Genomic DNA, 61567 nt, shown 5'->3' on the forward strand with positions numbered 1-61567 from the left:
GACAATATGTCTAGCCCCATGTCAGATTTCAAAATTGAATATAAAAAAATCTGTTTGCATTTTTGAGAAATGGATTTCAGTGCTGAATTCTGCTGGAGCAGCACTATTAACTGATTAATTTTGAAAAAAAAATTTTTCCCCATGACAGTATCCCTTTAATAGCAAACGATTGGTCAACTTCCCCCAAACTGAGGTTCTTTAGAACTAATTGTGGGCTCCAGGCTTCCCGTTGAAGTGACGCAGCTCAGAGCAGCCAGTGGTACCTTAGTCCTAATGACACAGCACCCCCTGGAGGCCAAAAGTGGTGAAATACTGACTTGGCTTCTCACCAATTCATTGTGCAGCAAACACTGCAGAACTGGATCTTATTACTGAGAAGGGAAAGTCCCTATAACTCTATATGGAGGGGTTTCAGCCCAATTCAGAGAAGGAAATCACAGAAGAGTGTCAGCCCTCAGGCACAGACTGTATTCTCTCTCTCTCACTGCATTTCTTCTCTAGTTGAAGCAATAACCGTCACTAGGCCGGAGATACAACTGAGAAACAGCTCAATTGTGTAACTCTATGGCCAAGAGACAGTCTGAGCATCCAACAGCGAGACCGCTCCTCACCAGCTTCTTCTGCGTGGAGATCCCCTGGGGTCATAACTAATACAGTCAGATAATACAGTTACTAATCATACAGTCACCCTGATAGAATTGCCCTTGATAAAGGCTTTTCCCGAAACGTCGGGGTGATTCTCATTTCTGGCAAGAGTGTCTGCTCACTTGTTTGACTTGGTGAACGTGTTACAAATTGGTGGTATGTAAATGCTCAAAACATGTCTTTTTCTCCAATATGTAAATATTCTTGATTCAAATTAATTGTATGAAGTAATTTTGTGGATGCATTTATATTACATAAAGAAAGCGCTTTAAGAATATCACTGTGTGAATATGGTAATGATTGCTCTTTGAGTGAGCACGTCTTATAGATCTACAATAGCCTATCTGTGGTTACTTTTCTAGGGCACAAATAATCACTCACCCCAAATCTCCCCCTAACTGACCTTCAGACTGGGCCCCCTTAGCTCATAACAAGGTTACAGATATATAGAAACATTGGGGTGTCACCCTGCTATAGTTCCAGGGGTACAAATAAGCACTCACCCCAAATCTCCCCCTAACTGACCTTCAGACTGGGCCCCCTTAGCTCATAACAAGGTTACAGATATATAGAAACATTGGGGTGTCACCCTGCTATAGTTCCAGGGGTACCCAGGGTACAAATAAACACTCACCCCAAATCTCCCCCTAACTGACCTTCAGACTGGGCCCCCTTAGCTCATAACAAGGTTACAGATATATAGAAACATTGGGGTGTCACCCTGCTATAGTTCCAGGGGTACCCAGGGTATAAATAAACACTCACCCCAAATCTCCCCCTAACTGACCTTCAGACTGGGCCCCCTTAGCTCATAACATGGTTACAGATATATAGAAACACTGGGGTGTCACCCTGCTATAGTTCCAGGGGTACCCAGGGTACAAATAAGCACTCACCCCAAATCTCCCCCTAACTGACCTTCAGACTGGGCCCCCTTAGCTCATAACAAGGTTACAGATATATAGAAACATTGGGGTGTCACCCTGCTATAGTTCCAGGGGTACCCAGGGTACAAATAAACACTCACCCCAAATCTCCCCCTAACTGACCTTCAGACTGGGCCCCCTTAGCTCATAACAAGGTTACAGATATATAGAAACATTGGGGTGTCACCCTGCTATAGTTCCAGGGGTACCCAGGGTACAAATAAACACTCACCCCAAATCTCCCCCTAACTGACCTTCAGACTGGGCCCCCTTAGCTCATTACAAGGTTACAGATATATAGAAACATTGGGGTGTCACCCTGCTATAGTTCCAGGGGTACCCAGGGTACAAATAAACACTCACCCCAAATCTCCCCCTAACTGACCTTCAGACTGGGCCCCTTAGCTCATAACAAGGTTACAGATATATAGAAATATTGGGGTAACAGTCACCCTGCTATAGTTCCAGGGGTACCCAGGGTACAAATAAGCACTCACCCCAAATCTCCCCCTAACTGACCTTCAGACTGGGCCCCCTTAGCTCATAACGAGGTTACAGATATATAGAAACATTGGGGTGTCACCCTGCTATAGTTCCAGGGGTACAAATAAGTGTATAAGAAGGTTACAGACATAAGAAGAGTACAGATATAATTAGGAGTGTGGGTGCAGGTGAGATGACAGGTCGGGGTGTTGCTGTATGAAGATTACTAACACTCTATAGTATTGTGGATAGGATTAGAAAGCTCACACTGATTTAATGTCACTGAGTCGAGTGAATGGGGGTTTATATTCCTCTCATCCTCGTCACACAATTGTAAGAGATTGGGCCCTGGGCTGAGGCCTGTCAATAACACAGAGTTAAGGTTTAGTTGGATCCCTCCATTTAAAGGGATTGTTCACCTTCAAACACTTTTTTCAGTTCAGTTGGTTTCAGACAGATCAGCAGAAATAAAAGAATTTTCCCTGTTCAAAATGATACATTTAGTTGATCCATTTCTTATCTTTGTCCCTGCTGAGCAGAATCCCTGGGTTACATTACAGGCAACTGTCAGACTTGATACAATAGTTACTGATATTCTACAGATATTGCTGAGAAATGTAAATTATACCAACTCAATACATCAACTAAACGTTTCAACCAAATGTCTTGATTAAATGTATCAACAAAATGTATCAAACGTATCAACTCAACGTACCAGTTAAATTTATCGATTAAACATATCAACTAGTGATGTGCGGGCCGACCCGATACCTGCAGGACCCGCGGGTCGGGCGTGTTCGGGTCCAACTTGCAGTGCTCCCCGTAAGTGGTGGGCGGGTTGAGCTCTTCTCCTGCTCTCCCTGCCGCCACCTTCAAACACCGGCATCCAACTTCCTGTTTTATACTTTTGCGTCTGCTTGCCACGCCCCTTTTATGATGTCATAGGCGGGGCAGCGTGGGTCTATAAAAGGACCCCCGGAAGCGGGTGTGGCCAGGCGCGGGCTAGGGTCAGGGAAACCCTGACCCGCACATCACTAATATCAACTAAACATATCAACCAAATGCATCGATTAACCGTATCAACAAAATGTATCAACTAAACAAATCAGTTAAACGTATCAACTAAATGGATCAGTTAAACGGATGAACTAAACTCATCAACAAAAAGAATCAACTAAATGTAGGAAATTGTAACAGACGGATCACGGAGCTGCCAGACAAACACTACAGAGAGGGACATTAAACTTTAATTATGGGGAACAATTTGAAAACAACAAACCGGAAAAAAGTGTTTGGAAGGTGAACATCCCCTTTAAGGGTAAGGTCACACAGGGAGATTCGGGGAGATTTAGTCGAGATTTTACCCGACGACTAATTGCCTCTTCTTCTGGGCTAAAATCTCCCCAAACTGCTTCCCTTGCCTTCCCGTCGGCTATAATGAAAAATCGCGGCGCTTCGTTTTCCGAAGTCGCCTGAAATTTCCTCTCCAAATCTCCCCGTGTGACCTTACACCAACTATACCTACCGTAGAAATAAAACAAACATCTAATTGTACAGTTGTATAGAGATGCAGCAGGGTGTAGTACAGGGAGGGAGAGCTACAGTGCGCCATCTAGTGGTTCACTATATAATTCTTGATTCTCGGGTCAGTTGCCCTTTATATCTATAGCAGCAGATACAATGGGTATAAAGAAGAAGGTCGCTTGAGCACTTATTGGTTCCCATTGATCTGTAGAGCACACATTATAGAGTTATCATTAGCCATTGTTTTTCCTTGTCCTTTAAAAATATATATATATATATATATATATATATATATATATATATATATATATATATATATATATATATTATAATATATAGTTTGGGATTGTTGCATTTCGTGGGGCTTTTATCCTGCAACAGTGCTCCACGTGTCCCGTGTTTACCTTACAGCAACCCTTCCTATGATGATTTCTCATGTTGTAATCCAATCGTTTGTCCCTAGAACATTCAGATTAATGCGATATCCGGTGAACATATCGGAAAAAGTTCTGCTCGTTTGGCGACCTCATGTATGGCCAACTTTAAAGGAGGGGCACAGCTTAATTACCTATGCAAGAGGCATGGGGCTGGATTTTACTGGAACTATACTTACCCTTTAAATTAGATATACAGTATATACTAAATAAATAAAAAAAACGACACAGGCATGAAGTTTTTTTTTTTTCTACAAAAGAAACCACATTTTATTTGACATATCCAGGCGGATAAAATCCAAGAGTTCCTGAACAATTTATCTGGAGCGGAGAGACGTGTAACAGGTTAACATATAAACAAAACTGGCCAGGATTTGGTTAACCAGCAGAACCCCAAGTTATAAAAGGCAATTTAGGGGGAGCCAGACCGAGAGCACAATGCATTATGGGCAGGAGATGATCAATACAGTAATTGCCCATCTGAAAGCTAAAGAGAGAGATGGAGGCTACGGGGGGTGCTCCCCACAGTACAATGGTTCCGAAGGGAAATCAGAGAGAAGAAAGATTTTTCCGTTGCATCTGCATCATCTGATTTCATTTTTAAAGGCCGAATCTGCCAACAGTGTAAGAATGATTTCAAAAACAAAATGCAGATTCCTTAAGTGAAACCGCGTTGCAGAGGTTACAGCTTCCTGCAAAGTCTCTGTTCTCAAAAGAGAAAATAATTCACCCTCACCCCTGAAAGCCACAGAGAAAGGAAAAGGTTGAAGCTTCCACAGCCAGTGAAGAGGTAGATTTCAGACTAACAGACACATCCCACACTGGACAAACAGCGACTGCCTCTAAACAAAACGTCTTCAGTAGTCTTACGAGTAGAAACTGGATCCTAGAATTCAACTCAAGCCTGGGCAAGCGGGAGAGTCCTTTATCCAGAGCAGTACAGATACAAGAGCATCACAAGCTTTAGTGATAAAGGATGCTGGGAGTTGTAGTACAGAACAGAGTCCGTACCATAGATCAGAGTCAGGTAAAGAGAAAGCCCGGCCAGTGAAGGGACCGTTACATCAGAGCAAGCTCAGCCCCCACTTGACATCACAAAAAAAAAAAAATCAAAGAAAGAAGAAAATGAATCTTAATGCAGAACATAGAGAAATCAGTAGGGACCTGGAATGTTCACACGCGGCTATAAAAACCATCCAACAAAGAAAGGGTTAATGGTTCATTTAAAGGAGATCTATCGCGAAAATGAACATTTAATATAAGCTTCAACATAATGAAATAAACTTCAATACAAAATTCTACATTATTTACGAAATAATTAAATTTAAACTTAATATTCCTCTTTTATAACATGTTTCTCTTCATTCTGTCTTCATTCAGCAGTTGGGCGTCAGATATTCACTGACAGTTAGATCCAATATATCTTATAGGGGGCTCCTTTCCTAGTAGATGTATTAGAGCTCACTCTATTAAACTCACCAGACAATCATGTCTCTCTACATGCAGGATTTGTGCAAAAGGCAATTATTTTGTTTGTACTGGAATCCGTTATTTGAGTGAGCTCTAATATATCTGCTAGGAAAGGAGCCCCCCTATAAGATATATTGGATCTAACTGTCAGTGAATATCTGACACCCAACTGCTGCATGAAGAGAGAATGAAGAGAAACAGATGCTGAGAGAGGAATAGTGAAGAAAAACGTGATAATTGCAGAAACAATGCAGCATTTTTAATTGATTGTATTTAAAAAGTTTCTTATTTCAGTATGATGAAGCTTGTATTAAATTTTTATTTTCATGATAGTTCCCCTTTAATCATAAAAGGGGAATCCCAATCAAGAAAAAATAAACAAGTCCAGACCCCAAAAAATAAGAATGGACACGAGCTCTGCCCGCTCCTTTAAATAGTTAAAGAATAGAATAAAAAGAATATATTTGTGGATGAAGAAGTTGCGCATTTCATTGGGGCAAATATTGAGATTAAACAGAGGGAGACGGTATAAAAACACATCACTCGAATACAAAAACCAGTCAGTCGGGGACAATGTTCTTCGCAGGGTTAAAAGTACTTGGACGAGTGGTTAATCTATGGTGCAGTGGGAGGAGGAGTCTGGCCGTCCGTAGGGGGAGGCGGCTGCTGCGGTGGTGGTGGGGGGCCGGGATCTGAAAGATAATAACAAGCTGTTTAACATTCAGCAAATAAATTACATTATAATCAGGCCTCCTGGGAGAAGAGCGATGCTCGATCCAGACGGATTCAGGGGAGGATCACACCCCACACTTATTGTGCCAGCAGCAGACCAATAACACACATCAACATTTCAGGGGGACAAACCTTCCCTTCATCAGGTTTACTCCCCCCATAAAGTCGATTGATTGGTTCCATCCTGGCATAATAAATGAGGCAAGCTCCTCCCCTGGCTAATTGCAAGTGTTGCCTCTTTAGAATAACGTCGGTATTCTCAATGACAACGATGCACAGGATTAACTGCAAATAAATTAACAAAATAAAATGGCTGTTGATCAAGGTGTTGCAATTCAAAATAGTATCCGTCTCTTTCTGAACTGCTGCTTCTGACTCTTGAAACAATGTACCAGAGAACCACGTCTTCTCCATGCAAGGCTCTATTTCCTACAGTACCATACAAGCTTCATCCCTGGTTCCAAAGACATTTAATCATAACTTTAAAACCAGTGAGAATAAAGAACGATTGCATATTGGAAAGTTGCGTGCAAGGATATTTCCTTTTATTATTTTGGGTTGACATCCCCTGTAAAAATAATGTGCTTAAAGGATAAGTAAACCTTTAAAATAAGTGAATGTAAAATTGATGAGGGGGCTATTCTAAGCACTTTTGCAATGTACATTCATTATTTATTTTCGTTTTATTCCAAGATATTAAGGGATACATGTACTGTTAATATGAATGAATTGTGTTACAACAGCGCCACCTGCTGGTCAGTTTCCCACCAGTCTGACCAGCAAGTAGTCAAGGAAGTTGTCAGGAGAAAGAAAGAGGCTGTTCTGTTGTGATGTGATGTACGGGATTTCCCCAACCCGCATCCGTCTTCCGCTTTTATAGACCCGCGCATGACAAATCCGGGAGTCGGAAGCCGGAATTTGACAGTGGCGGCCGGGGAGAGCAGGAGAAGAGCTCAACCCGCGCCCCCGAGGAAGAGTGAGAGGTCGGCCCGAACCCGCCTGACCCGCTGGTATTGGGTAGGCCCGCACATCACTGAGAAATCAGAGCAGCCTCTTTCTTTCTCCTGACAACTTCCTTGACTACTTGCTGGTCAGACTGGTGGGAAACTGACCAGCAGGTGGCGCTGTTGTAACAAAATTCATTCATAATAACAGTACATGTATCCCTTAATATCTTGGAATTAAAATAAATAATGAATGTAAATTACAAAAGTGCTTAGAATAGCCCCCTCTTCAGTTTTACATTCACTCATTTTAAAAGGTAAGTGTGGGCCAGGCTAATGAAGCTGCTTCTAGGCCCTTGAAAGATATTGTCCGTTCCAGGTGGGACGTTTGACCCTCATGGCCATTATGTCTCTTCATACAATGTGAGTAATGGAACCAGTTGCTCGAATATAAAGGTGTTTGTATTATTAATGGTTTATTAACTCCACAGATAGAGAGAATGATGAATTGTGGTTCTACACTACACAATGAATGATATTTAGGGTTATGAAAGGTTAATAAAAATGGAAGCAGTTCAGGTAAGCAGCTAAGAAGCATAAGCAGCGAGGGAATAGAAGCAGAAGCTGTGGGTGTTACACTGCCAGAGAGAGTTAGAGAAATGAAGCTTACACATGCCGTTAGGTGCCATGGGGGGGCGTGATCCCATCATAGTGCCAGGCATAGCGGGCATACCAGAAGGAGGTGGATGTATGTTAGGCATCATGCGGCCTGGCATGGGAGGTCCAGTCATCATGGAACCCGGCATCTGACCTGTAAAAGTTACAGCTGTTATTTTACTTTACGCTTGGGTAGTCATAGCTCACAGTGCAGCACAACACAAAAAGCAAAGCAGAGAGCCCAGGTATATGGAAAAAGATAAATACGTGATGCTCAATTTTTAATTTTAATTTTTAGTTCAAACCACCCGTGACGGGAACCTTATCTGCTGCTGGCTGATATGAATGCTGATGGCCACATATTGGCAGCAACAGGAGAGAGATACAAGATTTACACCCCTCCGGGTTTCATTTCAGGACTCAAGCAGGACCCGCGCAGTGCAATGCAGCCAGCATGCATCATTTTACATTTCCACCCAGGAAGCAGCAAGGCCGACGCCGCAGTAAAAATGTCAAATACTCTGCTGCGAGGAATCAAGCGCCTGTCATGCCGAGTTCTCCTCACTGAGAGGACAGGAGAGCTGGAGCGTTACAGCCGCCGGCACAGAGGAGCGGGGCAAGCAGCCAGCACAGAAGCATTGCCTGTGGCAAGCAGCCATCAGACACGGGCCAGTGAGCTCATTAGGTACTTGAGGAGGCAAAGCAAGACAAACAGACGCAGCAGAGGCAAATCTAAAGGAATTATGACTTGCACTAAAGACGACCCCCATTTATCAGAAATGTCTCATACGTCTTGATAATTTGCATTAGCATTTTAAAGGACATCTCTCTTCAGCAGGACCGCAATGAAAATAACAGTCCAGTCTGCCAGCGAACAATGAAGGCACAAGGCAAGGCTGAAGCTACAGTTGGGCTCCATGACACATTCAAGGAAGTTCTTGGAGTTATTCCAGGCTATAAAGAAAAGCTCAGCTCAGGCATGAATGAAACTTGACCACATTGTGGGTATAATACAAAAGAACCATGAATAACCTGTAACAAGGATTAGTTCCAGGACCTATAGAAAAGCCTTAATATGTTCATGGCAACTTCTAATATCCTTAAAGGGGAACTCCGACTTCCAAACCGAAATTTGATAAAGAGGCCAACATAACACAGAAACTGTGATATACCAATCACAGTTACCAGTTTCTTCAAAAAGTATAAATAAATGGCATTTTCTATGCTGAAATCCAGCTAACAGTTCTTCTCTTTCTGCATCATTTGAAATCCTGGCAGGGAAGGAGGGACTAAACACTGATGTTACAGCTCAGCAAAGTAGTCGGACAGATCAGCAGGGGGTTAGGCTTAGGGAACTGTCCGAAAAATCACAAAAGTCTGCATATTTTTTAACTGATCTATATTGCAAAGTTGCTTGAAATTCGGTTTACTTTTCAAAAAGCTTAAAGGGATACTGTCATGGGAAAAAACATTTTTTTCAAAATGAATAAGTTAATAGTGCTGCTCCAGCAGAATTCTGCACTGAAATCCATTTCTCAAAAGAACAAACAGATTTTTTTATATTCAATTTTGAAATCTGACATGGGGCTAGACATATTGTCAATTTCCCAGCTGCCCCTGGTCATGTGACTTGTGCCTGCACTTTAGGAGAGAAATGCTTTCTGGCAGGCTGCTGTTTTTCCTTCTCAATGTAACTGAATGTGTCTCAGTGGGACATGGGTTTTCACTATTGAGTACTGTTCTTAGATCTACCTGGCAGCTGTTATCTTGTGTTAGGGAGCTGCTATCTGGTTACCTTCCCATTGTTCTGTTGTTTGGCTGATGGGGGGGGGGGGGGGGGAGGGGGTGATATCACTCCAACTTGCAGTACAGCAGTAAAGAGTGATTGAAGTTTATCAGAGCACAAGTCACATGACTTGGGGCAGCTGGGAAATTGACAATATGTCTAGCCCCATGTCAGATTTCAAAATTGAATATAAAAAAATCTGTTTGCTCTTTTGAGAAATGGATTTCAGTGCAGAATTCTGCTGGAGCAGCACTATTAACTGATGCATTTTGAAAAAAAATATTTTTACCAGGACAGTATCCCTTTAAGTTATGTTTTTGTGGAGTTCCCCTTTAAAGGGATTGTGTAAGGATTTTAATGGGGAGGGGAGTGATGTCACTCCAACTTGCAGTGCAGCAGTAAAGAGTGACTGAAGTTTATCAGAGGACAAGAGACATGACTGGGGCACCTGGGAAACTGATGTCTAGCCCAGGGGTCCCCAACCTTTTTCAACCATGAGCAACATTTAGATGTAAAAAGAGTTGGGTTGAAACACAAGCATGAAAAAAGGTGGTGCCAAATAAGGCCTGTGATTGGTTATTGGTAGCCCCTATGTGGACTGGCAGCCTACAGGAGACTGGCAGTACACCTGGTTTTTATGACCCTAAAAACTTGCCTCCAAGCCAGGAATTCAAAAGTAATCACCAGCTTTGAGGTCACTGGGAGCAACATCCAAGGGGTTGGGGAGCAACATGTTATTCACAAGCTACTGGTTGGGGATCACTGGACTAGCCCCATGTCAGATTTCAAAATTAAATTAAAAAACGGTTTGTTCTTTTGACAAACAGATTTCAGTGCAGAAGTCTGCTGGATCAGCACGATTAACGGATGTGTTTTGGAAAAAAATGGTTTCCCATGAGAGTATCCCTTTATTCTCTGCACCCATATTGTATTATTTATACTGTTCTGGGCATTATAACCATAGCCAGGTGTGATTTTTAAAACAAAGTTATTTGCCCAGTAAGGACCCAGAATTCACAATTAAAAAAAAAAAAACAGAGAGCCTGCTGGCTGCTCAGAATTTAGGGATTAACTGAAAGGCCTCACATCAGATCCCCTGTGAATATCTGGGGAGTAACCTATGTCAGATGCAAGGCCTCCTCAGTTCTACAAAAGAAATAGCCTTGCCTGGCTGTGCTGGGTGTGGAGGAGGCATCTGATGGTGAACCCCATATGGAGGAGGCTGCTGTTGTGGTTGGTGGCCCATCATTCCAGGAAGGTTAGGGGCTCCTACATGACCCATGTTGGGCCCCGCAGGTCCCCCTTGGGGCTGAGTGTTCTGGCTGTGTTGCTGCTGCTGCTGCTGCTGTTCGAGTTGTTGTCTGGCTCTCATCTCAGCATATTTCAGCTGTTCCATGTGGAAGTTCTGACGCTCATTGAGAAGCTGTTGCCTTTGTTGTTCCAGCTGCAACAAAGAAGGTAATTGGTTAAGCAGGGACATAGGGGGAAGAGGGGCGTGTGATTAAGATCTTGATTATGTCCTCCATACAAGGACCAATAATTTGTGCAATCAAACAAAGGCGTCAGTCAATACTACCCCGTGTGCAGAAACTTAAAGGACATGTAAACCACCTCCACATAAATCTAATCAGTGAACAGCCTCTTTGAAATCTTTAGAAACCTGCCACTATGGTTATTAAAAGGTTAACAGTAAGGCTGCAGCATCCCCTTAAACACTTATAAATCCTTCTCCTCCTCCAACCCACTCTGCCCCTCCCTCAGGAATTTGCTTTGGCTGTTGATTTATGAGCATGCTCAGTTCTTCTCAGACTACTAATCACACCCTCCAGTCTAACAGCCAATGAAGAGATACTTTACTTGTTCACATGGAAACTCTGCTCTAGCTGTCTGATCCTATTTTTTTCTCCTAACCACCTCTCCTGAGCTCAGCTTAACCATTACAGTGCTCAATCCCAGCAGAACTTTTTATTAAAGTATGTTGTGTCTGTGTAACCCTGCAATCTGCATTGCATGAACTTTACAGCTTACATGTCAATGTTACGGATGATGTGTCAAGAGAGAAAATGGTGAAAAGCTGGTGCGGATGAAGGGGGTATAGGCAGTACAAATAATGTGGCTTGGGTGGAGAAGATATGACCAACTTATATACATGGTAGAAAATGTAGGCTTTACATGTCCTTTAAAGGATAAGTAAATCTTTAAAATAAGTGAATGTAAAATTGATGAGGGGGCTATTCTAAGCACTTTTGTAATTTACATTCATTATTGATACATTTTTCCCCAAGATATTAAGGGATACATGTGCTGTTAAAGGGGTTGTTCACCTTTGAGGTAACTTTTAGTAGGATGTAGAGAGGGATATTCGGAGACAATTCGCAATTGGTTTTCATTTTTTAGAATTTGTGTTTTTTGAGTTATTTAGCTTTTTATTCAGCAACTCTCCAGTTTGCATTTTAATTTGGTTGCTAGGATCCAAATTAACCTAGCAACCATGCACTGATTTGAATAAGAGACTGGAATATGAATAGGAGAGGCCTGAATAGAAAGAGGAGTAATAAAACGTAACAATAACAATAAATGTGTAGCCTTACAGATCATTTTTTTAGATGGGGTCAGTGACCCCCTTTGAAAGCTGGAAAGAGTCAGAAGAAAAGGCAAATAATTCAAAAATTATACAAAATAAATAATGAAGACGAAATGAAAAGCTGCTTAGAATTATCCATTCTAGAACATACTAAAAGTTAGTTTGATCCCTTTAATATGAATGAATTTTGTTACAACAGCGCCACCTGCTGGTCAGTTTCCGACCAGTCTGACCAGCAAGTAGTCAAGGAAGTTGTCAGGAGAAAGAAAGAGGCTGATGTTCTTCTGCTTAGGAAAACAATTAGAAACCTTTCTCACATCTTTCCTAAGCAGAAGAACATCAGCCTCTTTCTTTCTCCTGACAACTTCCTTGACTACTTGCTGGTCAGACTGGTGGGAAACTGACCAGCAGGTGGCGCTGTTGTAACAATTCATTCATATTAACAGTACACGTATCCCTTGTAGAGCGGCAGGAAACATGTCAAATTGTGTTAAAGTCTGACCAAACCAGAGATATTCTCAGCTCATGCTAAAGATATGGTACATGAACACTGACAATGGGAAACTGGGAATCTGCGACCGATACTTACAGCTTCCTTTTCTCTGTCCATGATGGTCTCAAGTTCTTCAAAATGCCTCAGCTTGATCTCTAGTTTCTTCATCTGCGTTTCTACTAACAAAGCCACCAGAGACTTGATTTTACGTTCTTCCACTGCTGCCAGATGCTGTGGGAAAGCCAGAAAGACTCCACTTAAGTCGTATTCTAGTCAAACATTATTAATCAAGACATATTGTGCATTTAATGTTAAAGGATAAGTAAACCTTAAAAGTGAATGTAAAATTGAGGAGGGGGCTATTCTAAGCACTTTTGTAATGTACATTATGTCTTTTTTTTATTTAAATTCCAAAATATTAAGGGAAATATGTACTAATGGATTTTGATACAACAGCTCCACCTGCTGGTCATTTTGGGACCTGTGACCATCAAGTAGTCAAGGAAGTTGTCAGGAGAAAGAAAGAGGCTGATGTTCTTCTGCTTAGAAAGAGGCTGATGTTCTTCTGCTTAGGAAAACAATTAGAAACCTTTCTCACATCTTTCCTAAGCAGAAGAACATCAGCCTCTTTCTTTCTCCTGACAACTTCCTTGACTACTTGCTGGTCAGACTGGTGGGAAACTGACCAGCAGGTGGCGCTGTTGTAACAATTCATTCATATTAACAGTACATGTATCCCTTAATATCTTGGAATTAAAAATAAATAAATCATGAAAATACTTTACAAACATGCTTAGAATAGCAGCCCCATCAATTTTACATTCACTTATTTTAAATGTTTACTTATCCTTTAAAGGGATACAGTTTAACCAGGTTAAAATAGCGCACTGGTAATGTACACGGGGAAAACCAACCTTTGCCTTTGTGGCTGCAGAAGCCAAAGCAGCGGCCGCGGCCATTGCCACATTAGCCTCACAGAGATCATTCTCTGCTTTCTTCTTTGCGGGGTCGGCTTCCTTTGTGGATTCATTCTCTTTGTCTTCAGCGTCATCCTCTGCGATAAAGCAACATCAGGAACAGTTACTGGGTGAAATCGGCTTAACATTTGCCAGGACTCTAGGGAAGAGTCCTGCAGTCTAAAACCTATGATGTATGTTTTTTTTTCCTGAAAAACCTCAGGCTTTCATGGACTCTCTGCTACTGTTACTTTCTAATCAATGCCAAACATGCAGCTGCCATGAAAGAAACAAGGTGATGGAAGAGTGTTGAATGAAACCTAGCAAATTGCCCATGGATTTGTTTTGCTTTTAAACTTAGGACACACAATTCTATTGGCTTTGGCATAAGACAGGGCTGTGAGTTAAACTGAATAAATACAAGTCTGTTCTCTTCCCCATTGACCCTGACCAACCTCGACCTTTGCCAGCCGAGACCCCCCTAGAGTGGGCCACTCAGTTCAAATACCTTGGCGTGACAATCCAGGCAGATGTTTCCAAGTATGTCTCCCTCAACTTGGACCCCCTTCTCACCAATCTGACCACCACATTAGCCCGTTGGACGAAGTTACCTTTATCTCTATGGGGCCGAGTCAATCTTATTAAAATGATCTATCTTCCCAAAATCCTTTACTTGCTCCATAACGCACCCATATACCTCCCTAAACACTACTTTAAGCGTCTAAATCGGATCATGATCCCCTTTCTTTGGAATAATAAAACACCCAGAATTGCTTGGACCCGGTTATGTGCCCCGTGTGAGGAGGGGGGCCTGGCTCTCCCCAATTTCTATCTATATTATCTAGCCTCACAGCTTTACTACCTGCATTGGTGCTTTCATCCGGACCCGTACAACCCAAACTCGCAGCTTCAGGCTCTCCTGGTAGCCTCCTGGGAAGGGTCTCCGACATTTTCCATACCGCTCCCTTAGGGATTACAGTCCCCTGCCAACTACTCTGACCACCCCTCACAAATCTTGGCAGGTAGCCCTTAAAATTTGGGCCATGCTCCCCCGTTACTGTCCCCAAACCTACCTTTGTGGGGTAACTCATACCTACCCTCACTTCAGATATCTCCCGGATTTCATATTTTGGCCTAACAGAGGCATTAAATGCTTACAAGACCTTCTTGATCCCCAGGTGTTTCCCACATATTGTGCTCTTCAGCGTAAGACCCACCCGACGCCTCTTTTGTTATTTCAATACCTTCAGCTTAGGCATGCTTTTTACTCCCAATTTGGTACCCTTGCCCCCAACAGTCTTCTCTGGCCATAGAGGAAACCCTCCGTGACCCTAGCCCTTCCAAATTGGTGTCCCGGCTATACCACCGACTTCTACTCTCTGGCCCTAAACCCTTTCTGGACTACTCAAGCGTGGTGGACTGATAAAATTACGGGTCTTTCACAGGAGGACTGGGAGGAGACGATAGATAATGTGTACACCGGCCTTATCTCTCTCAAGGATAAGTTGGTCCAATATAAAATTTTACATCATGTGTATATAACCCCGGTACGTCTCAAGCAAATGGGCCGAATCCCCCTTGACATTTGTCCGAGGTGTCAGCAACCAGGCGCAGACTTCTTTCACCTACTATGGGAATGTCGACTGATTTTACACTTCTGGACGCGAGTGGTTAACTTTCTAGCTGATAACCTTGACTTCCCGAGGGTTATCACCCCCTCCGTTTGTCTGTTGGGGGTCTTAGAAGACCTGGTCCCGGCCAAATACCCCAGAATTGCCTTTCGTATTCTCCTTTTCTATGCAAAGAAAACTGTTGCAATGCACTGGATGGGTAACCTACCCCCTTCTCTTAGAGCGTGGGTGCGGCTGGTTAATAATGCCCTACCCCTTTACAAACTTACCTATGAATCCAGGGGCTCGCCTACGAAATTCGACAGAATATGGGGCTCATGGGCTGATATAGATCCGAACCTCCCTGACTGAACGGTGGTTGTGCAGACCGTCTGGGTCATACTAGAGGTGGTTCCACTCATCCTATATTCTTGATGAGGTCCCTTGGGTGTTCGATTATCCCAGAAGTCCATTATTGTCTCATAGCAATGTTTCTTTTATGGTGCTTGTAGTTGACTTGTACGTTCAGCCGATTTTATGTACCTATGTATAATCTATATGAACCGGTCTGCTTGACTGTCTGTTATGTGTGTATGTTTAAAACGAAATAAAACTTACCTTTTAAAAAAAAAACTGAATAAATAGATATTAACAGGAACAAACCTTCAGGTCTTTAGTACTTATGAGACAGGACAACTTGGGCCCACAATAATTACTAGTGCCTGGCCTAGCAAAGTATTAAGAGTGTTTGGGTTCATTTATTCAGAGGGAGGTACCTAATTGGGTTTTAAAGGAATTGTTCCAAGTAAAAATAAAAACTGGGTGAATAGAAAGGCTGTGCAAATTAAAACCATTTCTAATATAGTTAATTAGGGGCAAAAATGTAATGTATAAAGGCTGGAGTGAGTGGATGTGTAACATAATAGCCAGAACACTACTTCCTGCTTTTCAGCTCTCTTGCTTTCCACTGATTGGTTACCAGGCAGTAACCAGAGACTTAAGGGGGGGGGGGGAGAGACATAACTTTTGCTTTTGAATCTTCGAGCTGAATGCTGAGGATCAATTACAAACTCACTGAACAGTGATGTCCCATGTGGCTCCCCTTATAGTCACTGACTAACTCAGAGTTAGAGAGCTGAAAAGCAGGAAGTAGTGTTCTGGCTATTATGTTACACATCCACTCACTCCAGCCTTTATACATTACATTTTTGCCCCTAACTAACTATATTAGATACATTTTTTATTTTGCACAGCGTATTTACCCAGTTTATATTTTTACACTGAACTGTTCCTTTAACTCAGGCAGACTTCACCATTAACAGATAAGTTTAATGCTACAAGGGCAATTTTCATGCACAGAGAACCCCTAAAAGCTCAGTTTGCAAGCAGAAGTCTCCAATTACCTGGTGCTTTCTGTTTATCTGCAGACTCTGCATCTTCTTCCACAGGCTTCTTCTCTGCTTCTGGTTTCTCACAACTCTCTGCTTCACTTTCCTTTTCAGTTTTAACCTCATTCTGTCAACACACGGGAAAAATGATATGTTTGTTCTAAACCCAATCAAAGGCAGAAGCCTACAATACAGAGATGTAAGGTGATATGGGCTCTGACAAACACAACCAGCGCTAGATAACTACTGAAGTGTTTTATTTTTTCCTATTAGAAGATGGTTCTTAACTCTATAAAAGCAGTAGGAAACCTACAAGGAACAGCAATAGAAGAACAAACACATCCAGGTTTTAAGTTAGACTAGGATTAAAGAATGGATGGGCTTTTGTGTAGTATAACATGCTATGGTCAGAAAGCAGCAGGTTGAAGGCACAAGTTTATTGAATTTAACAGCCATCCCTTCATACTAGGGATGCACCAAATCCACTTTTTGAAATCCCCAAATCCTTTATAAAAAATTCGGCTGAATACCGTACTGAATCCTAATTTGCATACGCAAATTATGGTCCAGATGTGGGGAAAAAATGTTTTACTTTCTTATTTTGTGACAAAAAGGCACACGATTTCCCTCCCCACCCCTAATTTAGATATGCAAATTAGTATTTGGTTCGGCCAGACACAAGAATTCGGCCGAATATGAATCCGGCCAAATCCCCAACAGAATCCTGGATTTGGTGAATCTCTACTTCATACTCATTTTAGTAGGAAACTAGAGGGGGAGAGAATAGAATCACAATGACATTGGCTTCCAAGTTTGTTGCCCCTTGCAGCAATGACAAAAATGTTTTGCACCAACATCATAATAATGGGAAATTTTAAAAAGAGGGAAACCAAACCTCGCCCAAACTAGATTTCCCAACCTGTAGATCACACGTCACTTACATTTACTTTCTCCTGCTGAGCAGGTTCAGCCGCTTCAGTCTCCATCTTCTCCTCTTCAGGAGCATCAGCTGCAAATAACAAACAGTTTAGTGTTACCCCAGTTTGGCACCAGCACATGCCTGAATCCCATTGCTATTTTGTGATGGGAGAAACCAAGGCTGTGCTACTTGAATCCCAGAGAAAGGTGGCACTTAAGAGCAAGTGTGGGTCTATTACAATAACAGAAAAATAATTTCACAGCATAAAGAAACTAGGAAGAAGTAAACGGTTTTTAAGAGCCAAATATCAGTTTGATCTACATTAGATTGGATGCCTATGTGAAGGGGCCACTGGGACAGAATGTTCTGTTATACAGATAGCTAGAATCTCAGCTGCCATAAAGCAGGACAGGACTGCTGCTTACAATGGGGATCAGATAGGATCTGTGCAGCCACTGGGACAGAATGTTCTGTTATACAGATAGCTAGAATCTCAGCTGCCATAAAGCAGGACAGGACTGCTGCTTACAATGGGGATCAGATAGGATCTGTGCAGCCACTGGGACAGAATGTTCTGTTATACAGATAGCTAGAATCTCAGCTGCCATAAAGCAGGACAGGACTGCTGCTTACAATGGGGATCAGATAGGATCTGTGCAGCCACTGGGACAGAATGTTCTGTTATACAGATAGCTAGAATCTCAGCTGCCATAAAGCAGGACAGGACTGCTGCTTACAATGGGGATCAGATAGGATCTGTGCAGCCACTGGGACAGAATGCTATAAAGTCTAAACCATAGAGAAAAAGACGACCACAAAATTATACCAGTATGCAAGCACAACAGTGAATATAACTTTTCAAATAAATGTAAACCAAGTCTTATGCCTACGTTAGTCTAACCCTACAAAGCTTACAGACGGTTAGGCAAAAAAAAAAAGATGACTCATAAGCCCTACGCAATAACAAATTTGTAAAAAGTGGATGAATCAATTATCACAAATGCGTCAATCCTTTATAGGTGGATGTACCGACCATCCAAAATATCAGCATTTAGATGAGAAAAGGAGAGCACTCTACTGCAGATTAACTGCTTGTGATTTTCATTTATTGACTGTCAAACACGACATGTTTTGGGCCTTTAATGCCCTCCCTCTTGAGAAAGGGCATTGAAGGCCCGAAACATGTCCTGTTTGAAGGCTCGAAACATGTCCTGTTTGAAGGCCCGAAACGTTCTTTTCTCATCTAAATGCTAACAAATTTGTAAGTAAGGTGTTTAAAATCAGAGAAGGAACACAAACACCAATATTAACCAATGTCTGGAAGGTATTGAAGGTGTAAAAGTGCATAAGGCTCGGTTTATTCATGAAAAGCCAATTACACAGGTACAAACGTCCTTTATTTATTGTGCCGTGGAACATGCAATATGCAGAATACTCCCGAGGAAGGTATAGTGCAGTCAGCTAACTACAGAAATTCTCTGCACTTGCATCTCCAATGCCCGATGTTACTAAGCAAACCAAACAAATAGGTAATCAATGGGCTATTCCCTGCCAAAGGGCTGTCCAGCTCCCTATTTGGGGAAGGGTGTATAAGGCAAAGTGCAATGTATCTCTGTATGAAAATGTATAAATTGCTTTAATGGCGCCTGTACTTTGTTTTACTAAAATGCCTCTGGATAAATATTCTATCAAGTTGTACTATTAGAATATCAGAAATAACAATACAGTAATAAACACTGTGATTTTCATTACTGCAACAGTACGGGGTCAAGAGATGTTTCCACAAGACAATTGTGTGTACCCACTTACCAGGCCTCTCTGGCTTCTCTGGCTTCTCCGGCTCCTCGGGTGCAGTGCCTGCTATACAGCTGCTTTCCAGACCAAAGTTTGGATCCACTTTCCCAAGAGCTCTGGCTGCTTCTTGCACTTTTTTAATGTGAGCCTCCACCAGCTCCAGTGGCACCTCCTCCCGTACTCGTGAAAACTCCTCTGATACCAGGGAATTAATAAGAAGATGGAAAAAACAGAAGATAAAATGCCTGTTACCCTATAGCATTGCAGGTTTCATTTTCCTGTCATATACCCAGAAAATCAAATGGGTCACACACACGCACACGTGTGTCAAGGACATTGATTATTAAGAGACAGTAGGCACCAGATTCCTGGCAGGTAAGAAGGGTTAAATAAAAGGTCGTTAATGGCTATATAGCTGCTGCACACGGAGACTTTTAAAGAGACGGCATATTGCATGGTACAAATATTTCTTCCACCCAACTTTAAAGGATAAGTAAAGCTTTAAAATAAGTCAATGTAAAATTGATGAGGGTGCTTTTGTAAGAACTTGTTCAATTTACATTCAATATTTATTTATTTTTAATTGTTATCAGGAGAAAGAAAGAGGCTGCTCTGATGTTCTGCTTAGGAAAGATGTGAGAAAGGTTTCTAATTTTATCCCTAAGCAGAAGAACATCAGTCTCTTTCTTTCTCCTGACAACTTCCTTGACTACTTGTTGGTCAGACTGGTGGGAAACTGACCAGCAGGCGGCGCTGTTGTAACAAAATTCATTCATATTAACAGTACATGTATCCTTTAATATCTTGGAATTAAAAATAAATAAATAATGAATGTCAATTGCAAAAGTGCTTAGAATAGCCCCCTCATCAATTTTATTTTCACTTATTTTAAAGGTTTACTTATCCTTTAAGCACAAGACTGATCTTGCTGTACTGTGATTAATCCAAGCACTCAGCATATATGTAATAAGCATAATGTACCTAAAGCAGCTTTGGCAGCAGCTGCCGCAACCCTTGGATCGACAACGGACGCAAGAAAGGCCACAGTACTCATAACAGGATTGCCTGACTGGCTGAATGGAACAGGCTGGAAGGCGAGGGGTCCCAGAGAGGAATTTGAATTCTCCAGGTAGGGATCTTCAATAGGGAGCCTGAGGAAGTGAAGGATGCATTCATCCTGAGTCCGACTTCCAACGTGCTCAGACACTTTATTCCAATCATCTTTGTACATTTCGAGGGCCTGCAATGAGAGTATTGTTAGACATAGAGGAAGGTGGGAGATTAATTCCTTATGTCCCAGTAACTTCTAATACTATTAACATGTACTTTTAAAGCGCCAACATAGTTTACAGCGCTATTTTACAATATGTGGGAACAATATTCCATTAACTAGAATCAAGCTACATTTTAGTTTGGAATAATTTATAAATAAACAACTATATATACAGTACATGTGTATCTATATACACACACACTTTATTAAATATAGGTACTCAACTCCAATTTGGAATAATTTATAAATAAACACACATGCCACATTAAAGGGGAACTATTGTGAAAATTAAATTTTATTATCAGCTTCAGCATACTGAAGAAACTTTCTAAATACAATCAATTAAACATTCTGTATAGTATCTTTATCTTCACTATTCCTCTCTCAGCAGCAGTTGGGTGTCAGATATTCACTGACAGTTAGATCCAATATATCTTATAGGGGGGCTCCTTTCCTAGCAGATGAATTAGAGCTCACAAACCACAAACAAAATGTAACAAAATAACTGCCTTTTGCACAAATCCTGCATGTAGCGAGACATGATGTCTGGTGAGTTTATTAGAATGAGCTCTAATACATCTTCTAGGCAAAAGGAGCCCCCTATAAGATATATTGGATCTAACTGTCAGTGAATATCTGACACCCAACTGCTGCATGAAGACAGAATGAAGAGAAACAGATGCCGATAGAGGAATAGTGAAGATAAACTTGATTATTTCAGAAACAGTACAGAATTTTTAATTGAGTGTATTTAGCAAGTTTCTTATTTCAGTAGGCTGATCTTAAATTTAAATTTTTGCGATAGTTCCCCTTTAAATATAGGTACAGTGCTCCACTTCAGTTTGGACAGATGCCATTTTTATTATATCTAGAGATAGATGAAAAACTAAATCACTGTGTATTGATCCTGATCCCATCTGCCTTAGTCCCAGTACAAGAAACTTTCAACTTTAAACCATTGCATTGATTTTGCAGGGAAAGGTATAGCAAGTGTAATAGACATACTCTGTGTAGATTTCCCCTCCGCTTTTAAAACATAATACAAATTGCAGACCCCTTAACTGGCTACAGATTGTGGCACTAAGAAAGTTTATGTTGGCACATGAGTGATTAAGAAAGAATACTGACCCAATGCAGCCGTGGGATAGAGAGCTACTAGGATGCACCTCATACATGCAACAAGACCTGGGACTCCATCATTATCATTGGTTAATTGGTAGGGGTCTCTAAGGGTCAGGGCACACGCTCAGATTTGAGGAGATTAGTCGCCCGGCAACAAATGTGGGGCGGGGCGTGATGTCAAAGGGGGCGGGGCCGTGTCACAGAAACCAAACGAACCACAAAGAAAAGGTAAGTTCAAGGGGATTGGGGGCAGGCTGAGGGCTCTTTTTAATTGTATTACAAATTTACTGGCAGCTACATTGCCGGTAAATTTGTAATACCGGCCCCGGCAGGTATTTTACCGGCTAGGCCGGTAAAATAACGGCCAGGTGGTAACCCTAATCACCGGCGGGATGGCACTTGGAGGGCTTCGTTTTCCGAAGTCGCCCAAGTTTTCTCGTGAGGCAACTTCAGAAAACGAAGCACTCCAAGTGTCATCCCGCCAGCGATTTACATTCTAGTCGGGGGGAGGCAGTTCGGGAAGATTAGTCGCCCTGAAGAAGAGGAGATTTGTCGCCGGGCAACTCACCCCCCGAATCCGAGTGTGCCCTGGCCCTAAAAGGAATCAGTTAATAGTGCTGCTCCAGCAGAATTCTGCACTGAAATCCATTTCTCAAAAGAGCAAACAGATTTTTTTTATATTCAATTTTGAAATCTGACATGGGGCTAGACATTTTATCAATTTCCCAGCTGCCCCTGGTCATGTGACTTGTGCCTGCACTTTAGGAGAGAAATGCTTTCTGGCAGGCTGCTGTTTTTCCTTCTCAATGTAACTGAATGTGTCTCAGTGGGACCTGGATTTTACCATTGAGTGTTGTTCTTAGATCTACCAGGCAGCTGTTATCTTGAGTTAAGGAGCTGCTATCTGGTTACCTTCCCATTGTTCTGTTTGGCTGCTGGGGGAAAAAGAGAGGGGGTGATATCACTCCAACTCGCAGTACAGCAGTAAAGAGTGATTGAAGTTTATCAGAGCACAGGTCACATGACCAGGGGCAGCTGGGAAATTGACAATATGTCTAGCCCCATGACAGATTTCAAAATTGAATATAAAAAAATCTGTTCTCTTTTGAGAAATGGATCTCAGTGCAGAATTCTGCTGGAGCAGCACAATTAACTCATTCATTTTGAAAAAAATGTTTTTTCCCCATGACAGTTTCCCTTTAAACTGCTGTATTAATCTGCCCTCTCCTCCTAAACCAGACAAAGCAGCTGTAACTGTTGTGTGTTTTTGAGTTTTGCCGTCAAGACAGTTCAATAGCCTTACGGTTATAATTGGACTGCACTGTCACTTTAAGGACTATATATGCAAATCTCTGCTTTGATGTAGCCTAATGATTTGCGGTCATTGTGTACATGACTAATGCATTTATTATTGTCAGGGCCTCAGTGACAGGGTCATTAGCTGATGAAGAGTTTGTGCTTTTGCACAAGTTACTATGCAGATTGCAGGCCTTTGCTCGGGGGTGGTATCTATTATAAACACAATAACGGGCCAGTCAGATGGGAAGTAATGGCATTGTTGGAAGGTCTCCCAGACTTGTCACGGACATTGTGTAATTATCATTGCCCTAAAATGCAGGGGCACGGATTCAATGGAACCCTTCTAACAAAGTGAAATTGAAAGGGGAATCTGGTGGAATGCAGCAGCTCCTCATAAACCAAGGACAGACAGTTGGTCTAATAAAGGCCAACAGATATTTCTATACCGGCCATTGTTAGCAGCATTCTGGATAAGTCACATGGCAGTTAAAGATTTACGGATTTCGGCCCTCATCTGTTACTCCTCAGATATAATGAGTTAGGCCCCATTCCCAAAAAGTGCTGCTTAAAGGTATACTGTCATTATACGGTAATACTATTTTTTTAAATTAATCAGATAATAGTGTTGCTCCAGCCGACTTCTGTACTGAAATAGTTTTTTTCAAAAAAAAGCACACTTTTTTTTATTGAAATCTACATGGGATCAGACATATTGACAGTTTCCCAGGTGCCCCCAGTCATGTGACCTGTGCTCTGATACATTTCAGTCACTCTTTACTGCTGCACTTCAAGTTGGAGTGATATTACACTACTCCCTTCCCCCAAGAAACCCATCAACAGAACAATAGGAAGGTAACCAAATAAAAGCTCCCTGGTAGATACAAGAACAGCACTTAAAGGAACAATAACATCAAAAAATAAAATAGTTTTAAAGTAATAAAAATATAATGTAGTGTTGCCCTGCACTAGTAAAACTGTTGTTTGCTTCAGAAACGCTGCTATTGTTTATATAAATAAGCTGCTGCGCAGCTATTCAAAGGTGAAAAGGCTCAAGTTACACAGCAGATAGAAGAAACTCTGTAGAACATAATGGTGTTATCCATTATTTATCCTGTGCCATATAGCCTTTTTTCAATTTCTGCCACTTCTACTCAGCAACTTGTTTATATGAACTTTAGTAGTGTTTCTGCAGCAAACAGATCAGTTTTACAAGTGCAGGGCAACACTATATTATATTTTCATTACTTTAAAAGACTAATTTTTTGGTGTTACTGTTCCTTTAATAGTAAAATCCAGGTCCCACTGAGACACAGTGTAGGAGAAACAACAGTGTGCCAGAAAGCAGTTCCATCCTAAAGTGCTGGCTCTTTCTGAAAGCACATGACCAGGCAAAATGACCCGAGATGCACCTACACACCAATATTACAACTAAATACACTTGTTGTGTTAGGAATTAAATTTTACATCGTACAGTAAATTATTCGCAGTGTCATTTGGGAATAAAAACTACACCATAAAAATCATGACAGAATCCCTTTAAGTAATGATATGGGAGCCCAATGCACAGAGTCTGCGGCAGAAACCCCCCCAGATTTTTCGAAGTATTTATAAAAGTGGCTATATACGCCATATACACCCATCAAGTACACAGATTGCTTATAACTACTGACTGAAATGGTGGTAGTTTCAATATTTCATGCTAATGTCTGGCCCAGGCTGCAAACGTGCATGATCAGGCAGGACCGGATTTGAGGAAAGGCAACAAGGTCTGGGCCTATGGCGGCAAGATTTTATTGGGCAGCATGCTGCCCAACCACACCCACATTGCTTCTGAAACACTAGGGATGAGCAGGAGATAAAATAGTTCTTTTAAATTTCCAGTGCGCCAATCCCCATTGCTCTGGTCCAAATTAAAATTTGCACAAATAAAAGGGAGGCGATGAACATCAGCGGGCCTATGGGTTCCCGCTAAGTAAATCCGGACCTGTGACCAGGACTATTTCACCAACGATTCAAGAGTTCTTTAAAGCTTTCCAATGTCTACTGTTACTAAGGCAATTATCAAACTCACCTCTAGGAGCAGCAGAGTTTCCTGTTCTGTCCACTCTCTCCCAGCACTGGCAGATTTACTCTAAGTGCAAAACAAAAAATATGTACAGGAATTAGAAATTATCTTCTGTAAAATCGAGAGATATCCATACAAACATCAAGACCTGCAAAGACCCTACAGACTACTAAACTCTCCCACTTCAGTTCTAACTAGAGATGCACCGAATCCAGAATACGGTTCGGGATTCAGCCTTTTTCAGCAGGTTTCGGTCAAATCCTCCTGCCAGGACGAATTGAATCTTAGTTTGCATATGCAAATTAGGGGCAGGGAGGGAAATGGCGTGACTTTGTCACATAACAAGGAAGTAAAAAATGTTTTCCCCTTCCCACCCTAATTTGCATATGCAAATTAGGATTTGGTATTCAGCCGAATCTTTCTCAAAGGATTCGGCCGAATCCAAAATAGTGAATTCAGTGCATCCCTAGTTCTAAACAGCATGAAATAGGCGGATGATGCTTCATACCTTGGCTAAAGTCTTCTTTGAATAGATTTCTGTCCGTAAGCCAAAGTTTTGGAGGTCGGTTGGCTTCTCTTTCATTTTTTCTGGGAAATTAAGCATCTGCTGGGCAGGAGGTATCTGTGTTGGCAAAGGAAATAGAGATGAGCTGTGCTAGACAAAGTACACTAGCATGAGCAGCAATGTGGGCAGGTTAGATTGGTCATGATAAAAAGCCTACCTGTGGAGTCCTCATATGTACAGGTACCAGGCCAGAGGGAGTATCAGCAAGCACGTTAAAGTGAGGAGTTGGGGGTGGGCCCATAGCCATAGGCCGTGAATCTGCATCCACCTGGTAATTCACCAGACCCCACTGCTCTAGAAAAGCATGAGCCCTAAAACAGAGCACAATGCACATCAAGCACTGCCACGCAACTCTCCCACTGTGAAAAACACATGTGTGTTTTAACTTACCTCATTACAGCACAGACATCTCCACTAAGGTTCCTCCGGCAAGCTGTGCTCGTCAGATATTCTTGTGGGTTCAGCCGGTATGTGTCTATTATAAAGTTGCGGTAGGCCAGGTATCTGGAAGAGCCATTGGCGCAACATGTTACATGCAGACAGAACAGAAATAGAATATATGTAAATTTTACACTTCAAGCAGGGTTACCCCTTGGTGCCCAACCAAGTCAAACAGGGGTGAGTACAAAGCAGCAGCAGTGTACTGAGCTCCAAACAATATCCTTTATTTGGGTTCATGATTGAAATAAAAGTAATGTACTCACATCTCTGGCGTCTTTGATTTATTCTTTCCATTGAAGAATTCTGGAAGGGCTCGGCGCTCAATCACGTGAATGCTGGAAAACAAGCAGACCATGTTTTTACTCGACTGCATTCAGGTGATTCTATGTACTACAATTTCCATGTCATTACTACATAAAGGGATCCCAATTTACATTCAAACTATAGCTCTGTAACCATTCTTTGTTAAGTTATTGTAAGACTATAATTAATGTAAAGGGATGAGTAACGTGCTGGCACTATATAAATAAAGGATAATTAAATGAGAGAGTCTGACAACCACTGATCTTTACTGGCCAGAACAATTTATATAAAACTAGAGTAAGAGCTCCCTCTAGTGGCAACAGCATCAACCTCAACAAATTAAAAACACAATTGTAGTTGATAACACATTATTTTACCCAAAGTTACAAAAAACAAAACATACATCATTAAATGTATAGGAAGGGTCTGTGGGACCCAAAGAAGCAGAAAACAGGGCTGCCTTTTTTGAGCCAAAAAAAATTCAAAAAATAAATAAAAAATAAAAAAGTGGGCCTAGTGCTGTACCTGTTATAGTCAAACCATGCTGCATAACTGGGAATGATGATGTGGTTTGTCTGCTCAGTCACATTATCTTCACCATTGTCCATCATTCTGCTCTGATCTCCCCTGCTGGGGTCTTCATCTTCCTATAAATGTAGGATTAATGGACAGTCAAAGACAACAACCATATACTAAATGTGCTTTATATAAACTACAGAAGTATATGCAAGTTATTTATGTAACACACACATTAGAGCCTCACATAACAGGCATTTACATAATTGCTCGCCAGCTCTTTAATTCCAGTCTACTTTGCTATCTCTTAGTATGAAGATACAATTTAATATTTTATTATGTTACATAAGTGTATATTGTATTACCTTTCCACTAGCAGCAACGGTCTCTTCCTCTTGTTCATCTGTAATTGGAATAAAAAGGTTTCATTGTGCCGCAAGTCAAGTAATTGTGCCCACGCTACAATGAGAGGGTCATATTCTGAGACAATTTGCAATTTTGTGGTTTTTGAACTATTTATTCAGCAGCTCTCCCGCTTGCAATTTCAGCAATCTGGTTACTAGGGTTCATATTACCCTAGTGACCGTGATTTGATTAAGAGACGTGAACATGAATAAGAGAGGGTCTCTGTATAGAAAGTTGAGTAATAAAAAGTAGCAATAAATATGTAGCCTTAGAGAGCACTTGCTTTTTTAGATGGGGTTTGAAAGCTGAAAAGAGAAGAGGCCTAGTATTGCTTAGTTTATAGAGGAGTAGGGCTTGGTTTATGAAGGATTTCCAAAGGGGCCGCTTGGGTAGATTTGGGTCTTTCAACTTAGTGGTAACACATTTCTTAGGCTAGTAGTATGAAAAGTTAAATTTTACACAAGAAATCAACAGAATGTTATGAAGGCTGGAATTATAGTATTGCTCTGGTAACTAGAGCTAGGCCTGGCAGGAGTCCAGCAGATGATTCAGCAATGGATCTTATACTGTCATGTACCCCAAAGTACTTCTACAGCAGGGGTCCCCAACCTCTTTCACCCGTAAGCAACATTCAGATGTAAAAAGAGTCGGGGAGCAACACAAGCATGAAAAGTGTTCCTGGGTGGTGCCAAATAAGGGTTGTGATTGGCTATTGGTAGGACAGCCTACAGGCTGAGGCTCGGTTTGACAGTACACCTGGTTTTTATGCAACCAAAACTTGCCTACAAGCCAGGAATTCAAAAATAAGCACCTGCTTTGGGAGCAACATCCAAGGGGTTGGGGAGTAACATGTTGCTCACGAGCTACTGGTTGGGGTCACTGTTCTACAGCCATTTTAAATGTATGCTCTATGTTGCCAAAGGCACACACAATCATCAAATAGCTCAAGGTTTGTTTTTTTTAAGAGTTTTTTTTTTTACACAACTGTTTACTTGACTAAATGAGCTTGAGTAAAATTAGCACTACCAGTAAGAATGAAGAAAATGCTTACCAAGGTCTGCAACCACTCCTCCCTTTACAGGTGTGTGTTCACTGTCCTTCTTAGGGTTTACTAAAAAGACAACGTAAGAGCTAAATTAAAGAATATAGATTTCAGACTCATTTATGAAAGTAAATAAACCTTGCCCCGCACCACAGCAAATCAATCGTATTTAGAGCACAGGCAGAATGTAGCAACATGTAGTATAAATGAAGAACCATTAGCCTGTGGTGAAGATTCAAGCAGAAGAATATAGTGTCGAACTAAACTAGCGTATTCTGCCTTATCTAGATATTTAATGGCAATGAGTGTCTTATTCCAGTGCTCCTTAAAGGATAAGTAAACCTTTAAAATAAGTGAATGTAAAATTGATAAGGGGGCTACTCTAAGCACTTTTGCAATGCACATTCATTATGTATTTATTTTTAATACCAAGATACATGTAGTGTTAATATGAATGAATTTTGTTACAACAGTGCCACCTGCTGGTCAGTTTCCCACCAGTCTGACCAGCAAGTAGTCAAGGAAGTTGTCAGGAAAAGAAAGAGGCTGCTCTGATGTTCTTCTGCTTAGAAAAGATCTACGAAAGGTTTCTAAATGTTTTCCTAAGCAGAACAACATCAGAGCAGCCTCTTTCTTTCTCCAGACAACTTCCTTGACTACTTGGTGGTCAGACTCAGACTCATCACGCTATGAAAGCATCTGTGCCAACAACTCACCATTCTTTGGGAGCAGCACTTCTTCCATGTTTGGGACAGGGGTTGGGTCCTCCATATCCTTTGTGAGGTCCTCTTGTTCATCATCTTCTTTCTGTCCTCGCCGCTTACCATACAGACCACCTGGACTAATGAATAAGAGTGAAAACACAGTAAAGGACTTCTAATAAACCAATCTGAATAATGGAAAAACAAGCAATAGCATTTAGTCCCTGCAGGGCTTTTAGAGCAAGCAAAACAATCAATTCTTTAATTAGGCACAATGCTTCCAGAGGCTTGAGTTACAGAGAACTAAAGAGGTTTAGACCACAGGCAACAATAAAACAAAGAATTTGCAGACTATACAACTGCACCCGCTTCTCTCCCCAGCTTTCACTTGCACCCCACCTTGTGGGTCAGAAGATGCTGTGTAGTTTTTGCCCAAGAACTCTGACTTGAAGCTTTAGTTGCATGTTAACTTGTGTGTACATACCCTTTCTTGCCAGATTTCCTTTTAGATTCAGATGCTGGAGGCGAAGGAGAGCGCTTTCTTTTTTTAACACTTCCAACAGGCTTTCGCTCCTTCCTCTCAGGACTTCGCACAGCCTAGAGAAACAAGTGGTTTAATCACTAGCTGAAGAGTTACTGAATTAGAATATCCTTCAAAACTTTTGTAACAAACTCTACAGCATTAAAAAAAAAAAAAAAAAAAAAAAAGAATTCTGCCAAGTACCAGAGTCCATCTCATTTAGGCTCCTTGCACTTGCAGTTATATCAAAAAGTGTATAATTTATAGGCCACCAGTAGATTAAAATGACAAAATAAAAGACAGGGATCAATGTATCCATAGTGTGCAAGTATATTAGGGTAGATGTAAGGGATCAACCCACTGCCTGTTGTGTAACTAGTTCCATGTAGCAAAACATATCCCATGCAGACTACTGCAACACACTGCTCTGGAGACTGCTCTTGTTTAAACTCACCCCAATCCAGTCAAGCACTGCAGCAATCATTGCCATTTACATAAAGCAACATTTCACCAGAATACATAAACTGTTATGGATTGTATTTTATATAGTGTTTTCATCCCCTTTTACTAAAGTGCTGAGGGACATGTCCATCCACCTGTGCATTTCTATGCCGAGAAGATGGATTCAAACAAATAGGTCAAAGCCAGGGGAGACAATGGGCATTGCAATTAAAGGAAAAGGAAACCTAGTCTGCGCAAAAACCCTCCCCCCCCCATGTGTTTTGCCCATGGGGGGGGGGCAAAACACATGGCAGAAAAAAAAAACTTCTAGGGATAATGTCCCCTTTAATAGCGAATAAAACAATGTTGGCAGTATATTCAGCTGAAGTCAGGTGTGACACTTGTCTAATGCAATATAACTGAGATAGGGAATGTTTAGTGATAGTAGTTTAGTAGTTTTTCAGCGCTTGAAGCATTGTCAACAAAGACTGCAGTTTGCCTTAAGCAGTAGCTGAAGTATGACAGAAGTAAAACAATTTGGTAAAGTTGCTTATTACCTCCTCATTTTTTAATGAGATTCTCTGGCGGAAAATAGACACCTTCTTGTTTTCATCAACCTCATAGTCTTCCTCATTCATCCATTCATTAAATACATCCGTATCCATGATCCACTTGGCATGAACCTGGAAAGGAAAAAGAATTTCCTATATAAGACCACTTAAAGTGCATCCCTATTGACTATAGTGGAGTAAAGGCTTAGGTTAAATACCTAATTACTCTCTTACTTAAACTACATCCATTGTAATTGTTTATGGTGGACATTAATTGTATTTAGTTATAAAAGTTCAATGGCTTTAGCTGAGAGCAAAATACACATCTCCAGACACTTCAGGATAACACAAACTATATTATTATATATACTATAAAAACAGGATTTTTGATACTTACCGTTAAATCTGTTTCTCTGTAGTCATAAGGGGGACACAGGGAACCATGGGGTTAAGCTCCATCCTCCAGGAGGCAGGACACTTGAAATTAATTAATTAAGGGGCGTGCCCTTCAGGCTTTACCCCCTACACTGTACCTTCCTATTCAGTTTGTCCCAAAGCTGCGAACGTAATCACCGAAATACACAGGCAGAAAGTAAACAGTGAAACTGAACAAAACTAGACCAAATGTCAATAGCTCGACAAGGGTGGGAAGCCCTGTGTCCCCCTTATGACTACAGAGAAACAGATTTAACGGTAAGTATCAAAAATCCTGTTTTCTCTGTCGTCTTAGGGGGACACAGGGAACCATGGGGACTTAACAAAGCAGTCCCAAACAGCAGGGTGGGAGCGAGCTATAACTATGTACAAGAGTACTGCAAATTTATTTAATTACTGAATGCAACACCTGTCGCCCAAAGGCAGCCTCGGCTGAGGAAAAGGTGTCAACTTTGTAAAATTTAGAGAAAGTGTGAACAGAAGACCAGGTAGCCGCCTTACAGATCTGCTCCAAGGAAGCAGAGTTTCGCCACGCCCATGAGGCTCCCACTGCTCTGGTGGAGTGAGCCCGAAGTCCTTCAGGCGCCGATCTTCCCTTCGCAGAGTATGCTTGCTTGATTGATTCTCTGATCCATCTTGATATTGTCACTTTTGAGGCTGCCTGGCCCCGACGAGGGCCCGATGGTATAACAAACAGGGCCTGCGACTTTCGGAAAGATTTAGATCTGTCCACATACCATCGTAATGCTCTGACCACGTCCAAGTTATGAAGTCTGCGTTCCTTCTCATTCTTGGGTTCCGGACATAGAGAAGGAACCACAATTTCTTGATTCATATGAAAGTCTGAAACTACCTTGGGTAGAAAGGTTGGAAGCGTACGAAGAACGGCTTTATCTTTATGGAATATGAGATAAGGAGGAGCACACGATAAGGCACTAAGTTCGGAAACCCGTCTGGTCGATGATATCGCCACGAGGAACACTACCTTATAGGTGACCCATGTATCGGAAATAGAAGACAATGGTTCGAATGGTGGATCCAGCAGAGCTTCCAACACTACATTGAGATCCCAGCCAGCCACCGGAGTACGGAATGGCGGCACGATATGGGCCACTCCCTGCAGAAACGTGCGTATCAAGTCTTCATTCGCCAAACGAGATTGAAACAGGATTGACAAGGCTGACACCTGGACCTTGAGCGAGCTGAGCTTAAGACCTAATTGTAGTCCTCTTTGTAGGAAGGAAAGGATCCGTGGTAGCTGCAATTCAAGGAATGGAAAATGAGACTCCTTGCACCAATTGAGGTAAGACTGCCACACTCTGTGGTATGATTTGGAAGACGAGGCTTTTCGAGCTTTTATCATAGTGAGAATGACTTCTTCATCTAGCCCTTGGCGTCGCCAGATGGACCTTTCAACAGCCATCCCGTCAAAGCGAAGAGTCCGGGATTGTGATGTAATATGGGTCCCTGCAGGAGGAGATCTGGTCTGCTGTCCAGCCGGATCGGCTGTTCTATTGACATCTCCTGCAGGTCGGTGAACCAGGTCCTCCGGGGCCAATACGGTGCCACTACAATGACTATCAACTGAGATTGCTTTATCTTTTTGAGGACTCTTGGTAGCATTGGAAGAGGTGGGAAGACATATGCTAGATTGAAGTGCCAGCTCTGAGTCATGGCATCCACCCCCACTGCTAACGGATCCCTGCGGCGGGCAAAGAATCTTGGTACTTTTCGATTGTTTCTGGAAGCCATTAAGTCTATGATGGGGATTCCCCACTGGTCTGTCAGCTGATTGAACGCCTCTGGATGCAGTTCCCATTCTCCTGGATCCAGCTGATTCCGACTGAGAAAGTCCGCTTTTGTGTTGGACACTCCTGGAATGTGTATTGCAGATAATTTCACTGAGTTGTTTTCCGCCCAGAGAAGAATCTGTCTGGCTTCTGCCAGGGCCGCCCGACTTCGTGTCCCTCCTTGACGATTTATGTACGCTACTGTCGTAGCATTGTCGCTTTGGACGCGTATGGGCTTTTCTCTGAATCGGTCTGTCCACTGGACGAGGGCCAATTTTACCGCTCTCAGCTCTAGAATATTTATTGGTAGTTTGGCTTCCTCTGGAGACCAAAGCCCTTGGGCAGACTGCTCGTCCCATGTTGCCCCCCAGCCCTGGAGGCTGGCGTCTGTTGATATCACAATCCACTCCGGTGTTGCCCACGATTGACCTGCAGCTAGATTCTCCGATCTCATCCACCACTGTAATTCCGCCCTCGCCTGACGTGACAAGGACATGGGGCGGGATAGAGGTCCCCCTTTCCACGTTGCTAGAATGTTGGCTTGGAGAGACCGAAGATGTATTTGTGCAAATGGAACTGCCTCGATGGCTGAAACCATTGTTCCCAGTACTTGCATCGCCTTGTGTACTGTCGTGCTTTGACTGGACAGAAGATGTTGAACTTGATCTCTGATCCTGGCCTGCTTGTCCATGGGTAATGTTACAGTCTGTGTGATCGTATCGAATTCCAGGCCGAGGAATATCATCCTGTGACTGGGATCTGGGCTGGACTTCGACCAGTTGATGGTCCATCCGAAACTCTGGAGTAGCCGAACTGCTTGGTTTAGATGCTCCTTGGCCCTCGATTCTGAACTGGCCTTTAACAGGAGGTCGTCCAGATAGGGGGTCACGGAAATCCCCTGCAGTCTCAACGTTGCAGCTGTCACCGGCCATCAACTTGGTGAAAACCCTGGGAGCGGACGACAATCCGAATGGGAGAGCCACAAATTGATAGTGTTTGTTCTGGAAGGCAAATCGTAGGTAGCGGTGATGGGGGGGCCAAATTGGAACATGCAGGTATGCGTCCCTTATGTCCAGGGACATCATCAGTTGCCCCTGTTCCATCCCTCGAATGACAGATCTCAACGTTTCCATCTTGAACCGTACTGATCGGATGAATTTGTTGAGACCCTTGAGGTCGAGCACAGGTCTGAGAGAACCGTCCCTCTTTGGTACTGTAAATAGGTTCGAGTAAAAACCGGAGAATCTCTCTTTGGTTGGTACTGGACTGATTACCCCGGATCGCTCCAACTTTTCTATACATTGTACAAAGGCTTGAGCCTTCTGAGCACAGTGGGGGACTCTGGACATGAGGAATCTTCCGGGTGGCGTGCTTGAGAAATCTAAATGATAACCCTCTGTCACTATTTCTGTGACCCATGCATCTGAAGAATGCTTCATCCATTCCTCCCGGAATCGAAGTAATTTGCCCCCTATCCAATCCAACGATTCCGGAGGTGATGCCCCGTCATGCTGAGGCGGGCTTCTCCCCTGAGGGTTTGTTGTGAGGCCTGTTGTTTTTCCAAGCGGGCCGGCCTTTCTCACCGACTTTGGCCCGAAAGTGGGACCTTTGTGGAGAATTGTTACGCCTTGAAAATCTGCCACTTTGGCCACGAAAAAATTTCCCCCTTCTATTTGAGGTAGATGCTCGGCCTCTGGTCTGTGGGAGAAAGGTACTCTTCCCCCCCGTCGCCTGGGAGATAATCTTCTCCAGTTCTTCTCCAAACAGACGATGTCCCTTGAACGGCAGAGAAGTGAGTGACTTTTTGGAACTAAGGTCCGCAGACCAATTTTTGAGCCATAATGTTCTGCGTGCTGCTACGGACAATGCTGAAGTCCGGGCAGTAATTTGTGAAGTATCAAGGGTTGTGTCACAAAGGTAACTAGATGCCTCAGCAATAGTCTGTACCGACGATAACAACTCCTGTCGGGGAACCCCGTCTAGAATGTCCTTGGCCAGCGACTCAGACCATGCCTGTATGGCTCTGGAGACCCACGCTGAAGCCAGGCAAGGGCGTAGAGCCGACCCTGCAGAGGTGTAAATTGCACGAAGGAACCCCTCTAGCCTTCTGTCAGAAGGGTCCTTAAATGCTGCTGCGTCAGTAACTGGTAATGTGGTGGACTTTGACAGTCTAGAAACTGGGGCATCAACTGATGGTGGATTAGACCAAGTATCAACTAGCTCTTTTGGAAAGGGATATGATTTAGAGAATTTTTTAGTCGCCTGAAACTTGTGTTCAGGGGAATTCCACTCATTCTGAACTAAACCTTGAAGTTGTTCATTTTCTGGGAAACATACAGCTGACTTATGTTGCCTCTTGAATAGGCTAGATGCCTCTCCTGTCTGTTTGGGCTTCTGGGATATATTAAGAACCTCAAGGACACCCTTAATAATCCCGTCTACATCATGAAAACTGTCACGATCCTTTCCCTCATCCTGATGTTCTTCCTCATCTGCGGATGAATAGTCAGAAGATCCAACCTCACCTTCAGAGTGAGAAGAGTGGAGCTCAGGGGAAGATTCGTCAGACACAGCAGAGTTGACAGTGTCCCCTCTTGCGTCGTTCACACCGTCTACGCTTGGCGCCAGTTTTATGGCTAAGCTGAACAAGAACCTTTCCAAGGTTATCTGCAATGGCAGGCAACCCTTGTAATGATGCCAGAGATTGAGATAATTGGACTGCCCAAAGAGGGGGAGGAGGCTCTGCTGCAGCTCCAGAGTCTAAATCCTGAGAAACCGTCTGCGGAGCAGTCATAGCTGACGCAGCTGAGAGGCCCCCATGAGCAGTAGTATCCCCCTGCTCCAAGGAGCAGGACCCACAAAGCGGCTCAGCCTGGCCCCCTGGAAACTTTTTCTGGCATTTAGAGCAAGCAAGGTATCTCACCTGTGCTGTTAAGGGCTTCTTCCCCCCTGCCCTTGTGAACAGTCCCACTGACCTACCTTCTGCCATAGAATAGGAAGGTAGAGAGAAAGGGGCACTGCCTAAATCACCTCCAGACTTTTTTAGACAGAAAGAGTAGCTGCCTGCTGCTCTCCCTTCGGATCTCCGTTCCAAAATGGCCGCTGGAACGCAAGTTGCGTTCCAACCCGTGCGCGCATGCGCACACTTTCGCGCCCAAGAAAATGGCCGCCGGCGAACAGAGGAAGTGGAACGCATTGCGTTCCACTTCATTGCGCAGATAGACGGACCCGTCCACCTCCCTCCAGAGTCAAGCCCAGAGTGCGCAATAGACGCAGAAGGAGCCGAGGAGCAGGCAGAGCAGGTGCTGGAGCGGGAGAGAGAGCAGGGGGGAGGGGGGGGGAGAGGGGGGGGTCGCCCCCCCCAGGGGTGGGGGGGGGTAGCCCAGTAGGGGGGGGGGCCCCAAACCATAAGGCAACGTTACTGCAGAATACAGGAGATGTGCCACTTACCCCCACACCGGCCAAACCTTCTGCCCTGAATCAGTCAGTGCAGGCAACGTCTGGGTGGTCGATATAGCAATAGCTAGAGAGTGACCCCGGTGCGTTTCACCTCGTAGGGGGCTTCCTATTAAAAGACAGGTAACCCTGCTTTCAGGCCTCACCCCGGGTATCAGCCATGGGCTGAACGTGGAATCACACGTCGGTCCAACCTCCCGGGAGCAGGACACTTAAAAAACTGAATAGGAAGGTACAGTGTAGGGGGTAAAGCCTGAAGGGCACGCCCCTTAATTAATTAATTTCAAGTGTCCTGCCTCCTGGAGGATGGAGCTTAACCCCATGGTTCCCTGTGTCCCCCTAAGACGACAGAGAAATATATTTAGAAAGCTTTTCAACACTGGTGTATTCTGGCAGGAAGGAGGTAATTTCCAATAAAAAAAAAAAATATATAATTTCTGTATTTTAATAAGGGAAATTCTTTTCTACAGCGGTTTTATTGATTTTTTTTTGTTTTGTGGTTCAAGCATGCTTTGATAATCTATTCAAAACATGGCTAAAGACATAAAAGTGGAGAAAATGCAGCAAAGGTCAATTTTTATGTGTTCAAAATCAAACCTGGTATATTTCAATGAACAATACTGCTTACTTTCCATGGCTTCTCTGGGATGGGAGCATCTTCTACATCTGCATCTAAATCAGAGGCTGGAATCCAGGTATCATAGCTGGAAGAGAAGCAATGAATGAGAGACAATTGGTGGATATTTTCCATTCCTGTAACACAGATCAATAAATCTGCTCTCATCGCACACAATAGGCAACAAACATTATAGGGGTTGTTCACCTTTAAACACTTTTTCTCTTCAGTTGGTTTCAACTAGTTCTCCCAAAATAAAGCCTTTCCCCATTATTAATCTATTTTCTATTTCTGTTTTTCTATTTCACACAAACATAACAAGCTTTTTGAAAAGTAAGCACGTCAAGCAACTTTGCCATATACATCAATTAAAAAATATACAGACTTTTCATGATTTTTAATAGTTTGGACCAGGGGTGTCCAAACTACGGCCCGCGGGCCAACTGCGGCCCGCGACTCATTTTTAATTGGCCCGCAGGCCGCAGCATTTCACACCACCCCCCTCCCCAGTCGGTGCAGTGGAAGTGGCCAGCGGTGAAGAAGAAGTCGGCTGCAGTACCAGAGAGGGAGCCGGAAGAGGAGCAGAACGTCGCAGCAGGTCACACGCGCACCTGCTGCACTTGAGAATACTGCTGCCGACTGGGATTCCACCTTCTCCCCATTCCCACTGCAGCAGCCAGCCTCCGTGAGTTTTTAAAGCTCTCCGTTCTCTCTCCGTTACACGCTAAACTTCTGTCACTCCCCCCTCCCTCTCAGAAACTAAAGGTGGACTCCTTGACTGTGACTTACTTCCCTGCTGCACATTCATTTCTATGTGATCACTGAGACACGTGAGAAGTGTTGAAAATGTGCTGCTGCAGCTTGATCCTGCTTATCTAACAAGTGTCTCTGATCACATAGAAATGAATGTGCGGCAGCAGGGAAGTAAGTCACAGTCAAGGAGTCCAGTCCACCTTTAGTTTCTGAGAGGGAGGGGGGAGCTGGCAGCTCCAGAAGGAGAGGAGCTTGTGAGTAACAGAGACTAGAGTTGTAAAACTATCGAGGGGGGGGGTTTGAGCCAGGGGATAGAAAGGGTTTTTTAGTAGTGTAGCTTTTTTTTCATGCCTGGTTTCTGAGAGGGAGGGGGAGTTACAGAAGGTGAGTGTGTAACGGAGAGAGAATGAACAGTTGAATAAAAAATTACAAGATTACAGAGAGTGGGTGGGGGCTGGCTATCAGGCCTGGACTGGGAGTCAAAATAGGCCATGCCATTCCAAGTATACAGAGGCCCAAACATCCCCCTACCAGCCCAAATAGCCCCCTACCAGCCCACTATTTGGTAACTTTCTATGGAACCATATAGCAGCCCCTCTGGTATTTGCAGAACCCATAGATTGCCAGTCCGGGCCTGCTGGCTATGGGGAAAGAAGGAGATCAGTGCAGTAGGGCACTAACATATAGTAGCTTCACATTTAATTTTGCCTGGATCCAGCAGCTTCATGAAAATAAACTTAATGGTTCGAGTCAAAGAATGTCAGGCTAAACTGGTCGGCCCCCACACATTTTCACCTCATCAAATCTGGCCCTCGTTGTTAAAAGTTTGGACACCCCTGGTTTGGACAGTTCCATAAGCCTAGCCCCCTGCTGATCTGTCCGACTACTTTGCTGAGCTGAATGACTACTGTTACTTTGTATCAACAGCCATCTGTCCTGCATCCTCCAAATCCCACAATTCCCTGCACATGGGATTTCAATAAGGAAAGGAGCATTCCAGTGCAATGCATTGTGGGTTATGTAGTTCCTGCATGTTATCTGTAAGCTGTGGAGAAGTTGTTACAATCTGCAACATCAGTGTTTAGTCCCTCCTTCCCTGCTAGGATTTCAAATAATGCAGAACGCGAAGAACTGTTATTGGATTTCAGCATAGAAAATGGCATTTATTCATACTTTTTGAAGAAACAGGTAACGGCGATGGGTATATTAGGGGTTTCTGTGTTATGTGGGCCTCTTTATCAAATTTTGGTTTGGAAGCTGGAGTTCCCCTTTAAAGGCAGCTGTTCGACTTGATACAATAGTTGCAGATCCTGCATACAAGTAATGCATCAACTAAATGTAGCACATTGTAACAGTTCAGAAAGTGCAACTGGATTACTGAGTGGCCAGACTTACAGGGTACCGTATATATACTCAAGTATCAGCCGAGTTTTTCAGCATCCAAAATGTGCTGAAAAAGTCTACCTCGGCTTATACTCGAGTCAGCGGGCAGTAGGTGAGATTGCAGTCACTTTTAATCATTCCTATACCAACAGTTCGCTTGGGGAGAGACTGCAATATCACACAGCGCCCTCTGTTGGTTATATGAAAGAATAACAATGCGCCCTTTGTTGGTTATATGAAAGAATAACAGTGACTGCAATATCACACAGCACCCTCTGTTGGTTATATGAAAGAATAACAGTGACTGCAATATCACACAGCGCCATCTGTTGGTTATATGAAAGAATAACAGTGACTGCAATATCACACAGTGCCCTCTGTTGGTTATATGAAAGATTAACAGCGACTGCAATATCACACAGTGCCCTCTGTTGGTTATACGAAAGAATAACAGTGATGGCAATATCACACAGCGCCCTCTGTTGGTTATATGAAGGATTAACAGTGATGACAATATCACACAGCACCCTCTGTTGGTTATATGAAAGATTAACAGTGACTGCAATATCGCACAGCGCCATCTGTTGGTTATATGAAAGAATAACAGTGACTGTAATATCACACAGCACCCTCTGTTGGTTATATGAAAGAACAGGGACTGCAATATCACACAGCGCCCTCTGTTGGTTATATGAAGGATTAACAGTGATGACAATATCACACAGCACCCTCTGTTGGTTATATGAAAGATTAACAGTGACTGCAATATCACACAGCGCCCTCTGTTGGTTATATAAAAGAATAACAGTGATGACAATATCACACAGCACCCTCTGCACATGGTAGTGGGACAGTGGGACAATGCACACAGTAATCCGTTTGGCAATTCTCTGTCACCATCAACTTTGCAAAGAAGTCCGGTTGATCGCTGCTGGGTGGGTCGCTTTGGTGGAATGTGCGCTGCTGGGAGACAGGGCTGTAGTTGTGTCTAGGCTTATACTCAAGTCAAAAAATTTTCCCAGTTTTCATAGGTAAAATTAGGTACCTCGGCTTATACTCTAGTATATACGGTACCTGTTGGCAAAAAGCATTTCCCCCACTAGGGTTGGGGGTAAAAAATTTTTAAATTGACCCCACCAGCCACGGATGTGCATAATGAGTGAATGCAGCGACTTGCTCATTTTACGAGTGATGTCAGAGGAAGAAGAAACTAAACAAAAAACTGTTACCCCTTTGTTTTGTGTCTGGCCAGCAGGGAGGATTAGGGAAAGAATGTGAAGCGTTCAGTACTAACAGGATGAATACAGCAAAAAGCAAGGCAGGTCTCACAATTACAGTTTTATACGACGCAGGCAACATATTCATCTGATGTTTTCATTGAAATGGTTTAAAAGTACCAACTGTGACTACTATAGGACTTTTTACAGTGTCTCTCTTTTAAATATGAAATAAATAGCAGCCAAAAAGAGAACTGAATAGTGTTTAGGCTAATGGAGAGTGTCCAAAATACAAGTGATAATTACCTATCAGGATAGTATCCCCAGTGCACTTGAACTTGTTTATCCTTTTTCATAATCGGTCTTAGCCATTCATCTGAAAATAAAAAACACATTCATCACTGAGACAATCTGTCAAGTTTGCCCTTTATTCATAATGCAGCACATTACAACTCATGGTAGCAGCAAACCAGGAGGGTCTTTAAAGGAGAACTAAAGCCTAACTAAAGAAGTAGCTAGAAATGTTGTACGTTTTGTGCTTCTGTACCAGCCCAAGGCAACCACAGCCCTTTAGCAGTAAAGATCTGTGTCTCCAAAGATGCCCCAGTAGCTCCCCATCTTCTTTTCTGCTGATTCACTGATTCACATGCTCTGTGCTGCTGTCACTTACTGAGCTTAGGGAGCCACTCACAATATACAGTACACATAGAATAGAAATGTCACAATATAAGGCTGATTAGTAATTAATACACATAATTACTACATGGCAGCACAGAAACCAGTGCAATTAGCATCAGAATTGAATAATCAGCAAACCTGTAGCATCAGCTTATATTACAGCCAGGGAAGCTCATTTTCTGCTGGATAATTAGTGACGAGCCCTAAGCTTAGCTTCTCAACAGCCAATCAGAGCCCACTGAGCATGTGAGTGTCACAGACACTTTCCAAGATGGAGACCCCCCTGTGACAAGTTTGAAGTCCTGGATCATTGCTGCTATTGACAAGCTCAAACTTTAGCCTCCTGAACAAGTAGCCTATGACAACTACACTTACAAATCACACTGTCAAAACTCTGACTTCAACTTTAGAGGCAGCCAGTAGTTGCACTACATGAAAGACTGCAGTTTGGACATTGCCGTCATATACTTATTTCTTCCTACAGTTGACATTGAAGGGGCGATTATATCAGAATTGTTCTGACTATTTTATTGAAAGAAGTTCAACCAAACTAGAAGCAAAGATTTGAACTTATTATTAAAAAAGCACAATGTAATCGGATCGGGGAAAAACTCTAAAATCTAGTGAAAATTCGGATTGTACAATTTTCCCCTCCCGAATCGCTTGATTTTTCTACCAGCTTTTCCTGAAAAGTCCGAATTTTTATGGATTCTTGCCTGAAAAAGTTGGATTTTCGGGCTAATTACAGAGCAGACCACAGAAACTAAATAAGATAGGGACCCCCCCCCCCCGCCTTCAACTTTGGCAGGTCTGAGATGGAGGATTTTCGAATTCTGACTTTTTCCAACCTCAGGGTATTACAAATCTTGAAACATTCAAGTTTTTTTTATCCACTAAAAATTTAGATTTATAGAGAATAAAAAAAACACCTTAATTTTTTCGAGTTTTTTGCATTCAGACTTTAATAACCACCAAAGATGATTGCAACACACAGGCCCACAGCATGTTAAATATATTCTTATACATGCCCAGTAGCCTCACCTGTTATTAGACATCAACACCTAGCTCCTGTAAAGAGCGTTTGTAATCATTTACATGGCCATGGAAATCCTGACTGACAACATTCTTAAATTTGAAAACAAACTATATATATTGAACTCCTTGTATAATGTCCAACATCAGAGCAGAGCAAGGTTATTACTCTGCAGTAGAGCTAAATGTTTGAGGCTTCATCAACCGGAAGAGTAGACAAATTGATCAAATCTATACAGGTATAGGACCACTTATCCGGAAACCCTTTCCAGAAAGCTCCACACCTACATTAAGGCCATATCCTATAGGCTCCATTTTATCTAAATTTTTCTCTGAAATAATAAAACAGTACTTTGTATTTGATCCCAACTACGAAATAATTAATTCATATTAGAGGCAAAACAAGTCTATTGGGTTTATTAAATGCTTTATTTTTTTAGTAGACTACAGTGATGCAAATTACAGAAAGAGCTATTATCCGGAAAACCCCAGGCCCTGAGCATTCTGGATAACATATCCCATACCTGTACTACACTATTATACCACTTTGTAGATTCAATTAGAATGCCATTTATAATCACTTACCATCATCCAGTGAGGTAGGATTAGGGTACACATGGTGGGAGGCCTTTGACTTCTCTTCTGTCACCGCTCCCTATCGAGCAATAGTTACATGAGTTAAAAAAAAAAAAATCAAGCTACATTTGGTTGGTTAGAAAAGTATAGAACTTTTAAACTGTAGAGGAACAGGTGTGCATGTTTCCAAAAAAATAAAAAAAAGTTGTGGATTTGCCAAAACGGTCAAATACCTGATGACGTTTGACTATATCTTTCAGTTTATTTGCCAACTTCAGTTCAATATCTGGAACGAGGTAGACTGTTGGCCTGCTCAAGCAGTTGTTCTAGACAGAAGTAGAGAGAAGCATGGTCAAATATTTTGTTCAATTTTTAATCATCATAAATATTTGTCCATTACCAACATGAACCAGCCTTTTCCAAGTGCTTATTCTAGGCCTGTAATCAAACTAAAAAAGTGATCTCAAGTGTCAGAGAGTTATAGCTCTCAGGATTGATGAAATGAACGCAAGTGTTTATTGGTTCAGTCAAGGCACCCGTGTTCCCTCTAAGCTGTGCACATACTTTGAGGCCAGTGCACACAACAAATTGTGGTGCGCACAAATAATTTTTTTTTTAAAATTTTGCCTTTGTTCTGATTTGAGCACACAAGTTTAAAATGTGTGGAAAAAAATTTTTGTGCACATATCTGAGAAGGAATTAGAGGGAACATTGCAAGGAACCCAATCTTTCTTCATGCTGCGTTCAATATATAAAAAATATATATCTATATATCTATATATCTATATATATCTATATATATATCTATATATATATATCCTGCCTAACTGCCAGTTGATCCAAAGGAAGTAAAAAAAACCCCATCTGAAGCCTCTCCAATTTGCCTCAGGGGGGGGAATTCCTTCCTGACTCCAAGATGCAATGGGACCAGTCCCTGGATCAACTTGTACTAAGAGCTCTCTCCCATATCCCTGTATTCCCTCACTTGCAAGTAGACTGAAATCAAACTTTTGTTGCTGTGCAATGAAACATAAGTTCAATAGCCCATTTGTATGTGACCCGATCAAGATGAACTGCTACTATTGGCTGCCAGAGCAACATAATGAGACTGCCATAGTCACAAATCTTGCAGTCATGACCCACAATTAACCAAGCGGAGACATTAGTATGCCACAAAACCCATAATTACCTGCATCAAGGTTTTTTCTATTGTCATGAACATTTCCACATTGCGATCCATCCTGGAGGGATTCTGCAAGTCAAATCTTCTCCTGATGTAGCACAGAAAAACAAATAGGGGTTACCCTTCAGCTCGGTATACAGAGTTGTGCAAAATGCTTATCATTTTCTAAATGTATAACTGATCCCCATAAAGCCCCTTTAAGGAGAACTAAAAACTGATAAAAATGGCATATCTTATACATGGGTCTTACGGAAGCAGCCTAAATCTTGAAAATCTATATAGCAGTAAAGATCAAGACTTTCAGAGTAGTTTCCCATCTTGGGGTTTGTCGTTAGAGTCTGCAACATAACCATGCTCAGTGTGCATTGAGCAGCTAATAGTTAAAGTTAAAGGAGAACTGAAGCTTAACTATAGAAGTAGGCATCAATTAGCATCAGAATTGAATAATCAGCAAACCTGTAGCATCAGCTTATATTACAGCCAGGGAAGCTCATTTTCTGCTGGATAATTAGTGACGAGCCCTAAGCTTAGCTTCTCAACAGCCAATCAGAGCCCACTGAGCATGTGAGTGTCACAGACACTTTCCAAGATGGTGACCCCCTGTGACAAGTTTGAAGTCCTGGATCATTGCTGCTATTGACAAGCTCAAACTTTAGCCTCGTGCAATAAGTTCACTATATAAAATAAGCCATTTTTAGGGTTTAGTTCTCCTTTAAAGGGGTTGTTCACCTTCCAACACTTTTTTCAGTTTTGGTTGGTTTCTGACAATTCACCAGAAATAAAGACGTTTTCCAATTACATTCTATTTTCTATGTGTGACAGTTTTACGAATATTGAAGTGTAAAGTGTCGTTTTTCACCTTATAAAAGCAGCTATGGGGGGGTCGCCGACCCTGTAAACTGTTCTAAATTGATACATTTAGTCGATACTTTTGTTATCTTTGTACCTGCTGAGCAGAATCCCTGAATTTCATTACAGGCAGCTGCTAGAATTGATACAATAGTTGCTAATACTCCACAGATACTGCTGAGAAATATATTAACGAATTGTTGCAAAATTGTAACAGTTTAGAGTCCGCAACAGTATTACTGACCTGCCAGACTCAAGAACATTCAACTTTAAACTTATATTTTGGAAAAACTGTAAAAAACAAAAACAAAACAAAAAGGAAAGCAATTGAAAAAAGTCTATTTTTGGTGAACATCCCCTTTAACTTTTAGTATGATGTAGAGGGATATTCGGATGAACAGACAATTGGTTTTCATTTTTTATTGTTTGTGGTTTTTGAGTTATTTAGCTTTTTATGCAGCAGCTCTCCAGTTTGCAATTTCAACATTCTGGTTGCTAGGGCTCAACTTACCCTAACAACCCTGCCTTGATATGAATAAGAGACTGGAATATGAATAGGAGAGAGAATAGAAAGATGAGGAATAAAAAGTAGCAATAACAAATGTCTTTAGCTTTACAGAGAATTTGTTTTTAGATGGGGTCCCTATTTAATTTGGAAGAAGGCAAAATTCAAAAACTATAAAAAAAATAATGAAGACCAATTGAAAAGTTTAACATACTAAAGGTTAACTTTAAGGTGAACCACCCGTTTAAGCTTATGGGTGATTGCAAATGATGAGGTTTGCCTATCGCTGTATAAGCAGATGCTACAGGGCTGACTAATACATTTCTTAGTTAAACTTTAGCTTTCCGTATGTTGAATGTCTGTTATGGATTTAGAACACAACACAAGCTATATATTAGAATTGTATTCTGGGTGAAACAAGGTTACTTTAATAGAGTCTGTATTAGATAGAGTATTCATACCAAAGCCTATTTTTATTTTTCTGTACAATAATATGGAATATATAAAATTGTTAGACAATGAATGGAGACGCTCATTCACATAGAAAACCTGCATTTACCTCCGGAGCTGTAACAGACAATAGAGAGAATGGAGATGAGCACTTACCACCCTTGGTCGCTCCTGTGTTTGTAAGCAGCCCCCAGTATGTGACATAGAGCTCCACCTGCTTTGAAATCCATGAAGCACTTTACCTGGAATTAGAGCGGTAATCAGAGCTTGAGCATACATAAATCACTAAATGCAAATAAACTTCTCTATGCAAGTGCTGGGCAAACACAGATTTGGCTAATCACCCCAATAAACAGACGATGGTGGGCACCCATGCAGATCCTGGAGCCGGTCACCTCAGTTCACTGTGGCCCAATTAACAATTCCAAGTATTTGAGCTTTCAAATGAAAGCATTTTTTGTTTTGCATAATCAAACAGAATTCTAACAATCAATGAAAAATAGCTGCACTCCGGCAGCTTGTGAAAGTGAAAACCCACTCTTAAATCCAAAGGAAAGGGACATATGTAATATTAAGACACAGAAACTGCCTGAAAAAGCAGTTACAGTTATGGGATCCGTTATCCGCAAACCAATTATCCAAAATGCTCTAAATTAGGGAAAGGCTGTCTCCCATAGACTCCATTGCATTTAAATAATTCTTTTTTTTTTTTTATAAAATCCCTTATCCAGAAAACCCCAGGTCCCGAGCATGCTGGATTGATAAACTCTTATTAAAGGAGACATTTTGTGTAAAAAATAAGAATGTACCACTGCATTATACTTATTTAGATATAGAAGAATTGCGCTTAAAAAAAAAAAAGTAGTGTTTCAGGCTGATTTATTGAATATTTCTGAAAAACCCCTAATAATCCCTCCCTTCTCTTCCACTTGCTGCTCCCTGAATTCCCAGGCTGTGCACTCAGCTCACTGCACTGTAGGACAGGAACCAATCAGCAGCTAGCAGGACCTGATAGGGAACTGAAGCCTGTCTGTGCTTGTGTGACTGCAGGGCTGTGATTGGCTGTCCCCCTTCTACTGTGCTTCTGGCAGGGACACGCCCACCCCTCATTTGAAACACAGACAGGGACCAGAGAACATCTATTCGGAGCTCCAATAAAGGGGCTATTTTTAAAGATATTAATTTTTAGCACCAAGTAAAAGCAACACCATATATTACTTATAATTGCATACAAAATTAGGGTTTTTTAATTTATCCTAAATGTCTCCTTTAATATCTACACTGTATTGGAAATTTTTGCGTAGAATTACATTCCACATCCCAACTATCTTCCAATCCCAGCCTTTATTTTCTGGTTGAACATCCACTTTAAAATTTTTTTTTTTTAAACCACAACTTAAAGAGTTATATCAGGTCACTAATAATATTAAAACTTAAAGGTTAATGTCTCCTGTATTTTGTATACTAAACATAAGCATGAACTTACTGCACCACAAGTCTAATCAAACAAATGATTTATGCTTTCAAAGTTGGCCACTGGGGGTCCCCATCTTGTAACTTTGTTATACATCTTTGCAAGACCAAGACTGTGCACATGCTCAGTGTGATCTGGGCTGCTTAGGGATTGTCATAAACAAAGCTGCTTGAGTTCTGCATGGCTGGGAAGTAAGGCAGGGGCTCCCCCTGCTGTACATAAGTATGATTGTTTCCCTGCAGAGCAGTTAGGGACCGTCTGACAATTCCTATCCACAGCAGTAAATGAAGGGAGAATTTCACTGCATACAGTCAGGTTTCTTATAAAAATGCTACACATTCTTTAATTAAAGTATATTGGAGAAAGGTTTCTTTTTCATTAAAGAAAGTAAAAATGGGATTTTATTTTTTTGCCTTTCCTTGTCCTTTAATGAAAGGACGTGTCGTACAATTCTCGGAACATGTGGGTTCTAAATAATCACCCCGACAATTTTCATAGCATGCCGGTCGTTAGTCAATTGGACAGGTTGGAAAATTTCTGAAGGCTAATAATATCTTCTCATGTATTGCCTAGTGGACAATATGCATGGGTGACTCACTATTATATCTGGGACATAACTTTCATACATTACTGTCTGTCAATTAATGGCCAGAATATTGTCTAATTGGTTATTTTAACTATTTTAATCCTACAACTGAAATCGGAATGGTTAGTTTTAGATTGTGGCACTGAAACAAACAATGGACCTCTGAATGTTCGTTGTACACAGAATAAAATCTGAATGTCTGTGTCCAGCTTTATACAGAGGATTTAGTGAGAAAGGGTTAATTGATGATCGTCTTTCTTCCACAACTACTCCGATGAGAAGTGCTGGGGTCAGGTATAAAATGAACACACTTTCCATTTCCCTGTTTTGCTCTATGTAGGAAAAACAATAACAAGAATGAGAACCATGCTTTCATTAAAGGAGAAGGAAAGGCTGAGTTGGTAAAAGTTAGACACCCCCAAGTGATTGTATATATTTACCCAACACCCCAGCAGAAAACTGCACCGGCCCGGGGTTATTCCAGTGAGCACCACAGAGCGCCTATTCCTGCTTCTTTTTACTTCTGTGCTGCAGAGCGAAAAGCCAAACTTTAACCAAAAAGTCGCTATTTTATTCTACTGCGCATGTGTCTGCCTCGGGAAATTTGAAGAAAGAAGAATCCAGAAGAAGATCACTTTGTGGTGCTCACTGGAATAACCCCGGCTGCTGTTAGGTAAATAAATACAATCACTTGGGGTGCCTAACTTTTACCACCCCCAAATAAACTCAGCCTTTCCTTCTCCTTTAAAGCAATTGGCAGAGTGCATTTTCTAAACCAATTCTACTGACTGGGCCCTTATAGACAGGTGTCTTTAATTGTCCATTCTGACACCAGCAGATGCTTAGCAGCTACCAGTGAGACACTGCATCAGAAAGGGTTAACTTGAAATCTAGTATTTACACTGCCATCATGTAAGATGCAACTCCCGACTAATGCACTGAATAATGTTAAAGGGGACCAACCACCCAAAAATACATATTCAAAATCCTATTTTATCACATTAGTACAGCAAAATGAACTTTAAAGGAGAACTAAACCCTTAAAATTAATAGACCTAAAAATGTCATATTTTATATAGTGAATTTATTGCACCAGCCTAAAGTTTCGGTCAATAGCAGCAATGATCCAGGACTTCAAACTTGTCACAGGGGGTCACCATCTTGGAAAGTGTCTGTGACACTCACATGCTCAGTGGGCTCTGATTGGCTGTTGAGAAGCTAAGCTTAGGGCTCGTCACTAATTATCCAGTAGAAAATGAGCTTCCCTGGCTGTAATATAAGCTGATGCTACAGGTTTGCTGATTATTCAATTCTGATGCTAATTGCACTGGTTTCTGTGCTGCCATGTAGTAATTATGTGTATTAATTACTAATCAGCCTTATATTGTGACATTTCTATTCTATGTGTACTGTATATTGTGAGTGGCTCCCTAAGCTCAGTAAGTGACAGCAGCACAGAGCATTTGAATCAGTGAATCAGCAGAAAAGAAGATGGGGAGCTACTGGGGCATCTTTGGAGACACAGATCTTTACTGCTAAAGGGCTGTGGTTGCCTTGGACTGGTACAGAAGCACACAACATAATCTACAACATTTCTAGTTACTTCTTTAGTTTAACTTTCCTTGTCCTTTAATTACACTATATACAATGATTTGAATCTTATTTCCAGTCTGGGAATTCATAATTATAACAAGCAGGCAGGAGCCATTTTGTGGACACTGTTATTAAGACAAGACTTGTATCATCTCAGAATCTTGTTTGTGCACCAGAATGGGGGACCTGATGTCCATCCCCATGTCCTGGCTACACAATTAAATGGTGAAGAAACAGGGTGTAACGTGGGGAGAGCAGTGACATCTAGTAAGTAGGGATGCACCGAATCCACTATTTTGGATTTGGCCAAGCTCCGAATTCTTCGCGAAAGATTCGGAAGAACACCGAACCAAATCCTAATTTGCATATGCAAATTAGGCGTGGGAAGGGGAAAACTGTTTTTACTTCCTTGTTTTGTGACAAAAAGTCACAAGATTTCCCTCTCCACCCGATTTGGTTCGGCCGAATCTGAATACTGCTGAAAAAGGCCAAATCTCGGCCGAATCCCGAACCGAATCCTGGATCCCTACTAATAAGTACTGATTGGAAAGTGAAAGTAATTGTCTGCCCAAGGCATAGAGGAAGGGCAGACAACATTTGATTAACAGCTAAGATTTTTAAATGAGTTTACAACAGCTATGAATGCTTAAATAAATAATAGAAATTGGATTTCATGTTTAATTTGGAAAGGACTTTTATTATACAGCGTTTTGTGTTTGGGCGACCGCTCCACTTTAAACTGCATGTATACTCTGCCCAAAACAAAGAATTGTCTTTCCATGAAATGATAATCCATTGTGCCTCATGTTCAGGTGCGAGAGTATGATTAATAGAGTATGATTAATAATAAAACAATGTTATAAAAGATTGATAATGGCATTGATGAGAGCCATAACAGTGTTCCACTACTGTACAAAACCCATTATTTTCTGCTGTTGTGGTTCAAGGACAAGGCTACACAGGGATGCATTTCTACATGCAATAATTGCCTAACCTTTAAGAACACTAGGGGGCTGATTCATTAAGGGTCGAATATGGAGGGTTAATTAACCCTCGATATTCGACTAGGAATTGAAATCCTTCGACTTCGAATATCGAAGTCGAAGGATTTAGCGCAAATTCTGCGATCGTACGATCGAAGGATTATTCCTTCGATCGAATGAATAAATCCTTTGAATCGAACGATTCAAAGGATTTTAATCCAACGATCGAAGGAATATCCTTCGAACAAAAAAACTTAGGAAAGCCTATGGGGACCTTCCCCATAGGCTAAAATTGACTTCGGTGGCTTTTAGCTGCCGAACTAGGGGTCGAAGTTTTTTTTAACGAGACAGTACTTCGACTATCGAATGGTCGAACGATTTTTAGTTTGAATCCTTCGATTCGAAGTCGTAGTCGAAGGTCGAAGTAGCCCATTCGATGGTCGAAGTAGCCCAAAAAATACTTCGAAATTCAAAGTTTTTTGACTTCGAATCCTTCACTCGAATTTAGTCAATCGGCCCCTAGGTGATTACCATTCAGGACAACAGACGGGTATTATATGCGCTCAGCTGTAAAAACGGGTTTCAAACATTTTTTTTTTGCCTGTGAGCCACATTCAAATATAAAAAGAGCTGGAGAGTAACACAAGTATGCAAAATATGGACTGTGATTGGCTATTGGTAGCCCCGATGTGGACTAGCAGTCTACAGGAGGCTCTGTTTGGCAGAACACATGGTATTTATATAATAAAAGCTTTCCTTCGAGCTAGGAATTCAAAAATAAGCATCTGCTTTGAGGCCACAGGGAGCAACATCAAATGGATTTGTAAACAACGTGTTGCTCATGAGCTACTGGTTGGGGATCACTGCCATCAACACCAACGCCCGCACCAACATACAAAACATCATGGACTTCAAGATAAAGCTGCTTATGCAGGAGGTACTTACAGGTAGTTTAGTGAAGGCAGGGTTGGTAACGTGTCTTCCAAAAGCATCTTCCTGGAACTGCAGGAGTTGAGATACCAGTGCAGCCAAGGCTTTGTTTGTTGGGGAATCAGCCTGAACATACTGTAAAAGAGAAGGCATGTGCTATTAGGCTGGTGAATGTAGAATGGTAGCTTTGTGTGGCTACCGTAATCTTTTCCCAATTGTACTAGAACTTGTACATCTGATAACACAGAGTTACTCTTGCATTCCCACAGGGATAACCCATGCATCACACAGAAAACAATAGAGATTCTCAGAGCACAGTAATCACAGAGCACAGATGGGGCGCAAACTACTCCGGACAGACATAAAAACTGTTTTAGTACCTGCGATAACTTGGCTGTGTCATGGCAAGGCTGGGTGAGCCCTGATAGGAGTCACAAAAATACACAAATGTATATATACTGAATTTATCTGTTTGAAGTACAGTTAGATTGAAGCAAGGGTTAATTACCAAAAAAAAAAAAAACAAAGTTCCTGCTGGGAGTTTCTAATTATCTACCCAATAATGAAAAGTAGAAAAGGATATTAGAAGTCACTAAGGGGTTCTGTGACCATATAAAGGCACAAGGCTGAGTTATACAGGGAACTCTTGAGTTATCACTCATGTATTATAAGGGATAATGTACCCCCTACTGTAAATGATAAGGATATTAGAAGTCACTGAGGGGTTGTTCTGTGACCATATAAAGACACAAGGCTGCAGGCTGAGTTATACAGGGAACTCTGAGTATCACTCATGTATTATAAGAGATAATGTACCCCTACTGTAAATGATAAGGATATTAGAAGTCACTGAGGGGTTCTGTGACCATATAAAGACACAAGGCTGCAGGCTTGCGTTATACAGTATTACTCATGTATTATAAGGTACAATGTATCCCCTACTGTAAATAAGGATATTCGTATAGTTTTAGAAGTCTGAGCTACTGGAATGTAACCAGCCCGGATTCTATGGCACTGCTAATTCTAACTGTTGCAACAGAAATCCTCTTTCCTGCAGCCAAGAGTGGGATTCACAATCCATTGCTTCTTCAGCCGGACTCCATTCTACATTCTTTTGAGTGTGATCAGAGCAAACAGATGCTGCTTTCAATAGCGGACACTGACAATGTGTAGTTAATGTGCATTGGGAAGTTAGGCATTAGGCAAAATGTTATTTTTGTTACGGGCAAACCAATATACACCCATGGCTTCTGAAACATGAACAAAATAAGGTTTCTATTAAATTGTGTCCTGCCCATCTCTTTAACTGAAGAAAAACACATTTTCTACATTTATATTTTTTTTTTACCCCTTTAAAGCAAGATAATAGGCTGATTACAATATGCCCTTCCTTTCCACAAACTAACTGCTGTCCATTATTCTAGAAGGGATTTAGGAAGAAGTGGATTAATGTTCCTAAACTTAAGTAGAGTCCTGAGCGGGTCTATTTTCTGATACTCGTAACCAACCCATACCGGCTACTGGACCATGCCCGCAATAGGCCAAATAAACCTTACGATGCTGGGGACATGCGAAATGGACACGGAATCTTCGCAAAAAAAACCAAAACTGGCAGACATACAAGGGAGTGATCAAGCCTGCAACTTTGTCGGTACCTAGCCGGGTCATCCGCAGACTGCCTGCATGGCCAGGGCTTTTTGCCTGAAACCTGACCACTTTGCGGTTATTCTGCGGGTCCCCGACCCCATGAAGGACTATCTTATAGTTACTTAGAAACAAAAAGATGGGAGAAAGTTTAAAATAGTGTAACTGTCAAATTTACCATTCTAAACATTTTGAAACAAAGAAGATATATTATAAAGTGTTTCCAAAAACAAATTAGCGATTTCTAGGGAACGCAACAATACTCCATAATAGAAACAGCACATTAATAACTAAAATGCATAGAGTCTGCCTGGTGTGATTTTTCATGCTAGTGATGTGCGGGCCGGCCTGAAACCCAGGGGTCGGGCCAGCTCCTGCACAAAATCTTCGGGTCGCGACCCAGCACTTCTGGCGACGAAATTGATAAGACTTTCACCCACCCGCCCTTTTTGTGGGCGCGGGTCTATAAATAGAGGGGCAGCAGCGGGCCAGGCCGGTGCGGATTAGGGTCGGGTGTGGGTCCACATCACTAGTATACGCAAGGGGTGAAAGGTCAGCGCTGTGCATGAAGCAGGGATGAGGCTTACTGGGTTACAAGTAAAGCAGAGAGAGGAAAGTGCAACACCTAGAAGCACATTTATCAAAGGTCAAATTCATGCGAGTTTTTAAAAACTCCCCTAAACTCCCATAAATTTGAAATTCGAAATGTATTAAAAAAAATTAAATTTAAAGTCCAATTAATGCAATTGACCCACTCGAATCCCTGGACTTCTCCCACTGACGAGCAATTTGGCAGGTTTCAGGTGGTCGAATAGTCCAATTCGAGTTCTTAAAGGGCCAGAGTATGATAAATCTCGAAAATCGAATTGGAATTTTTTTAATTGACCATAAAAAAAAAGAAAAAAAAAAAAAAAAAGAAAATTCTAATTTCCAATTTGACCCTTGATAAATCTGCCCCCTAGTCTAAGTTAGAGAGTAAAGCAGACAATAAGTTGATTGAGAGGGAACGATCCCAAATATTTCACTTATATTAAGTCATAGAATTTGCACAATAACTTTAAATAAAAATGAAACAGTGAAACCACAATTTTAAATATCCCGATTTCAAGCATTGCCCTGGTTTTACATTTTCCCCAAATTAACAATTTTCTGGAAATATGTAAAATACAGGTTCTACTGTATATTTTATGGACTAAATTTGTTCTTTGAAAACGACATAAGACTGGGCAAAATAAGCATTAAAGGGGTGGTTCTCCTTAAAGTTGACTTTTAGCATGATATGGAATGGCTAGTTCTTAGAAACCTTAACATTTTTTTTTTTTTTTTTAATTACTTGCCTTGGTCTCCCGACTCCTTTCAGGTTTCTCATCTAAAAACAAATGCTCTTTAAGGTTACAAATGTATTGTTATTGCTATTTTTTATTACTCCTCTTTCTATTCAGGCCTCTCCTATTCCAGTCTCTTAAATCAATGCGTGGTTGCTAGGGTAATTTGAGCCCTAGCAACCAGACTGCTGAAATTTGCAAACTGGAGAGCTGCTGAATAAAAAGTGAAATAACGCAAAAACCACAAATAAAAACCAAATGCAAACTGTCTCAGAATATCACTCTCTACATCATACTAACAGTTAACTGAAAGGTGAACAGACCCTTTATTTACTATAGAAAAGGAAATCTTATGGCACAGTAGTAGTAATCTTTCTGTTCTCAATCATGATAATACTACAAGCAAAGCTTAAACTTCTAAAGTGGCCCCAAATAGGCCAATATGACAGAATCCACAACTCCTGACTTGCAGTTTACTGTGCCACCAGCAATATGTGGTTGGGGCTCAGTGAAACACTAAAGGTGGCCATACACAGGCAGATTTTTTACTTCCAAACGACCGATTCCAGAACGTTCCGATAATATTGATAACCTATCGGATGGTTGATGGTGTACGAACGATTGTCTCAACATTATCGTTCGCAAAATTGATCGGATGAGTTTAAAAGTTTTAGTCGTTCAGGGATAAAATCAGGGATAATGGTCAGACGATCGTTTAACGATACGATCGTTCCTTGCAGAACGATAAAAGTATGCCCGTGTATGGCCACCTTTACTCAAGGTGGACATACAGAGACAGATTTTAGCTGCTGATTTGGGACCCTTAGACATATTCGACCGTTTATCTGCCTGTGTATGGGCCCTCAGACCGGCCTCCTCGGTTGATATCTGGCCAAAGATTAGACAGATCCTGATCAGGCAGGCTTGACTTTTCTGTCGGATCAAGAACCACATTGGCTCATTGATGTAGTCCTCGCTCAGACTTTTCTTATCCCCTTCATTGTAATCCATTTGTTTGGCAATAGGGCCAAATGACTGCATTAGCACGCTACCAAGGGTGGACCGATTAGGCGATATTTGGCGACCTTGCTGCTTTTGCCAGGCTCAGACTGTTTAGGAAAACCAGTAAGGGCAGAGACACACGCTAAGATACATGGAGATTAGTCACCCAAAGACAAATTTCCTCTTCTTCGGGCAACTAATCTACCCAAACTGCCTTCCCGCTGGCTAGATCGCTGGCTGGATGGCAATCAAGGAAACTTTGGAAAACGAAGTGCTCTGAGTGCCATCCAGCAGGCGATTTACATTCTAGCTGGTGGGAAGGCAGTTTGGGGAGATAAGTCGCCCGAAGAAGAGGCGATTAATCACCGGGTGACTAAATATCCCCAAATTTGAGCATGTCTACCTGCCCTAACACTTATTGTCGAATGTCAACTAGTTACCACTTTGCAGGCAGACAGCTCTGCAGACCCAAAATGGAACTGCAGCTCTTTTTGCCCCATGTGAAGACATAGCCGTGACCACCAACATCCTGCTATGCTTATAGGACAGGCTGTTAGTACATGAATACAGACATGCACCAGGGTCTTCCATTAAAGCTATTGTGACATTTATTGTGGGCTAAGTGATGAGACAGTAATAAAAATTTACATGACTATTACAGCATGACTCACAGTAGTACCATTATACAGACGGTGCTCCCCACATTCTGCTTTGCTGTCCATGCTTCCTCCTGTACTCACATATACTTTGCTGTAACATTCTGTTTTTGAATAGGCAGTGAGTAGGACACCTCAACATTAACCTTTATGTCGGTTGTGTAGTATAAACTTGTAGTATGAAATAATTGCACATAATTACCTGAGCAGTTTGATGTAGATAATGGGGAGGTTCATATGGACCAACCTAGACAACCAGTCATACCCACGACAATGTTGGGTACCCAGCACAAGTGTAGGCAATGCCCCTTATAGGGGTTCTTAAATTAACTTTTAGCATGACAGAGTGAAATTCTATAAACTATTTGCTATCGGTTTTCATTTTTTATTATTTGTGGTTTTTGAATTATTTCGATTTTTTATTCAGCACCTCTCTAGTTTGCAGTTTCAGCAATCTGGTTGCTAGGGTCCGAATTACCCTAGCAATCAGGCATTGATTTGAATAACAGGCTGGGATGTGAATAGGAGAGGGTTGAATAGAAAGAGGAGTAATAAAAAGTAGCAATAATATTTGTAGCCTTACAAAACATTTGTTTATTAGATAGGGTCAGTGACCCCCCCCCCCATTTGAAAGCTGGAATGAGTCAGAAGAAGGCAAATAACAAAACTATACAAAACAGTGAAGACCAACTGATAAGTTGTTTAGGCTTAACTTAAAGGGGATGTTCACCTTCGAAAAACTCAGTTTTCAGATTTTCCCCCAGAAATAAAGACTTTTTTTTAAATTACTTTCCATTATATATTTTTTACAGTTTTTCCAAAATCTATGTTGAATGTTCGTGTCTCTGGTGTTTGAGTCTGACAGCTCAGTAATTCAGGTGCAGACTCTAAACTGTTACAATTTTACAACATTTAGTTGATCCATTTCTCAGCAGTATCTCTGGATTATTAGTTACTATTGTATCAAGTCTAACAGCTGCCTGTAATGTAACCCAGAGATTTTGCTCACCAGGGACACAAATGTATCAACTAAATGTATCAATTTAGAACTGTTTACAGGGTCTGCGACCCCCTTCTCAGAGTGAAGGTGAAAAAGTACACCTTATACTTCAATATTAGAAAAACAGTGACACACAGAAAATAGAAAGTAATTGGAAAAAAGTTATTTCTGGTGATCGATCTGAAGAGAACTAGAAGGTGAACAACCCCTTTAAGGTAACGGTTATGTTATATAATGGCCAATTCTAAGCAACTTTTCAATTGGTTTTTATTTTTGTTAATACTTTTATAGTTGTCTTTTTCTTCTGACTCTTTGCAGCTTTCAAATGCTCTGTAAGACTACTAATCTATTGTTACTTTTTATTACCGATCTTTCTATTCAGGCCTCTCCTATTTATATTCCAGTCTCTTATTCAAATCAATGCATGGTTGCTAGGGGAATTTGGACCCTAGCAACCAGATTGCTTAAGACGCAAATTTGAAGAGCTGCTGAATAAAAAGCTAAATAAGTCAAAAACCACAAATAATAAAAAATGAAAACCAATTGCAAATGGTCTCAGAATATCCCTCTGTACATCATACCAACAGTTAATTTAAAGGCAAACAACCCCATGAAGGAGAAGTGACATTTAAATGTTCAGTGTTTTTCTGTTAAGTGAAAGGGAGACTAACTAGTTGTAAACACTAAGATGTTGCCCGGCATTTGCTTCTGGGAAAGCAGCTCTTTAAATCCCGTGTTGTGCCCAGCGTCCTCCACTTACAGGAAAGCTGTGAACACGTGTCCCTTATGAGGTGCCGTAAAGCAGCGCCCCCGGAGCCGCACATGGAACATGCCATGATGAGACGGGAGCCCCTGAGCCAAGAGGTCGGCAGTAAAGGCCAGTCGGGTCCCCCAGTTATAGAGAGAGACAGTTGCCCCTCCCCCGGCCCATGATTAACCCGTGAGTGACCCTGGCCCGTCACTAGTAGGCCTCACCTTCTTGTAGTGTTTGCCGAGCCACACTCGCACGGAGTCCAGCTGAGAGACGGTATCGGGGCTGTCCCAGAACTTACTGGCCGGACCCCCGTCCTTCTTACGGGCCAGACTCAGAGCCGAGGCCCCCGCCATGGACTCCGCGTCCCGACTGACTTCTCCCTCCTCCTCCGGCAAATCTCCCTCACACTCCTCCTCGTCTTCCTCCTCCTCTCCGTCCTCCTCTTCCTCGGTCTCCCTGCGGGTCTCTTCCCTGGTGCGGCTCCCCGGGTACTGACGGCCGGACTGGATTTGCTCCCGTGCTGCTGCTGCTACAGCCGCCGCCACTGGGCTTCCGTCCTCTCGTTCCCCGCCCGCCGCTCCTCCTCCTCCGCGGCGCCTCCTCCTGTGCCTCGAGCCCGATAATCTGCCGCCGCTGCTTCCCTCTCCGTTATTGCTGCCGTTGCAGCCCCCGGAAAGCCCCAGGCCCACCTGCCTTTGTTTCATGGTTACTACTCCCCTCACTCGCCTCTCAGGCGAACACTGCGGCCAAGCGCGGGATCAGCCCCTCCCCCAGCGCACACACACCGCTGCGGCCCCACCTTCTGCTCTGACCACGCCCACACCCTTTCGCTATGTTCAATGGAACACACCTGTCACTCAAAACACTAAATGTTCTGTTAACCGTGCCCACGATCTTCCATCACGCCCTCTCTCTTTATTTCGGCCCTTTAGATACGCCCACGTATTAATTGACCACGCCTTCCGCACACAATGCCGAGAGAACCCACAGCGAGGCTCTGGCTGAGAGACTGAACAAGGAAAACTTTATTGTACACCTTTTGTGTGAAACAATTGCGCGTTCCTGAAAAGCGCGGGAGAAGCGAAAAAGTGGGCGGAGCGCGCTGTATGTGTGTGTCAACATAACGGTGTGAGGTAAATCCATTTCTTCTCCTTCTCCTGCTGCAGTGGCTGCCCATGTGCTTAAAGTGACACTGATGCTAAAAAACGACTTTATTAAATATGAATGTACATTAAAAGTTACCTATAGGTCATGTTGATCCTAAATCTGACTGTTTTGCCTATAGAATGCTTGAGGCACAGCTCCAGTCTGTGGTTAAAATAAAAAGCCTTTATTCGATACACACGGCGACATCTGGACACAGCGACGTTTCAGGCCTAGTTTGGTCTCTTCTCAAGCTGAGACTGCTGACTGGTTTTTTTTCCTCACAGTCACAAGGGGATTGTCTGGGAAAGAAATTTGATGTTTCCATTAACAGACCCCCTTGTGGAAGGACCAGGATTCATGAAAATCCTCCAAAGTCTCCCTCCAATAGTTCCCCACTTCTCTCCCGGCCTTGGGTTGTCCCTTGCCCTATTATAGTCACACCTTTTCATTTTGCTTCCCTACCTTCTTCCTTTGTATGAACTCGCTGGTTCTTCCCCTTTTATAATAACCAATTTATTCTTATCTGTTCCCTGTTTCCCCTCATCTCCATTTTACAGCAAACAACTTCTTTCTCTCCTTTTAGACCAGATGGGGCAGATCTCGGCCTGTGGACTTTATCTCTGCTTGGGCACAGGCAGACGCTCTGAAACGCAAGATTTTTCAATATATGTCACATAAATCCACCACATCTACCTGCACCTGATCAGTGGTAATGTTTCCGGGTGCAGGGGTAGAAGGTAGTGATGTGCGGGTCAGGGTTTTCCTAACCCGCCCTGCTGCAAACCACGCTTCCGGGGTCCTTTTATAGACCCACTAATGATGTCACAAAAGGGGCGGGGCGAGCAGACGCGAGACTACCAGCAACCGGAAGTAGATGCCGGCATTTGAAGGTGGCGGATGGGGAGAGCAGGAGAAGAGATCAACCTGCACCTGCCCAAGGAGTACTGCGAGGTCAACCCGACCCTCAGGTACCGGGTCGGCCCGCACATCACTAGTAGAAGGATAGATGCGGAGGAGTGATTTCTCAGCAGATCCACCTAGCCTTTCAATAACACTTTGCCATTCCCTTCCCACTTTTATTGTAGCCCATTATTCTCCACTTGGGTTACCTCCTTTTTTCTGTTACCCAGTTATACCTTCTCCTTTTGCAGGAATAAGCTTGTCCTCTCCCATTGGGCCCCCTTTTCTCTTCTACATTTTCTAGAAACGCAGTTTCCCATGGAGTCTCCCTTTCTTTTCTCCTATTCCTTTTATAGTGACCCATTGTTATAATGAATTCTGGAGGAACAGAGAATAGAGGGATAAGACTTGAATGTTGAGCCCAACTTTGGCATTCTCCCAAATCAGATTGTGTGGCGGCATCTGTAGTCATTTCTGTCAATAAGCACCAAGCCATGAAACATTTCAACACTTTGTAGTGGGGCCTTGAAGTAGGTGGTCTATGGCAGTGGCCTTGTGAGCCACATGTTCACCACTCCCTTGGATGTTGCTCCCAGTGGCCTCAAAGCAGGTGCTTATTTTTGAATTCCAGGCTTGAGGCAAGTTTTGGTTGTATAAAAACCATAAGCTTCTTATAGCTGCCAAGCCGCATAGGGCTACCAAATGGCAAATCACAAAGCCACGCATTGTTTATGCTCGTGTTGCTCCCTAACTCAATTTACATCTTAATGTGTGCCAGCAGGAATGAGCCATTCATTGAACTATTGACAGGTTTAAACTTAAATCTCCCACCATATCTGACCGGCCCATCCAGACAGGGGCACTTAGTACTTAAGAGAGAACACAAGGTAATAATTCTGCATTTTGTGCTTTATCTGCACTTGAGAACCAGCAGTCTCTGCTGTGCTGAAAAAAAAAAAATCTAATTATCCAAAACATAATGAACTAGCGATCTTGGTTGGACAACTTGACTTGCTTGGGTTTATGTTTCAATGACCTTTTTTTGTACAAAATCCTTAAGGCTTATCATTTTATGTGGCCATCTTTCAAAAAATATCAACATGTTTACTCTTCCTGTATAAATAGTGTTAGGAAGTGTAGTTGCGGGAAGACATTTCAATTTACCGCTGGGAAACACATTCTTACATGGAGGCCTTTTCTATATAATGTTTACTTGTTTCCCTTTCTGCAGTGTGAAGCCTTCTGAAAATAGAAGGTTATGTACATGCTACACTTAAAGGGATACTGTCATGGGAAAAAAAATGTTTTCAAAATGAATCGGTTAATAGTGCTGCTCCAGCAGAATTCTGCACTGAAATCCATTTCTCAGAAGAGCAAACAGATTTTTTTATATTCAATTTTGAAATCTGACATGGGGCTAGACATTTTGTCAATTTCCCAGCTGCCCCAAGTCATGTGACTTGTGCTCTGATAAACTTCAATCACTCTTTACTGCTGTACTGCAAGTTGGAGTGATATCACCCCCTCCCTTTTTCCCCCCCAGCAGCCAAACAAAAGAACAATTGGAAGGTAACCAGATAGCAGCTCCCTAACACAAGATAACAGCTGCCTGGTAGATCTAAGAAAAATACTCAATAGTAAAAACCAGTCTCACTGAGACACATTCAGTTACATTGAGAAGGAAAAACAGCAGCCTGCCAGAAAGCATTTCTCTCCTAAAGTGCAGGCACAAGTCACATGACCAGGGGCAGCTGGGAAATTGACAATATGTCTAGCCCTATGTCAGATTTCAAAATTGAATATAAAAAAATCTGTTTGCTCTTTTGAGAAATGGATTTCAGTGCAGAATTCTGCTGGAGTAGCACTATTAACTGATTTGTTTTGAAAAAACATGTTTTCCTATGACAGGATCCCTTTAAGTTACACTAAAATCTGCATGCCTAATGTGACTGAAAACTAATTATTAAAATTTGTATTCAACTGTATAATAAATGGGGTCATTATTTAAAGTAATAACTAGTAAAGTACCAGTAATCCCTTCCCTTTAATTCTCTTGTAAAAT

The 61567-nt window shown here is 42.0% G+C and overlaps 1 protein-coding gene across 3 annotated transcripts; it reads right to left on the reverse strand.

The window, feature by feature from the left end:
- Nucleotides 1-5791: 5791 nt before the first annotated feature.
- On the reverse strand, nt 5792-58323 carry smarcc1.S (SWI/SNF related, matrix associated, actin dependent regulator of chromatin, subfamily c, member 1 S homeolog). 3 transcript variants are annotated; one of them, XM_041567299.1, is made up of 28 exons: nt 57681-58323; nt 51094-51213; nt 45669-45754; nt 43715-43796; nt 42759-42851; nt 42535-42604; nt 40546-40615; nt 36899-36974; nt 30596-30721; nt 29562-29674; nt 29093-29217; nt 28386-28445; nt 27295-27332; nt 26939-27060; nt 26374-26445; nt 26060-26173; nt 25827-25980; nt 25613-25726; nt 25111-25170; nt 20327-20585; nt 19361-19540; nt 17574-17641; nt 16648-16759; nt 13593-13732; nt 12775-12909; nt 10769-11045; nt 7835-7969; nt 5792-6174 (listed from the first exon to the last, which is right to left on the reverse strand). In XM_041567299.1, exons 1-28 carry the CDS (start codon nt 58161-58163, stop codon nt 6098-6100), a joined length of 3561 nt encoding a protein of 1186 aa, XP_041423233.1. In that variant the 5' UTR covers nt 58164-58323; the 3' UTR covers nt 5792-6097. The 3 variants fall into 3 exon arrangements, with proteins under 3 accessions (XP_041423233.1, XP_041423231.1, XP_041423234.1); XM_041567297.1 differs by having other exon boundaries at nt 7829-7969; nt 57681-58321; XM_041567300.1 differs by lacking the exon at nt 7835-7969.
- Nucleotides 58324-61567: the final 3244 nt, after the last annotated feature.

Source organism: Xenopus laevis, chromosome 6S (assembly GCF_017654675.1).
Source record: "Xenopus laevis strain J_2021 chromosome 6S, Xenopus_laevis_v10.1, whole genome shotgun sequence".
NCBI lineage: Eukaryota > Metazoa > Chordata > Amphibia > Anura > Pipidae > Xenopus > Xenopus laevis.

Bases quoted from the DNA above. Each gene is read 5' to 3' on its own strand.
- smarcc1.S (XM_041567297.1), bottom strand. From the start codon at position 58,163: ATGAAACAAAGGCAGGTGGGCCTGGGGCTTTCCGGGGGCTGCAACGGC. The intron at 42,852-43,714 runs GTAATTATGGGT...ACTTCTGTCTAG, and splicing joins TAGAAAAAACCTTGATGCAG to AACAACTGCTTGAGCAGGCC. The intron at 6,175-7,828 runs GTAAGCTTCATT...ATTATCTTTCAG, and splicing joins CATGGCACCTAACGGCATGT to ATCCCGGCCCCCCACCACCA.